The sequence below is a fragment of the Cricetulus griseus genome, chromosome 7 (assembly GCF_003668045.3).
Source record: "Cricetulus griseus strain 17A/GY chromosome 7, alternate assembly CriGri-PICRH-1.0, whole genome shotgun sequence".
Taxonomy (NCBI): Eukaryota; Metazoa; Chordata; class Mammalia; order Rodentia; family Cricetidae; genus Cricetulus; species Cricetulus griseus.
Window position 1 is genome coordinate 63,926,246 of NC_048600.1, and position 72,089 is coordinate 63,998,334.

At 39.6% G+C, this 72,089-nt stretch overlaps 3 protein-coding genes and 1 pseudogene across 3 annotated transcripts; all 4 read left to right on the plus strand.

Annotated features, from left to right (window-relative positions):
• Positions 1-14,781: 14,781 nt before the first annotated feature.
• Positions 14,782-15,717, plus strand: LOC100766514 (olfactory receptor 10). The gene has a single exon (XM_027426229.1). The coding sequence runs from the start codon at positions 14,782-14,784 to the stop codon at positions 15,715-15,717; it is 936 nt and encodes a 311-aa protein (XP_027282030.1).
• A 20,956-nt stretch (positions 15,718-36,673) lies between these two features.
• Positions 36,674-37,609, plus strand: LOC100756616 (olfactory receptor 10-like). The gene has a single exon (XM_027426228.1). The coding sequence runs from the start codon at positions 36,674-36,676 to the stop codon at positions 37,607-37,609; it is 936 nt and encodes a 311-aa protein (XP_027282029.1).
• Positions 37,610-44,984: 7,375 nt separating this feature from the next.
• LOC100756320 (olfactory receptor 10) lies at positions 44,985-45,920 on the plus strand. Its single transcript, XM_027426227.1, has one exon. It carries the CDS (start codon positions 44,985-44,987, stop codon positions 45,918-45,920), a length of 936 nt encoding a protein of 311 aa, XP_027282028.1.
• A 10,177-nt stretch (positions 45,921-56,097) lies between these two features.
• LOC100750654 lies at positions 56,098-57,027 on the plus strand (annotated as a pseudogene).
• The last annotated feature ends 15,062 nt before the right edge of the window (positions 57,028-72,089 follow it).

The following is a 72,089-nucleotide window of genomic DNA, read 5'->3' on the forward strand; positions in this document are numbered from 1 at the left end:
GCATGTACTTACAACAAGGACATATGTTCAACCATGTTCATAGCATCATTGTTTGTAATAGCCAGAACCTGGAAGCAACCTAGATGCCCCTCTACTGAAGAATGGATTGAGAAAATGTGGCACATCTATACAATGGAGTACTACTCAGCAGAAAAAAGCAATGGAATCCTGAAATTCGCAGGCAAATGGACAGAACTAGAGGAAACCATCCTGAGTGAAGTAACCCAGTCACAAAAAGACAATCATGGTATGTACTCACTGATATATGAATTTTAGACATAGAGCAAAAGATTACCAGTATATAATGCTCTTCACCAAAGAAACTAGGAAACATGAAGGACTCTAAGGGATAAATGGTCCCCAGGAATGGAAGTGGCATGAACTCCCGAACTAATTGGGGGCATGAGGGTGGGGGGGAAAGGAGCTGCTACATTAAGAGTAAGAGAAAAGGAGAAGAGGAGAGGAAATGGAGGGGCAGAAACATTGAGTTGGGGGAAAAATAGAGGAGAGAGAGCTGGATGAGAGATACGATATCAGAGGGAGCCCCTATAGGCCCGAGAAGGGATCTGGAACCAGGGAGATCTCCAGAGACCTACAAGGATGACACGATCTGACAATCCAGGCAACGGTGGAGAGGATAACCTAAAAACCCTCCCCCTAAAATGAGATTGATGACTTCTCTTTATGCCATCCTAGAGCCCTCATCCAGTGGCTGATGGAAACAGAGACAGACATCCACAGATATACAATGAGCCGAAATCGGGAATTTAGTTGAAGAGAGGGAGGAATGAAGAACGAAGGGGTATTTCCAGGTTGGAGAAACCCACAGGAACAGTTGACCTGAACAAGGGAGAGCACATCGACCCCAGATGCTGTCCGGGAGGCCCGTACAAGACTGATCCAGACCCCTGAACATGGATGTCAATAAGGAGGCCTCTGCACTCCAGGGAGCCTCTGGTGGTGGATTAGTATTCTTCCCTGGTGCAAGAAGGGACTTTGAGAGCCCATCCCATATGAAGGGTTACACTCTGGCCCTGGACACATGGGGAAGGGCCCAGGACCAGCATAGGAAGACTTGGTGGACTTTGCAGAGCCCCAGTTGAGGGCCCTACCCTGCCTGGGGAGTGGTGGGTGGATGGGGTGGGGGGTAGACTGGGGGTGGGGGAGGAGGGTTGGGGGTGAGGGGAGGGAGAGGGAGAAGGGACTTGAAATAAGCTTGTTCCCTAACTAGAACTAATAAAATAATAAAAAAAATCAAAAAAAGAAATTTCTATCCAAACACAAAAGAATATACCTTCTTTTCAGCATCACATGGAACCTTCTCAAAAATCGACCACATTCTCGGCAACATAGCAAACCTCAACAGGTACAAAAAATTGGAATAATCCCCTGTGTCTTATCAGACCACCATGCTTTAAAGATAGAAATCAAAAACAAATCAAAGTGCAAAATACCTACCAACTCATGGAAATTAACAACACGCATTTGCAACATTCCTGGGTCAAGGAAGAAATAAAGAAAGAAAATAAAGGCTTCCTAGAATTCAATGAAAATGTTGACACAACATACCCAAACTTATGGGACACTTTGAAAACAGTACTAAGAGGAAAGTTCATAGCTCTAAGTGTTCACATGAAGAAACTAGAGAATATCCACACCAGAGATCTGACATCACAGCTGAAAGTTCTAGAAAATACGGAAGCAAATTCACCCCGGAGGAGCAGACACCAGGAAATAATCAAACTGAGGGCAGAAATCAATAAAGTCGAAACAAAACAATTCAAAGAATCAATATAACAAAGAGTTGGTTCTTTGAGAAAATCAACAAAATAGACAGACCGTTATCCAAATTAACCAAAAGGCAGAGAGAGATCATACAAATTAACAAAATCAGAAATGAAAAGGGGGACATAACAACGAACACTGAAGAAATCCAGAGAATCTTCAGGTCATACTTTGAAAACCTGTACTCCACAAAATTGGAAAATTTAAAGGAAATGGACAATTTTCTGGACAGTTATCACTTACCAAAATTGAATCAAGAACAGATAAGCAACTTAAATAGACCTATAACCTCTAAGGAAATAGAAGCAGTCATCAAAAGCCTCCCAACCAAAAAAATCCCGGTGCCAGATGGATTCACTGCAGAATTCTACCAGAAATTCAAAGAAGTGCTAATACCAATACTCCTCAAATTGTTCCACAAAATAGAAGCAGAAGGGACATTGCCAAGCTCTTTTTACGAGGCTACAATAACCTTGATACCCAAGCCACACAAAGAAACAACTAAGAAAGAGAACTACAGACCAATATCCCTCATGAACATTGATGCAAAAATTCTCAATAAAATCCTAGCAAATTGAATACAAGATCATATCAGAGAAATCATCCACCATGATCAAGTAGGCTTCATCCCAGGGATGCAAGGATGGTTCAACATACGAAAATCTATCAATGTAATCCACCATATAAACAGACTGAGAAAAAAAAAAACACACATGATCATCTCACTGGATGCCGAAAAAGCCTTTGACAAAATCCAACACCCCTTCATGATAAAGGTCTTGGAGAAATCAGGGATAACAGGAACATATCTCAACATAATAAAAGCAATACACAGCAAGCCAACAGCCAACATCAAATTAAATGGAGAGAAACTCGATCCAATTCCTCTAAAATCGGGGACAAGACAAGGCTGTCCACTCACTCTATACCTCTTCAATATTGTCAATGAAGTCCTAGCTAGAGCAATAAGACAACAAAAGGAGATCAAGGGAATACAAATCGGAATGGAAGAAGTCAAACTCTCACTATTTGCAGACGATATGATAATCTACATTAGTGACCCGAAAAACTCTACCAGGGAACTCCTACAGCTGATAAACACCTTCAGCAAAGAGGCAGGATACAAGATTAACTCAAAAAATTCGTAGCCCTACTATACACCGATGACACATTGGTAGAGAAAGAAATCAGAGAAACATCATCCTTTACAATTGCCACAAACAACATAAAGTACCTTGGGGTAACACTAACCAAAAATGTGAAAGACCTGTACCATAAAAATTTTGAGTCTCTAAAGAAAGAAATTAAAGAAGATACCAGAAAATGCTGGTATCCATGCTCTTGGATAGGTAGGATCAACATAGTAAAAATGGCAATCTTGCCAAAAGAAATCTGCAGATTCAATGCAATCCCCATCAAAATCCCAACACAATTCTTCACAGACCTTGAAAGAACAATTCTCAACTTTATATGGAAAAACAAAAGACCCAGGATAGCCAAAACATCCCTAAACAATAAAGGAATTTCCAGAGGCATCACCATCCCTGACTTCAAACTCTATTACAGAGCTATAGTCCTGAAAACATCTTGGTATTGGCACAAAAATAGACTGGTAGACCAATGGAATACAATTGAAAACCCTGATATTACTCCCACACACCTATGAATACCTGATTTTTGACAAACAATCCAAATTTATACGATGCAACAAAGAGAACATCTTCAACAAATGGTGCTGGCATAACTGGTTGCAGACATGTAGAAGACTGCAATTAGACCCAAGCCTATCGCCTTGCACAAACCTTAAGTCAAAATGGATCAAAGATCTCAACATAAATCCAGCTACACTGAACCTATTAGAAGACAAAGTGGGAAATACCCTTGAATTAATCGATACAGGAGACCCCTTCCTGAACATTACACCAGTAGGACAGACACTGAGGACAAAATTGATAAATGGGATCTCCTGAAATTGAGAAGCTTCTGTAAGGCAAAGGAGACAGTCAGCAAGGCAAAACGGCAGCCCACAGACTGGGAAAAGATATTTACCAACCCCACATCTGACAGAGGGCTGATTTCCAAAATATACAAAGAACTCAAGAAGCTAGTCCCCCATACATGAAACAATCCAATTAAAAAGTAGGGTACAGAACTAAATAGACAATTCTCAATAGAGGAATCTAAAATGGCTGAAAGACACATGAGAAAGTGTTCAACATACTTAGTCGTCAGGGAAATGCAAATCAAAACAACTCTGAGATACCATCTTACTCCTGTCAGAATGGCTAAAATCAAAAATACCAATGACAGTTTATGCTGGAGAGGATTCAGAGAAAGAGGAACACTCCTCCACTGCTGGTGGGAGTGCCAACTTGTACAGCCACTGTGGAAATCAGTATGGTGACTCCTCAAAAAAATGGGAATGAGTCTATCACAAGATCCAGCAATTCCACTCCTAGGCATATACCCAAAAGAAGCATATTCATATAACAAGGACATATGTTCAACCATGTTCTTAGCAGCATTATTTGTAATAGCCAGAAACTGGAAGGAGCCTAGATGCCCCTCAACTGAAGAATGGATAGAGAAATTGTGGTAGATTTACACAATGGAGTACTACTCAGCAGAAAAAAACAATGGAATCTTGAAATTTGCAGGAAAATGGATGGAACTCAAAGAAACCATTCTGAGTGAGGTAACCCAATCACAAAAAGACAAACATGATATGTCCTCACTCATATGTGGACCTGCTTTATGATACATAGTAGTGACCATGCTTTATCAGAGCTGTTTTTAATGATGTTGCTCAGAATGGTCTCCTCCCAGGTGATGACTGAGAAGCTAATTTAAAAAAAAATGGTGCCAAGTACCACAAGAGTAACAGAACTGTGCTGTTTTCCGGGATTTTGTTTTTTACTTTGTTGTTTGTTTGTTTGTTTGTTTGTTTTGTTTTTGTTTTGTTTTGTTCTTTGTTTTTTTTTTAAATGGAGTGTGCTGTAAGTCTCTACAATTTTGTTCAAATGACTGCAGAACCTGGAAAAGCTGTTGTTGCTATTGATGTATAACATATTGCCATTATTGCGCTTTCTCTCTCTCTCTCTCTCTCTCTCTCTCTATATATATATATATATATATATATATATATATATATGCTAATTGAAACTCAAATATGTGATGAATGCAAGGTGTTTCAGTGAGAGCTCACCTGTGCATGCAAATTTGATTTCATCTTTAGTAAGTAGTAAAGTTATATGCTTGCCAAAAAAAAATTAAGTGACACACTGGAAGACAAATGTCACACAATTTCAATTCTATGTGTAACCTAGAAATGATGAACTTATGGGAACAGAGAGCAGAATTGTGGCTATTAGGCTTCAATGTGGGTCTTTTAACAATGGGGAAACAATTGGTTTAAGGATATAAAACTGCAGTTGCACAAGAGGCATGGACTCTGTGAAGTCTTGAGGTCTACTGAGAGCATGATAAATATGGTTGATAACAATATCCTGTATTTTAAAAGTTGTGAGATAGTATACTTTAAGTGTTCTCAAAACAAAGATGATGAATATGTGTGATATAACATGTTAATTGGTTTAATTTAGCCATGCCATTGTGAACATACTATATTGTGTATCATAATTGTGCATGACTTTATTTATGAGCTAAATAAATGAATGGAAAAAATAGGATTAAAAATAAAGGATCAGACATTTTTTAAAAAGATATATATACTAAAGGGCTCACTGTGTGATTCACTGACCACACTACAGCTTCCACCACAGGATTTTTTAAAATTGCTTTTGTTTGGTAAGTGGGTTTGGTTTTCTTTTATGGTTTGTTTTGTTTTGTTTTACTTTTAAATTTTGTTTCAGGGGGGAGATTGCAAGATCAGAGGGCAGAAAGGAGGGGGCAGGGAAGTGAATAGGATCAGGATACATGATGTGAAATCCACAAAGAATCAGTAAAAAGTTAAAACAAAAAGTAATTCATCTCCTTAGATACATGTAAAAGATTATTTTAGACAATTACATTATTTATTTTAGATTAATTACATACAAGAAACTAGGATTGTAAAACTTAAGTAATTGGTGAAATATTACAGTTTATTGAAAAATGAAAATAATTAACTCCCTACAATGCATATAACTGTGTTAACTTTTTGGTACACAAACTGGGATATATTGATGAAATATTGATTTTGAGTTTGTTGTTGATGAAACCAGACAATGGGAAAACATAATTGTGCTGGTTGTGGTGCCTATTTTATTTTGTTTTGGTTTTTGTCAACCTGACACAAGCTAGAGTCATCTGGGAAGAGAAAACATCACTTGAAGAATTGATTCCATCATATTGGCCTGTAGGAAAGTCTTTGGGGCATTGGAAAGTCTTTCTGGATTGGTGATTGATGTAGGAGGGCCCAGCACTGTGGGCAGTACCCCTGCCCCAGACAGGTGGTCCTGAGTGAGGTAAAAAGCACACTAAGCCAAACATGGGAAACAAGGCAGCAAGTGGCATCTTTCCGATGCCTCTGCTTCAGTTCTTGCCTTCAGGTTCCTGCCTTGAGTTCCTGTTCTGACTTCCCTCAGTGTTGAACTATAACCCGCCAGTTGTAAGATGAAATAAACTCTTCTTCCTAAGTTGCTTTTGACCAAAGTGCTTTACCATAGCCATAGGAAATAACCTAGGATAATAGTGATACATTATGTTTGTGTGTGAGAAAGACAGAAAACAAACTTCCATAAGGAAACATTCAATTAGGTCAATGATGAATATTAACAAGACCTTGAGAAAATTTGAGGTGTGGTCAATACAGTACTCTTCAGATGAGACAGGGAATTTGGCCTGATTGATCAAGGACATGAAATGAGATGAAAATAAATGCAGTCTGATGAATCTCAGATGGTAAATTCACAAAGGGCAGAAGGTCATTTTATGGGGATATTAAATAGAATTTGATTTGGGCAGTGTGTCTGGAATATAGAGAACTGAAGACTGCATTTGACATCTTAGGGAGCCCATTCGTTAGCTGTAATTGCCACACTGGGACTCAGACATCTCCAAGGCCATCCTTGCCAAACAATTTTTCTTTGATGCTGCTAAGGACTCTTTGACAATTTCCCCAGGGCATGTGGGATACACTAAGCAAAGAGGAGGTTTGATAATATATCAGATTCTTCTGTGTCTCTCTGGTAAGGGGGACTACAGGCTATATTGGGAAGATGCTGCCATCCCCTAGGTTATGAGCAGCAGTGAGAAAACTCTTCCCTGGAAAAGGAGTTATGAATAATCATAAAAACAAATAAGTTCTCCAGAGAAGAGCTCTCATCCAAGGGCAACATCCTACACAATACATCAATTCTACCTAGACCATCTCTACATGCAGATGGGATACACATCACCTTTGAAACCAAGAAAATTGAAGATGGTGATGCAACAGTTTCTGTCCCTGGATCTCTGAGTGAGTACTGACTATGTGAAATACACGAGCCTCACAATTTAAAACGAGAATCCAAAAAATTTTCCATTATATTGTTAACATCAGATTTCACTCTGTTGGTTACCTGGTGGCTGGAGAATAGATATATGTCAAATTAAAACAAGAACATCCTATCACTAACCATCTCCATCTAAGACCCATTCACCTATGCACTCATTTGGCTACTCACAACATGTAAAAAAATTCTCAAACTTGAAAGATAAAGAATTAGGGGTATAGGCAACACTTACTGAAGTGAAATCAAGGAAGACCTGTTAGAAGATTAGTCAACAAGAAGGAGTTAATCTTAGAGTTGGCATTATATCAAGAGTCACTGTTAAAACAATCAACTCAATGTAGTCATTGTCTACTAAACTCTGTGGTCTCAATCCTTGGTTATCTGGTATTATACTAGATAATTTTGTAGTTACATTTGGGGTGTTTCATATAATGGAGATAACCCTAAAAACTTCTAGAATTGGAAGAGATGGTGTCTAATTCTTAGTGTGGAAGGAATATGGCCCAGACCAGAAAATGACAGTTAAAGAAAAGTAGATGGTAATGGGAGAGTAGGACAATTGGTGGCTAGAATGTTTGAAAGTAAGTTAACTTCTCAAACAGGAACAAAAGAGCCAAACATACAGGCATAACAGGTGGACGTGAAATCAAATTAAAAGTTAAGAATACAAGGTTGAAAAATACAGGTGTGGAAAGAAATGTGTGACTTCGTGCAGTGATGTAGAACGTCACTTATTGATTTCATTCTCTTGTATTCTGAAAATGCCATATAATTAGTTGACAGAAAGTTGCTCATGGTGGCACAAGCCTATAATCTCAACTCTTGGGAAGAAAAGGAAGGAGAATATAAGGTCATGATCTGTCTAGGCTACACAGTGAGTCAAGATATTTTAAAGGGTAGTCTCACTGTGAAAGATGTTGTATAAACACTATTTCTGATGGCTGACCATATATGTGTGCACATGCTCAGACATAAACACATACTTTAACATGGATGACTACTGACTATTGTGTATTTCAGAAAGCAAATACGTAAATGTCAAGATATCTTATGTGTGCCAAGGAGATTAGGAGTAGGGATTCAACCTTAACACACTTAAGATCAGAAAAATAAGGAAAATCACAGCTGAACATAAGGATCCAAAGAATCTCAATTATACAGTTAAAGCAGGGATATTTTGCTAACATTCCAAAATATTCAATGTTCAGATTTTGATATGGAAGCTTTGATTTTTAAAAATATCAAAATTTTTAAAGCAGTCTATTTTTATACTTCTTTACTTTAAAAATGTCTTCACATTAGCCAAATGTTGGTGGCTCATGCTTTTAATCCCAGCACTCTGGAGGCAGAGGCAGGCAGATCTCTGTGAGCTCGAGACCAGCCTGATATACAAGAGCTAGTTGCAGGACAGCCTCAAAAGCCAAAGAGAAACCCTGACTCACCCCCCCAAAATATGTCTTCACATTGAGCCACAAAAGTGTTAAGTTATGGCAGGATGATTTTTCAATAAAAGGAGGTGACTGATATGAAAGCATTAATAATTAGGACCTTTTTCATTGGCAGTATCATTTCATTTTTTACTGGATGAAATATGTATATAATGTAAAATGAAATGCAAACGGAAGTGTTCCCTACTTGGATATAGAATCCAGTAAAACTTGAAGGTAATTATGTTACTCTTTGTATGGAGGGTAGCAGTCAAATGGAACATATCTATGTCTATATGTGTGTACCTTAACAAGTCTGTCTCATCTTCACTCACAAGGTACTGGTCTCAAACAGGAAGATTCAATGCTGCCCAATCCCTGAGCCAGTGTGACAGAAGTCAAAATCAGAATGAGTTATAAGACATGCAGGTAGGAATGATTTGTGGCATCTTTCAGAGGGTCATCACTGGATTCAGGTAAGGAATTATTTACATGTGTCCTTAAAGGATGCAAAAAGCTCCCAGGAGATTTTCTTTTCATGATTTCAGAACCTGTGTATAATCAAGAAGACTTCAATTACCAGAGTCACAAAAAGAGTGAAGAAAAACTGTGAATGACAGACAAGGTAACATAACTGCAGCAACTGGTACCTGAGTGATAGATACATGAGCAGTGTGCAGACAAGGGGGCGCTGGGAATGAATGGCGTCAGTCTCAAAATAAATGAGACACTTTAGGTATGGGTATTGTGGTTGGGCAGATCAGTGTGCCCCCTTCAGGATTCTGGGGATTAGAAAGCAGTACATATCCCCAAAGGTGGATCACATATAAGCAAGATCTTGCTTATGCAAAACAAAGTCAATAGAGGATGGGGTGTGAAAGCCTTCACCTTCTGAACTACCTAGCATTGGACTCTCACACTGAATTTCCAAATGAAAGAGCAGCTCTCAAGGATATAGAATACTGAAACAGCCCACTTTTAAAGCAATATTTGAATTGCTGTAAGAATTCATGTTCTCCTAAGGAACTGCTGAAGAGCTGGTGTAGGGAGCACTTCAGGGTCAAGGACCTATGGAGGGAGAACTTTCATGTACAAGTCATTATTCTAGGCACCAAAAGTGAAACTCTGAATGAGATAGGTCAACTAGTGGATCTAATTACAGACACAGTGACTGAACTGAATTACATTTTTCCAGAATTGGTTGCATGAGGTAGAATCAAAATAAATGAAGGATTTTAGCCAGAAAGAGTACAAACAAGAGATTAAGGAGTAGAAAATAAATTACCCATAAATATGGCAGGAATAACTAAGGACATAGTGTAAACACATAAGGCTGAGGAAATGCACATGGGTTTTATCGCGAAGCCCTGGGTTGAAGAATGTGTACAGGTGTGGGAGGTGAAACATATGGGGCATCTGTGGAAAGGATGACTTTCAGGTTTACTTCTAAACCAAAGATGTCACAGCTTTGTGTATTTTTTTTTATCTAGGCCTGGTTTTGCATTTGTTAAAAATCCATAGTTAAGTCAGCACTGCTGGTTTTATTTACCTTTTGGTCAATACATCCAGATCATTTTCATTTTCTACTTTTTATAATGTGACTTAAAAGCTGTTAATTTAATCTCTTCCATTCTGCTTTGTCAAGCCTAAAACTTGCAAGTGAAGTGAATGTTGCCTTACTTATGTGATAGGAGCTTAGCCTTAGATATGTGTCAGCCACTTAATGATCTACAGCATCTTTTTCTGCTATGCAGAGATCCTTTGGGGTTCCAACTCCAGCATCTTCCATAAGTCAATCTAATTGTGTACTGAAACTATATTTAGCTGTCTACATATCATTATAGACATTACTGATAGGATGGAGACAATTAAAATCCTTGTGCTACTAATTGAGGAGCAGTATGAAAGTGCTAATCTTTCCTACTTCAAGAAGACAAATATTTTGGGGATTTTATGGTACCATAATTGCAATGGACTCATTAATAAGTTCAACATTTGTTGAGAGCCCATTTCCCCCAAGCAATGAACTGGGAAATGAGTGGATGATTGAGACGGTCCAAACACATGACACACAGAGCTTAGCTGTGTAGACAGACTGCTGATAGAAGCATACACTGTCAGTTTTTCTCATTTCAGAATGTTTTACAGCACTCTATCCCCACCTAAATCTTGCAAAATAGATTATTTTATACTTATGTGAAACAAGTCTCCATAAAAGGTGATAAAATCCATATGTAGAGGTGTGACTGTAACCTTCATGAACACCTGTACTCATCTTTCAGATTCATTCAAAACCATCTTAGGTATCCTGGTTACACTATGTGTATATTCACACTTTCCTTCACAATTCACCCCTTTGTTCATATTTCCCAGAAGGCTTCAAGCATGGTAGCCAAATACCTTCCTGGAGACATTGTTCCAGCTAGGGCACTGGTGATGACTTCCAGGACAGTTAGACTCAGTGAAAAAACTAATGTGTTAATTTACCAGAACTTATTGTATGGAGCATAGGTGAAGGTTCTGTTGGTTATTGACATCTTTTTCTGCTTTTGTATATTGTATTCAGATTTTAAACTATAATAAATGTCCACCTATAAAGGAAAGTTACTTTTATCCACACCCTGCTAATATCATTTATTAAAGTGCATTCATAGTTAATTCTCAACATTGCTAGAAGACATGGATTTTAATGAGATTGGGAAGAAGAGTCAAATATTTCACTTGAGTTATTTAAGAGCTACTACATGCCATAAGTGAAATTTGCATTAATTTAATGCCTCTTATATACTGTAAGAAAAGACATTACCTTTTTATCTGTGTTCCTAAGTGCCTAGGAGCATCTCAGCTTGGAGAGGACAAGGAAGTTTAAAATAATTTAGTGAGTTCATTTTAAGCATCATAGATGGGGCAGAGACAGGTAAAAGCCTTGTGTTACTAATTAAGAAGCAGTCTGATGTTTAGCATGCACTAGAATAACATGAACCTGCTCCTCTTTCTTGACAACAAAAAATGTATGATGCAGTAAACAATGTAGTGCTATGTCATAGCCAGTCCATGCCTACAAGTGATCAAACTGAATGCAACCCATGAAAATGCAATTTAATACAAAACAGTAGTGTTCCTGTATTTTCCTGAATGTGTTTTTATAGTTTATACCAGTCTTTATTGTCCTCCAGCAAGGGATTGAATTGTTATTAAAAGGATTTTTGTGAATTTCCTGAGATGAACCAGGTGGCCTAGAGCTGCATGACAATTACAGCAACATAAGCATGAGAAGACTTGTAGCTGAGTGTATTCCATACAGCTTCGTTTAAAGGATTCCATAAAACTGGTTTCATCAAAAATGCAATAAAAAAGTGCACAAAGGTTTTGTTACTTTTGTATGTAACTTTATGAATAAAATGAAAGTGCTAAACTTAGCAGTTTAACACAACTCTCCCAGGAGACCTCTCTGAGCCAATTAAATGCCTGATTTAATCATATTATTTAGCAAAATTGTCATTAATCTTTACTTTGCTGCCTATCTTCTTTGAGTGAATATTAGCTTTTACAAGGAAGGTTTCCTTGTGCATACACAATATGAGCCCAGGAAGTTGAGTACATTATACCCCCTTAAAATGAATCAAGTCAGTAAATATATTAAGTTATATTTAAAATATATGGACAATTTTAATTAAAAAAAGAATCAGTCTGAAAGTACACACAGATACCATAGGGAAAAATGGCTTGAGAAGAGAAGATACCTCTTTCTGAGACATTCAGAGTTGGGATGAAATTGGGCGCATCCATGTTCCAGGCATGGTGATACATGGGAAGCCATATATTTATCACAAGCTGATATGGACTGCAGAATTATGCAGTGAGATCAGTGAATACTTCAGGGGTCAATCCATCAAAGATGCATATCTCTTGAAGTATAAGACCTCATTTGGCAAGATGATGAGGAGCATTTGCCACCAGCATCGCACATTTGATGGAGATACCTTATCTGCAAGGCGATAAGGAATATTGTCTTCTAAATCTGTTAGCTGTCCCCATTGCAGATTTCTTATGTGAAGAGCCATTTCCCTCATATTACAGCTTGGGGATTTCTCCCACAGCACTACAATGTGGGAATCATTTACTGGTCACATTTTCCCCTATGCATTGTTATATTGGATGACTCCCTCCAACAATGCATGATTCTGGGAAGAAAGTAATCACACTCAATACCCTTACTCTTTCTACCAGGTCTTTGTATAAACTGCAGTTATCTTCCTTGGCAGACACTTGGTCAGTGTTTGTGCCCAGACAAAGAGACCTCAACTGAGACACTCACAGATGCCCAAAGACTAGAATTATAGCATGCCTGAAGTTGTTGAGCCATAGCTCTCAGAGAGCTGGAGAACAAGAGTGTCCTAGATTCTCTCTGCCAGAATATAGGACAGTGCTGTCCCAAGCTAAACTCACATTAACCTTAAGGCATGCCTATTCTTTGTTTGCCAGTGTTAACTAAACACCTATGTCTCCAGCCTACCTCTGTACCCCCTGCTCTCTGGTCACGATCTCACTTCTGTAACCTTGGACCCTTATGATGCCATGACAGTGATTCTGCCTTTATTGCTTAGCCTGGGAATGTGCTTCTGACCAACGAAAGAGATAACTCTGTAACTATTATCTCCTGCCTCAAGCCTCTGTGGGGAGAGAGATTTTTGGAGAGAGGAGACTAGAAAGGTAGTAGCTGGAGGAAGAATCTGGTAGAAGTTAGCAGAAATGTAAAAGGATAAGAATGTAGGAAAAATAAATACTTAGGAAAAATGACGAGGAGGAGGAATGAAACAGAATTAGAATTAGAATTAGAATTGAGACCTAGAATTAGAGCTAAGAAATTGTAGCCAATCTGGACAAAAGAATTAGATCAGACAAAAGATAAAAAGAGAACAATAAGAGCACATGTATAGAAAGAAAGTGTTGTGAGAAGATTCTTTTTCTATTTCCCTCAAACTTAGATCCAACACTTATTGTCGTGTTTCTTTTTGATCCCTAATCAAAGACTTTTAAAGTAGTACCTTGAAAGCTTCACTAACAAACCATAATGTTTCCCTACAGAGACAGATGGATACTCCTCTCAGTCTGACAGAGGACTGCTGCCATGACTGAGTCTTCTGTGAGTGCTGCATGGATCATGTACGTACAATCAACAAAGAGAAGCAAATAAGCATTGGGCAGAGCAGATTTGTGATTTTAACCTGGTTAATTCTAGATCTTTAACTACTTGCAGAATTCTGGCTCATAAACCCAAAAGAGGAACAAATGAGAATGACACTGAAGCTATCTTTTTGTGAAGTTCATGTTATCCATATATTGATTTTAGTTTTCTTAGGTGCTGGGGGTTGGATAAAGGACCTTACACATACTACACAACTTCTTTATCAGCCATCTGCACCACAAACCCTATATTAAATTTTTAGCAATTTATTTTTATTAATTCTTTGAGAATTTCATACACTGTACTCTCAACATATTCACACTTCCCGTTAAACTACCCATAACCACATTCTCTACATTCCATCCAACTTTGAGATTTCCTTTTCTTTTTTTTCTTTCCCCCATCCAGTCCAGTTTGTGTTGCTCAAGTCTTGTGAATGAGGCCTGCCTTGGTGTGTGGTCAGCCTATCTGGGGTCACATCATTAAATGAAACTGATTCTACATCTCCCAACAGCTATCAAAGGCCAACATCAGATTTTTAATGCAGTTTCCATGTTGTTGCATTTGAATTTGCATCTCAGTGCTGACAGAGAAGAAATATATAATTTCTACCTTTAGACAAAGAAACACTGGATCCAAAGACTAAGTTGTCTGGAAAAATTCAGACAGCAAGATTGAAGTTCTAACAAGGGCCACAACACTTTAATCCAGAGATTTCCTATATGAAAAACAGAATAGAAAGAAGACCAGACCAATGGGATGGAATAGCAAACTAGATGACAAGCATTATTTTTGAGTATTTGTAGAATACTAATAATAGTGTTTTAAAGCATACTCCTTATAGAAATCCATAGGTGAGTTTTAGTATTTGTGCAAGTGAAATGCTATGGGAAATTTCAACAGCACTTCACAAGAGAGTTTCATTTTGGTGGGTTTCTCAGATTGGCCTCAACTACAGGTCTTTCTTTTTGTCATTATTTTGATTTTCTACTCCCTCACTATCTTTGGCAATACAGCCATCATCGCTCTTGCAAGACTGGATCTTCGACTGCATAAACCCATGTACTTCTTCCTTTCCAATCTCTCCTTCCTGGACCTCTGCTACACCACCAGCACTGTGCCCCAGCTCCTGATCAATCTTCATGGACTTGACAGGACCATCAGCTATGGAGGGTGTGTGGCCCAGCTATACATATTTCTTGCCCTGGCCTCCACAGAATGTTTGATTTTAGTGGCGATGGCCTTCGACCGCTATGCTGCTGTGTGTAATCCACTCCACTATACCACCATTATGCACCCCCTTCTCTGCAGGGCATTGGCCATCTCCTCCTGGATAGGAGGCCTTGTGAACTCTCTTATTCAGACAGGACTTGTGTTGGCCATGCGACTCTGTGGTCATCAAATCAATCACTTCTTTTGTGAAATGCCCATATTCCTGAAATTGGCCTGTGAGGACACAAAAGGAACAGAAGCTAAGATGTTTGTAGCTCGAACAATAGTCTTAGTGTGCCCTGCAGTTCTGATTCTAGGCTCCTATGCTCACATTGCTCAGGCTGTTCTAAAAGTCAAGTCAATGGCTGGACGAAGAAAGGCTTTTGGGACATGTGGGTCCCACCTCATGGTGGTGTCTCTCTTTTATGGCTCAGGTATTTATACCTATCTTCAACCAGTCCACAGATATTCTGAAAGCAAGGGAAAGTTTGTTGCCCTTTTTTATACTATTGTTACCCCCATGTTCAATCCTCTGATATATACCCTGAGGAACAAAGATGTAAAGGGTGCTCTGTGGAAGGTACTAGGGAGAGGCAAAGACTCGGGGTAAGAGGTGAGGAGAAAAGCTAGTAAAATTTTTGTGGCATCTCTCATATATAGAATCCTATCTTGATCTTTCATTGGCCACAGAAAACAGTCCAGTAGTTTTCAAGATTTTAAGGCCTTCCTTTTAAGTACTTTATAAGAGGCTATCTGTTGTGTTGCTTTGCAGGTCAGTATCTGTGGTCTTCATGCAAAAGAGAGTATGATGTTATTTATATCACAATTTCCCACAAGAATTTACTTGGACAGTATATTCTGGCCACACTGTAAGGTAATAATAGGCTATATATATTTGGGGCAGTCATGGGAGAGATAAATAATGTGAAATTTCTTTTTATCAAGTCAGTGATTCCCATCACAGATGATACTGGGCCTAACTATATAAGTATTTAGTTTACCACCTACTTTTTAAGTAATTGTGGTTCTAGTCACACCCTCCCAAAATCTTTTTTAACTTTCTTTTTGATTATTACTTGTTTTTTTCACATCATACATCTTGATCTTATTCATCTCCCTTCCCTGCATATCTGTCCCCTGCCTTTTCAGCACTGCCCCCAATAAAAATTTAAGAGAAAAAAGAAAAGAAAAATGGGGGGAAACTCCTCATGGTAGCTGTAGTGTGACATATTGAGTCACACAGTAAACCCTTTTACCCATATATCTTTACTTGCAAGTGTTCGTTGCAAAGAGTCATTGGTGTTGTTCGAGGCCTCCGGTTTCTGCTATACTGTCAATGCTGGCCCCTCATTGGAACTCCTTGGGTTATCCTGCTCTTGCCCTGTGTTATGGAAATACTGAAGCTTTGGGTCTGCAGGACTGGTCCCTTTAAGTGCTCTAACATATCACAGATGCAGTGGATATTGAGGTGGCCCAACACATAACCCTGGTTCTGGGCCTGGGTAGTTGCAGGGTTGGTCAGCCCACCAGTTCTCCCTTGTCCTCACCACAAGGGAAAGGTCTCCTGAATTGCCCTGGCTGGTTCATCCATTGCAGCAATGAGCAAGGAGCAAGCCAGTTCTCCTGCTTTCAGGTCCTCAGGGTTAGTTCTCCCACACCTACACCTTCAGGGCCAGCTCTACCATGTTGCTCAGACAAGGCATAGGAACAACTCTCTGGAGTGCTTCAGCAGATAAGGGGCAGAGTTATCTCTCCTGCTCTAATGACCTCAGGGCCAGCTCTCCTACCTGCCTCAGGTGTTGATGGGCAGGTGGTGGGGGGGAACAGGTCGGGGACATCTCTCTCAGGTCCATGAGGCCACATGACAGGTGAGTAAGGGGACGGCTCTCCCATGCTAATAACGTCAGGGCTGGCTCACCCACTCCTCTTTCAACAGGATTGGCTCTATTGTGATGCCCAGGTGAGGTGCAGGGCCTGCTCTTCCTAGTGTTGCAGCTGTAGTGGGCAGGGACAACTCTCCTGCCCATATGACCTCAGGGCCTGTTCTCCCACCTGCCTCAAGTGTTGATGGGTGGAAGACAGCATCTCTCCCCCACTCATGCCATCACATGGCAGATGCCCTCCCAACATCTTAAGGCCCAATTTTCCTGACATCCACTACCCTTCTAGCTTTCTCATGGTTTCTGTTCCTGAGAAAATAAGGAGATCATGGTCTGAGACACTTCACTCAACATACAGAGTTTTAGATCTTATAGGTGTCCTCCTGAGGGATCCTTGACAGTCTTGTTCCAGTATCACAAATAGATTGAAGGCACTAATATAAAAATGAAAAAAATATTAAATTTTCAGAAGATCACATGGAGGATTATGTCATGGCTTTTATCTTGGAGATCGTTTTTGATTTTAGGTAATTTAACTAATGCATAGTAATAAATGTCATTGAGGAGGATGTGGCTTCCTGAGATCACCTCTTGGTTCTTCTGCGGGTTCTTTGTCTGGGTAGAGTATCCAAAGTCATACAAAGCTCGTTTCTAACTTTGTGTGCTTTTGGTTTTGAACCCACTTTATCCACTTAGCTGCCTTTATGGGCGTGTGTGCAGGATCATCTGTGAGAGCATGTGTGGGCTCTCCAGGAACATACCCTGCTCCACCAGCAATAGCGTACCCCCGCCCCCGCAGAAAATACTATTTCACGGCAGGTGTCGACTGTCTCTGGCTCTTAACAATCTTTCTACACCTTCCCTGTAATGATAACTGAGCTTTGTGGGGAGAGGGCTTAATATATATATGCCCCATTTAGAGCTCAGCACCCCACAGTCTCTTAGTCACTGCACACTGATTCTCTGTATTGGTTGTCATCTATTGCAAACAGGTTTTTTTAATTGAAAATACATTTATTTCATACAATGTATTCAGATTACTGTTTCCTTTCCTGAAACTCCTCCCAGGACCTCCCCACCCACCCAAATCCACACCCTTTATTATTTAGAAAACTAAACAAACCAGATGGGAACAAAACAAACAGAAAAAAAAGCACAAGAAACACAGATACAGAGACACACATACTTGTCTACAGGAAAAATTCTGTGAAAATACAAAATTGGAAACCACAATATGCAAGCAAATGCCTGGTAAGGTTTTTGTAAAGCCCAAAGCATTATAAGACAAAATACCACTGAGTTCACCTTGTTTTGGCCATCTACTGCTGGGCTTGGAGCCTATCCTTAATGGGGTTTATATACCCAGTGAAACTCATTGGAGAAAACTAACTTTTCCTATACTGTAAGAGTTAGTGAATTGTTTAGTTACTACACAATCCAAAACAAGGCAGAGTAGAAAGCCTTCCTATCTAAGCAAAAATTCCTATTTGTACTTTCGGAGTTGAGTCACCTGAGTGATCACAATGGTCATCCGTAGGCTTAAAGGGTCGTCATTGGGAAACCTCCAGAACCCTTAGACTCCAAGGGCAGCTGTTACTAGACCTGAAGACCTGTCTTCCCTTTAGAGGGAGTGACTTTTCCACTTTTGTGGTTTTCCTCTTTACAGGGACAGTAAAGTCTTGGTTGCTTCGAACCTGTTGAAGGCAGTTTTCTCAGTGCCCTGTTTTTCCACAATATGAGACTCCTTAGAATCTTTTTTTGCCTGAATCTGTATTACCAAAGAAAATACTGATTTACAGGCTTATTGTGGATAAAATTGGATAAAATAAGAAATTGTGATGTATAAAATATTGGCTGTCACATACATAAAACCTCAAGCTTTTATCAAGGAAACAAATGTTTAGCTATATGATTTTCACACATAGGGGAGAATGATACTGTAGTCTGAGGAGTCCATTGAGGGAAATGAATTCAGGTGTGTAGTAAAATTCCAAAGGACATGTGGAATTTGGTCAGACTGATGACAGGACTTGGCACAAGCAGAGGAAATAAGAGGAATCTCATTATGTAGTGTCAGGAGTAAGTATTGTAAGTTTGGGTAAGTTGTGAAGATGCTGAATAGATCTGTTTGGTTTGGTCACAGCTTAGAGATTAGATGGAATTGAAGGTTGTAGGGCAGGCCTTTGAAAGTCTGAACATTTTTTTGTCAGGAGAAATAGATAATGGCCCCAGGACAGAACTGAGTGAGGTGTTCACACTCTGAGTGTCTGAGATTTCTAAATATCCCTAAAGTCCTGTGGTAGTTCAGTAAAGCATAGGCCCTACTATGTCTCGGTTGGTTAAGATACGCATTAACTTCACAGTGGTGGTGCCTCTACCTTTTAGGCTATGAGGCTCAATTACCTCTCTTCCAGTCAGAACTATGTATAATCATGACTTCTCCAGGATGGGGGAGCCATGTCCTAAGACAGCTATACCTCATAAAATGGACCATACCTTAAAGAAACAAGCCTATCTTGAACCTCTCTAGATACAATCTCAGATGTGTCTCACAAGTCAACAGAATCAAGGGTAGTGAATGAACTGGTCTTTCCTGGAGCGCTGGGTAAGTAACAATTGAGTGAGAGGCTCAGGATTCACAGTCTAAAATAAAAAAAAAAAACAACAATATTCCACTAGGCAGTTGGCACTCCCTTCCAATCTGCTGGTGGCATGGTTTGAGCACATAGAAATGTTAAATTTATGAAAAAGCATATTTTATTGGCATCTATCCTCTCACCTGAACATGCAAAAGACACTAAAATTTCAAATTTCACAACTAGAAGCATAGATAGTGAGAAGGAACTCTTCCTTAGACAGAGACATAAAATAAGCAATTTGTCAATTTAGTCTTTCATGTTAAAAAAAAATGGCAGCTGGACTCAAACCATGATTGTGCAGCACTATGCCGACAAAGTCATCATGTTGTTTGGAGGATTTATCAGTATTGAAAATTACTCTATAAAGCCTGTGGGATAATGGGATGCTGTGGGGTTCTGATATGAAAAGATACTCTCCAGATCACAACGCTATTGTGCCTGTAGATGAACATGGAGGGCAGGAGGCTGCCTTGGGGCCAGGTTTGATAGTGAGTTCATATACCAGACACTGATGAGAAAGTTTCCTGTGTGGAACAATGGGAAGAAGTGAATTTACATTAGATTTTTAAAATCCACAGTTCACAGTGAAGACAGCTAGGAATGAATTCTTGTGAAATCCCTAACTCTTCCCAGACAGAAGATTAGATGTAATGGTATGAATAGGGTTACACTGCAGTCTGACAATATGAAATTAGTGGACTAGCATGAAAGATGAGATAACACATGCTGTTGGGAAAAATTTCATACATGAGTCCTGACCAAGAAATTAATTATTGAGATTATGCACAGATTACACTGGCCCATGCACACACTCAAGGCACACAAACACACAGAAAGCTGACCTCAGACAATCATTGACTTTTCTATAGCCAAAAACAAAATACAAAAATGTCAAAAGTGCTTTGTGTGGCCCAAAGGTCTGGTACAAGATATAAACTTTTACATAGAACCTATGTCCAGTAACTGATAGAAGCAGATGCAGCAACCCACAGCCAAGCAGTGGGCCTAGCTCCTGGAGTTCAGTTGAAGAGAGGGTGGAGGGATCATATGAACAAAGGTGGTCAAGAGCATGATGGGGAAAACTGCAGAGACAGCTGACCTGAGTTAGTGGGAGCTCATGTACTATGGACTGACAGCTGGGTAACCTGCATGGGACCAAACAAGGTCTTCTGAATGTGGGTGACAGTTATGTGGCTTTATCTGTTGTGGAGGGGGACTGGCAGTGGCACAGGACCTATCTCAGGTGCATGAACAGCTTTTTGGAGCCCATTCCCTAAGGTGGGATACCTTGCTCAGTCTTGATACAGGAGAAGAGCAAGCCTCAACTTGGTATGCCAGACTTTGTTGACTCCACAAGGAAGGCTTTACCCCCTCTGAGGAGTGGATGGAGGGTGAAAAGTGAAGGGGAGGAGGGGGGACTGGGGTTGGTATGTAAAATAAAAAATAAATATAAAAAAACAAGAAATAAACTTTTAAAATACACCCAAAACAAATATATCAAAGCTAGGAATATCAACAGCTCAGTCCATCATCCAATGACCACAGGGAACTTTTTACAACATTCTGATCAAATCCTCACCTTTGAGTGAGCAGGCATCTTTCCAGGCACAGGAGAATCACTTCCTTTCACAGCAGTGTATGTTTAGATCACTTCATTCTTTGCTCAGTTCTGCACATAATAAACCACAATCTCCGTTGTTGGAAATGTCACCAGTCGGTCTAAGTTTGGACCTTTTAAGAACAAAAAGAATTGGTTGTGTTTTCTATGTAGAAGGTTTTAAACAATTTGCACTTATTTTCCAATCTAAAAAAATCCATGAAGTGCAAGAAAAGACAAACCAAAAAATTCAAGAAATAAACAAAGCTCTTAAAGACTCTAAAGAAAGCCAAGAAAAAAAAAAACAACCAAACAAGTGAAGGAAACAATTCAAACAGTTCACGGTTTGAAAGCAGAATTAGAGACAATAAGGAAAACATAGAATGAGGGGATGCTGGAAATAGAAAAGCTGGGTAAATGATCAGGAACCACTTATGTAAGTATAACCAATAGAATACTAGAGATGGAAGAGAGAATCTCAGGTGTTGAAGACTCACTACAGGATATACAGTCATTGACCAAAGAAAATCTCAAGTCCAACAAACACCTAACACAAAATATCCAGGAAATGTAGGACACTGTGAAAAGACCAAACCTAAGAATAACAGGGATAGAAAAAGGTGAAAAATTTCAGCTCAAAGGTACAGAAAACATATTCAACAAAATCACAGAAGAAAACTTCCCCAACCTAAAGAAGGATATGCCTATGAAAGTACAAGAAGCAAACATTAAATAGATTGGACCACAGAAAGGAGTCCCCTCACCACATAATAATCAAAACACCAAACTTACAGAATAAAGAAAAATATTAAGAACAGCAAAAGAAAAAGGCCAAGTAACATATAAAGGCAGACCTATCCAAATTACACAAAACTTCTCAAAAGAAACTTTGAAAGCCAGAAGATCCTGCATAGATGTTCTACAAACTCTAAGGGAACATGGATGCAAGCCCAGACTACTGTATCCAGCAAAGCTTTCAATAACTATAGATGGAGAAAACAAGATATTCCATAACAAAACCAGATTTAAGCAATACATGTTCACAAATCCAGCCCTACAGAAATTACTGGAAGGAAAACTCCAACCCAATAAAGATGGCTCAAAAACCATAGGCAATAGATAATCCCACTTTACCAAACACCAAAAGAAAAAGGGGGAGGAAATCTACACATAATAACACCACCAACAACAAATCCAAAATAAACAAGAATTAACAATCAATGGTCATTAATATCCCTTAATGTCAATGATCTTAATTTGCCTATAAAAAGATACAGGCTAACAGAATGGATATGAAGACAGAATCCATCCTTCTACTGCATACAAAAAACACATCTCAATGTCAAAAACAGACATTCCCTCAGAGTAAAGGGTTGGGAAAAGACTTTCCAATCAAATGGACATAAAAAACAAGCTGGTGTAGCAAACTTAATATCTAATAAATTAGACTTCAAACTAAAATCAATCAAAAGAGATAAAGAAGGGCATTTCATACTCATCACAGGAAAAGTCCATCAAGATGAAGTCTCAATCCTGAACATCTATGCCCCAAATACAAAGGTACCTACATTCATAAAAGAAATATTACTAAATCTCAAATCACATATAAAACCACACACACTTATAGTAGCAAACTTCAACACCCTACTCTCACCAAGATAGAACCACCAGACAGAAACTTAACAAAGAAACAAAAGGACTAACAGAATTTATGACCCAATTACATTTGACACATATCTATAGAACATTCCATCAAAACACAAAAGAATATCAGCGCCACATGGAACCTTCTCTAAAATTGACCATATACTCGGCAACATAGCAAACCTACACAGATGCAAAAAATTGGAATAACCCCCTGTATCTTATCAGACCACCATGCTTTAAAGTTAGAATTCAATAACAACACAAATTGCAGAAACTGTACAAACTCATGGAAATTGAATAATGCACAATTGCACCATTCCTGGGTCAAGGAAGAAATAAAAAAAGAAATTAAGGACTTCCTAGAATTTAATGAGAATGAAGACACAACATACCAAAACGTATGGTCACTTTGAAAGTAGGGCTAAGAAGAAAGTTCATAGCACTAAGTGCTCACATGAAGAAACTGGAGAATAGTCACACTAGAGAATTAACAGCGCAACTCAAAGCTCTAGAACATCAGGAAGCAAACTCACCCTGAAGGAGTAGACACCAGGAAATAATCAAACTGAGGGCTGAAATCAATAAAATAGAAACTAGGAAAACACTGCAAACACTCAATGAAACAAAGAGTTGGTTCTTCAAGAAAGTCAACAGGATAGACAAACCTTTATCCAAACTAACCAAAAGGCAGAGAGTGCATGCTAATTAAGAAAAACAGAAATGAAAAGGGGGATATAACAACAGACACTGAGGAAATCCAGAGAATCATCAGGTTGTACTTTGAAAACGAGTACTCCACAAAATTCGAAAATCTAAAGGAAATGGACAATTTTTCTGGATAGATATCACTTACCAAAATTAAATCAAGAACAGATAAGCGATTTAAACAGAACTATAACCACTAATGAAATGGAAGCATTCATCAAAAGGCTACCAACCAAAAACAGCCCAGAGCCAGATGGTTTCAGTGCAGAATTCTACCAGAAATTCAGAGAGCTAATACCAGTACTCCTCAAATTGTTCCACACAATGGACATTGCCAAACTCTTTCTATGAGGCTATAATCACCTTGGTACCCAAGCCACACAAAGACACAACTAAGAAAGAGAATTACAGACCAATATCCCTCATGAACATCGATGCAAAAATATTCAACAAAATACTTGCAAATCAATCCAAAAACACATCAGATAAATCATCCACCATGATCAAGTTGGCTTTATCCCAGGAATGCAGGGATAGTTCAACATACAAAAATCTATCAATGTAATCCACTATATAAACAAACTGAAAAAGAAAAGCCACATGATCATCTTGCTAGATGCTGAAAAAGCCTGACAAAATCTGACATCCCTTCATGGTAAAGGTCTTGGAGAGATCAGGAATACAGGAACATACCTAAACATGATAAAAGCAATATATAGCAAACCAACAGCCAACATGAAAATAAATGGAAAGAAACTTAGCGCGATTCCTCTAACATCAGGAACAAGACAAAGCTGCCCACTCTCTCCATATCACTTCAATATTGTACTTGAAGTTCTAGCTAGAGAAATAAGACAACAAAAGGAGATCAAGGGGATACAAATTGGAAAGGAAGAAGTCAAACTTTCACTATGTGCAGATGATATGATAGTTTACATAAGTGAACTGAAAAACTATAACAGGGGACTACTACAGCTAATAAACTGAAGCAGACACTTCAGCAGAGTGGCAGGATACAAGGTTAACTGAAAAAAAATCAGTAGCCCTAACACATACAGATGATAAATGTGCTGAGAAAGAAGTCAGAGAAACATCACCCTTTACAATAGCATCTAACAACATAAAATATCTTGGGGTAACACTAACCAAAAATGTGAAAGATCTGTATACTAAGAACTTTGAGTCTTTAAAGAAAGAAATTAAAAAAGATACCACAAAATGGAAAGATCTTCCATGCTCTTGGATAGGTAGGATCAACATAGTAAAAATGGCAATCTTGCCAAAAGCAATCTACAGATTAAATGCAATCCCCATCAAAAATCCCAACACAATTCTTCAAAGAACTTGAAAGTACTCAACTTCATATGGAAAAACAAAAAACCCAGGATAGCCAAAACAACCCTGTACAATAAAGGAACTTCCCAGACTTCAAGCTCTATTATAGAGCCATAGTCCTGAAAACAGCTTGGTATTGGCACAAAAATAGACAGGTTGACCAATGGAATCGAATAGAAAATCGTGATATTAACACACACACCTGATTTTTGACAAAGAAGCTAAAGTTATACAATGGAAAAAAGAAAGCATCTTCAACAAATGATGTTGGCATAACTGGATTCAGACATGTAGAAGATTGCAGATAGTTCCATATCTATCACCATGTACAAAACTTAAGTCAAAATGTATCAAAGACCTCAACATAAATTCAGCCAGATTGAACCTCCTAGAAGAGAAGGTGGTACTCAGGAACAAATCCGTACAGGAGACTGCTTTCTGAACATAACACCAGTAGCACAAACACTGATATCTACCATTAATAAATGGAACCTCCTGAAACTGAGAAGCTTCTGTAAGGCAAAGGACATAGTCAGCAAGACCAAATGCCAGCCCACAGAATGGGAAAAGATATTCACCAACCCCACATCTGACAGAGAGCTGATCATCAAAATATACAATGAACTCAAGAAGCTAGCCACCAAAAACCAAACAATGAAATTAAAAAGTGGGATGCAGAACTAAATAGAGAATTCTCAACAGAGAAATCCAAAATGGCTGAAAGCCACTTGAGAAAATGCTCAACAACCTTAGCCATCAGGGAAATTCAGCTCCAAACCACACTGAGATACCATCTTACTCCTGTCAGAATGGCTAAAATCAATAACACCAATGACAGTCTATGCTGTAGAGGATGTGGAGAAAAAGGAACACTCCTCCATTGCTGGTGGGAGTGCAAACTTGTGCAACCACTTTGGAAATCAGTATGGTAGTTTCTCCATACTGGAAAATGGGAATCAGTCTACCTCAAGATTCAGCAATTCCTCTCTTGGGCATATACTCAAAGAATGCACATTCATACAATAAGGACATATGTTCAACTATGTTCATAGCAGCATTATTTGTAATAGCCAGAACATGGAAGCAACCTAGATGCCCCTCAACTGAAGAATGAGAATAGAGAAAATGTGGTACAATTACACAATGGAGTACTACTCAGCAGAAAAAACCAATGGAATCTTGAAATTCACAGGCAAATGGATGAAACTAGAAGAAACCATCCTGAGCGAGGTAACCCAGTCACACAAAGATAAACATGGTGTGTACTCACTCATATATGATTTTTAGACATAGAGCAAGGGATTACCAGTCTACAATCCACACTTCCAGAGGAGCTAGGAAACAAGGAGGACCCCAAGAGAAGATTTCATAGTCCCTCAAAGAAGAGGGGGACAAGAACCCCTGAACAAAGTGGGAGCACAGGGGGTGGAAAGGAAGAGGTGGGAAGGGAAGAAGGGGAGTGGGGAGGAGAACAAGAGGACTGAGGGAGAAATAGAAAAGGGCAAGAAAGGAGATGCCTTGATGGAGGGAGACTGTACAGGTTTGGAGAGAGGTCTGGCACAGGGGAAATGTTAGGGGATTCACAGGGATGACCCCAACTAAGAATCCAGGCAGTGGTGGAGAAGATGCCATGGATGCCCTTCCCCTATAATGAGATTGATGTCTAACTTGGTTACCATTCCTAGAGCCTTCAACCTGTTTGAAGCAGAAACAGGCACCCACAGCTAAGCACTGAACCATACTCCTGGAATCCAGTTGTAGAGAGGGAGGAGGGATGAGAAAAGGAGGCAAGACTGTGCTGCACAAACCCTCAGAAACAGTTGACCTGACCTAGTGAGAGCATGGAGACCCTAGTTATAAAGCTGGGGAAACAACATTGGTCCAAACCAAGCCCTCAGAATGTGGGTGCCAGCTAGGAGGCCAAGATAGTCTATGGGACCTCTAACAGTGGAGCCAGTCTTTATCCCTAGAGCACAAATGGACTCTGGGAGCTCATTCCCTATGGAGGGATACTATTGCAGCCCAGATACAGCAAGGAGGGTCTAGACCCTCCCCCAAATGATATGACACACTTTAGAGGTCCCTGGTGGAGGGCCTCACTATCCCTGGGGAGGAGTTGAGGGATGGGTTGGGGTGGTTGGTGGGGAACTTGGGAGGGTGGGAGGACAAGGGAATGGGGGATGGATATGTAAATATGAGTGGTAATTAAATAATTTAAATTTAAAATAAATAAATATCAGAGAGGCACCTACTTGGCCCTCTTTTTCCATACCCCGCCTGGGCGAGCTGATGAGCAGGCATCTGGTGTAAGCCTGGTCACTGTCTCTGTTTCGTAAGTACTTCCTTAGTAAACTATCTGTTGTCTATCTAAAAAAAAAGTTGACTATAAAAAATTGGATTATAAATAAAGGATCAGACATTTTTTAAAAAGATATGTGTACTAAAGGGCACACTGTGTGATTCACTGGCCACACTACAGCTTCCACCACAAGATTTTTTAAAATTGTTTTTGTTTGGTTGGTGGGTTGGTTTTCTTTTGTGGTTTGTTTTGTTTTGTTTTACTTTTAAATTTTGTTTCAGGGGGGTAGGTTGCAATATCAGAGGGCAGAAGGGAGGGGGCAGGGAGGTGAATAGGATCAGGATACATGATGTGAAATCCACAAAGAATCAGTAAAAAGTTAAAACAAAGAGGAATTCATCTCCTTAGATATACGTAAAAGATTATTTTAGACAATTACATTATTTATTTTAGATTAATTACATACAAGAAACTAGGATTGTAAAACTTAAGTAATTGGTGAAATATTACAGTTTATTGAAAAATGAAAATAATTAACTCCTTAAAATGCGTATAACTGTATTAACTCTTTGGTACATAAACTGGGATATATTGATGAAATATTGATTTTGAGTTTGTTGTTGATGAAACCAGACAATGGGAAAACATAATTGTGCTGGTTGTGGTGCCTGTTTTGTATTGTTTTGTTTTGTTTTTTGTCAACCTGACACAAGCTAGAGTCATCTAGGAAGAGAAAACATCACTTGAAGAATTGACTCCATCCTATTGGCCTGTAGGAAAGTCTTTGAGGCATTTCCTGGATTGGTGGTTGATGTAGGAGGGCCCAGCACTGTGGGCAGTACCCCCGCCCCAGACAGGTGGTCCTGAGTGAGGTAAAAAGCAAACTAAGCAAAACATGGGAAACAAGGCAGTAAGTGGCATCTTTCCGTTGCCTCTGCTTAGTTCTTGCCTTCAGGTTCCTGCCTTGAGTTCCTGTTCTGACTTCCCTCAGTGTTGAACTATACCTGCCAGTTGTAAGATGAAATAAACTCTTCTTCCTAAGATGCTTTTGACCAAAGTGCTTTACCATAGCCATAGGAAGTAACCTAGGATAATAGTGATACATTGTTTGTGTGTGAGAAAGACAGAAAACAAACTTCTATAAGAAACATTCAATTAGGTCAATGATGTATATTAACAAGACCTTGAGAAAATTTGAGGTGTGGTCAATACAGTACTCTTCAGATGAGACAGGGAATTTGGCCTGATTGGTCAAGGACATGAAATGAGATGAAAGTAAATGCAGTCTGAAGAATCTCAGATGGTAAATTCTCAAGGGCAGAAGGTCATTTTGTGGGGATATTAAATAGAATTTGATTTGGGCAGTGTGTCTGGAATATAGAGAACTGAAGACTGCATTTGACATCTTAGGGAGCCCATTCGTTAGCTGTAATTGCCACACTGGGACTCAGACATCTCCAAGGCCATCCTTGCCAAACAATTTTTCTTTGATGCTACTAAGGAGTCTTTGACAATTTCCCCAGGGCATGTGGGATACACTAAGCTAAGAGGAGGTTTGATAATATATCAGATCCTTCTGTGTCTCTCTGGTAAGGGGACTACAGGCTACATTGGGAAGGTGCTGCCAACCCCTAAGTTATGAGCAGCAGTGAGAAAACTCTTCCCTGGAAAAGGAGTCATGAATAATCATAAAAACAAGTAAGCTCTCCAGAGAAGAGTTCTCATCCAAGGGCAACATCCTACACAATATATCTATTCTACCTAGACCATCTCTACGTGCAGACGGGACACACATCACCTTTGAAACCAAGAAAATTGAAGATGGTGATGCAACAGTTTCTGTCCCTGGATCTCTGAGTGAGTACTGACTGTGTGAACTACAACAGCCTCACAATTTAAAACCAGAATCAAAAAAATATTCCATTATATTGTTAACACCAGATTTCACTCTGTTGGTTACCTGGTGGCTGGAGGATAGACATATGTCAAATTAAAACAAGAACATCCTATCACTAATCATCACCATTTAAGACCCATTCACCTATGACTCATTTGGCTAATCACATGCAAAAAAATTCTCAAACTTGGAAAATAAAGAATTAGGGGTATAGACAACAATTACTGAAGTGAAATCAAGGAAGACCTATTTGAAGATTAGTCAACAAGAAGGAGTTGATCTTAGAGTTGGCATTTTGTATCAGGAGTCACTGTTAAAGCAATCAACTCAAGTGGATATTGTCTACAAAACTGTGTGGACTCAATCCTTGGTTATCTGGTATTATACTGGATAATTTTGTAGTTACATTTGGGGTGTTTAATAAAATGGAGATAACCCTAAAACTTCTAGAATTGGAAGAGATGGTGTCTAATTCTTAGTGTGGAAGGTATATGGCCCAGACCAGAAAATAACAGTTAAAGAAAGGTAGATGGTAATGGGAGAGTAGGACAATTTGTGGCTAGAATGTTTGAAAGTAAGTTAACTTCTCAAACAGGAACAAAAGAGCCAAACATATAGGCATAACAGGTGGACATGAAATCAAATTAAAAGTTAAGAATACAAGGTTGAAAAATATAGGTGTGGAAAGAAATGTGTGACTTCATGCAGTGATGTAGAACGTCACTTCCTGATTTCATTCTCTTGTATTCTGAAAATGCCATATAATTAGTTGACAGCAAGTTTCTCATGGTGGCACAAGCCTATAATCTCAACTCTTGGGAAGAAAAGGAAGGAGAATATAAGGTCATGATCTGTTAGACTACACAGTGAGTGAAGATATTTTAAAGGGTAGTCTCACTGTGAAAGATGTTGTATAAACACTATTTCTGATGGCTGACCATATATGTGTGCACATGCTCAGACATAAACACATACTTTAACATGGATGACTACTGACTATTATGTATTTCAGAAAGCAAATACATAAATGTCAAGAAACCTTATGTGTGCCAAGGAGATTAGGAGTAGGGATTCAACTTTAACACACTTAAGATCAGAAACATAAGGAAAATCACAGCTGAACAGAAGGGTCCAAAGAATCTCAATTATTAAGTTAAAGCAGGGATATTTTGCTAACATTCCAAAATATTCAATGTTCAGATTTTGATATGGAAGCTTTGATTTTTAAAAATATCAAATTTTTCTAGGCAGTCTTTTTTATACTTCTTTACTTTAAAAATGTCTTCACATTAGCCAAACGTTAGTGGCCCAAGATTTTAATCCCAGCACTCTGGAGGCAGAGGCAGGCAGATCTCTGTGAGCTCAAGACCAGCCTGGTCTACAAGAGCTAGTTACAGGAGAGCCTCAAAAGCCAAAGAGAAACCCTGATTCACCCCCCCAAAAAAATGTCATCACATTGAGTCACAAAAAGTGTTAAGGTATAGCAGGATGATTTTTGAATAACCAGGGGGTGACTGAGATGAAAGCATTAATAATTAGGACCTTTTTCATTGGCAATGTCATTTCATTTTTTACTGGGTGAAATATGTGTATAATATAAAATGAAATGCAAATGGAAGTGTTACCCTACTTGGATACAGAATCCAGTAAAACTTGAAGGTAATTATGTTACGCTTTCTATGGAGGGTAGCCAGTGTGACAGAGGTCAAAATCAGAATGAGTTATAAGGCGTGCAGGTAGGAATGATTTGTGGCATCTGCCAGAGGGTCATCATTGGATTCAGGTAAGGAATTATTTACATGTTCCCTTAAAAGATGCAAAAGGCTCCCAGGAGATTTTCTTTTCATGATTTCAGAACCTGTGTATAATCAAGAAGACTTCAATTACCAGAGTCACAAGAAGACTGAAGAAAAACTGTGAATGACAGACAAGGTAACATAACTACAAGGCAACTGGTACCTGAGTGATATATATATGAGCAGTGTGCAGACAAGGGAAGCTGGGAACGGATGGCATCAGTCTCAAAATAAGTGGGACAATTTAGGTAAGTATGGGTATTGTGGTTGGGCAGATCAGTGTGCCCCCTTCAGGATTCTGGGGATTAGAAAGCAGTACAAATCCCCAAAGGTGGATCACATATAAGCCAGATCTTGCTTATACAAAACAAAGTCAATAGAGGATGGAGTGGGAAAGCCTTCACCTTCTAAACTACCTAGCATTGGACTCTCACACTGAATTTCCAAATGAAAGAGCAGCTCTCAAGGATATAGAATACTGAAACAGCCCACTTTTAAAGCAATATTTGAATTGCTGTAAGAATTCATGTTCTCCTAAGGAACTGCTGAAGAGCTGGTGTAAGGGAGCACTTCAGGGTCAAGGACCTATGGAGGGAGAACTTTCATGTACAAGTCATTATTCAAAAGTGAAACTCTGAATAAGATAAGTCAACTAGTGGATCTAATTACAGACACAGTGACTATACTGAATTACATTTTTCCAGAACTGGTTGCATGAGGTAGAGTGAAAAGAAATGAAGGATTTTAGCCAGAAAAAGTACAAACAATAGATTGAGGAGTCAAAAATAAATTGCCCATAAATATGCCAGGATTCCCTAATGACATAGTCTGGAAACACATAAGACTGAGGAAACGCACATGGGTTTTATCTCGAATTCCTCGGTTGAAGAATGTGTACAGGTGTGGGAGGTGCACCATATGGGGCATCTGTGGAAAGGATGACTTTCAGGGTCACTTCTAAACTAAAGATGTCACAGCTTTGTGTCATTTTTTATCTAGGCTTGGCTTGCATTTGTTAAAAATCCATAGTTAAGTCAGCACTGCTGGTTTTATTTACCTTTTGGTCAATACATCCAGATCATTTTCATTTTCTACTTTTTAAATATGTGATTTAAAAGCTGTTAATTTAATCTCTTCCATTCTGTTTTGTCAAGCCTAAAACTTGCAGGTGAAGTGAATGTTGCCTTACTTATGTGGTGGGAGCTTAGCCTTAGATATGTGTCAGCCACTTAATGGTCTACAGCAACTTCTGTTATGCAGAGATCCTTTGGGGTTCCAACTCCAGCATCTTCCATAAGTCAATCTTCCATAATTGTGTACTGAAACTATATTTAGCTGTCTACGTATCATTATAGATATTACTGATAGGATGGAGACAATTAAAGTCCTTGTGCTACTAATTGAGGAGCAGTATGAAAGTGCTAATCTTTCCTACCTCAAGAAAACAAAAATTTGGAGGGTTTTATGGTACCATAATGCAATGGACTCATTAATAAGTTTCAACATTTGTTGAGAGCCCATTTCCCCCAAGCAATGAACTGGGAAATGAGTGGATGATTGAGACGGTCCAAACACATGACACACAGAGCTTAGCTGTGTAGACAGACTGCTGATAGAAGCATGCGCTGTCAGTTTTTCTCATTTAGAATGTTTTACAGCACTCTATCCCCACCTAAATCTTGCAAAATAGATTATTTTATACTTATGTGAAACAAGTCTCCATAAAAGGTGATAAAATCCATATGTAGAGGTGTGACTGTAACCTTCATGAACACCTGTACTCATCTTTCAGATTCATTCAAAACCATGTTAGGTATCCTGGTTACACTATGTGTATATTCACTTTCCTTCACAATTCACCCCTTTGTTCATATTTCCCACAGAGGCTTCAAGCATGATAGCCAAATACCTTCCTGGAGTCATTGTTACAGCTAGAGCACTGGTGATGACTTCCAGGACAGTAGACTCAGTGAAAAAAATAATGTGTTAATTTGCCAGAACTTCTTGTATGGAGCATAGGTGTGGGTTCTATTGGTTATTGACATCTTTTTCTGCTTTTGTATATTGCATTCAGATTTTAAACTATAATAAATGTCCACCTATAAAGGAAAGTTACTTTTATCCACACCCTGCTAATATCATTTATTAAAGTGCATTCATAGCTAATTCTCAAAGTTGCTAGAAGACTGGATTTTAATGAGATTGGGAAGAAGAGTCAAATGTTTCACTCGAGTTATTTAAGAGCTACTACATGCCATAAGTGAAATTAGCATTAATTTAAAAGACATTACCTTTTTATCTGTGTTCCTAAGTGCCTAGGAGCATCTCAGCTTGGAGAGGACAATGAAGTGTAAAATAATTTAGTGAGTTCATTTTAAGCATTATAGATGGGGCAGAGACAGGTAAAAGCCTTGTGTTACTAATTAAGAAGCAGTCTGATGTTTAGCATGCACTAGAATAACATGAACCTGCTCCTATTTCTTGACAAAAAAAAATGTATGATGCAGTAAAAACTGTAGTGCTATGTCATAGCCAGTCCATGCCTACAAGTGATCAAACTGAATGCAACCCATGAATGCAATTTAATACAAAACAGTAGTGTTCCTGTATTTTCCTGAATGTGTTTTTATAGTTTATACCAGTCTTTATTGTCCTCCAGCAAGGGATTGAATTGTTATTAAAAGGATTTTTGTGAATTTCCTGAGATGAACCAGGTGGCCTAGAGCTGCATGACAATTACAGCAACATAAGCATGAGGAGACTTGTAGCTGAGTGTATTCCACACAGCATCTTTTAAAGGATTCCATAAAACTGGTTTCTTCAAAAATGCACAAAGGTTTTCTTACTTTTGTATGTAATTTTATGAATAAAGTAAAAGTACTAAACTTATCAGTTTAACTGTCCCAGAAGACTTGTCTGAGCCAATTAAATGCCTGATTTAATCATATTATTTAGCAAAATTGTCATTAATCTTTACTTTGCTGCCTATCTTCTTTGAGTGAATATTAGCTTTTACAAGGAAGGTTTCCTTGTGCATACACAATATGAGCCCAGGAAGTTGAGTACATTATACCCCCTTAAAATGAATCAAGTCAGTAAATATATTAAGTTATATTTAAAATATATGGACAATTTTAATTAAAAAAGAATCCGTCTGAAAGTACACACAGAAACCATAGGAAAAAATGGCTTGAGAAGAGAAGACACATCTTTCTGAGACGTTCAGAGTTGGTTTATCACTGGGATGAAATTGGGCGCATCCATGTTCCAGGCATGGTGATACATGGGAAGCCATATATTTATCACAAGCTGATATGGACTGCAGAATTATGCAGTGAGTCCAGTGCATACTTCAGGGGTCAATCCATCAAAGATGCATATCTCTTGAAGGATAAGACCTCATTTAGCAAGATGATGAGGAGCATTTGCCACCAGCATCGCACATTTGATGGAGATACCTTATCTGCAAGGCGATAAGGAATATTGTCTTTTAATCTGTTAGCTGTCCCCATTGCAGATTTCTTATATGAAGAGCCATTTCCCTCATATTACAGTTTGGGGATTTCTCCCACAGCACTACAGTGTGTGAATCATTTACTGGTCACATTTTCCCCTATGCATTGTTATATTGGATGACTCCCTCCAACAATGCATGATTCTGGGAAGAAAGTAATCACACTCAATACCCTTACTCTTTCTACCAGGTCTTTGTATAAACTTAGAAGTCTGCCCCCCTGCAGTTATCCTCCTTGGCAGACACTTGGTCAGTGTTTGTGCCCAGACAAAGAGACCTCAACTGAGACACTCACAGATGCCCAAAGACAAGAATTACAGCATGCCTGAAGTTGTTGAGCCATAGCTCCTAGAGAGCTAGAGAACAAGAGTGTCCTAGATTCTCTCTGCCAGAATATAGGACAGTGCTGTCCCAAGCTAAACTCACATTAACCTTAAGGTATGCCTATTCTTTGTTTGCCAGTGTTAACTAAACACCTATGTCTCCAGCCTACCTCTGTACCCCCTGCTCTCTGGTCACGATCTCACTTTTGTAACCTTGAACCCTTATGATGCCATGACAGTGATTCTGCCTTTATTGCTTAGCCTGGGAATGTGCTTCTGACCAACAAAAGAGCTAACTCTGTAACTATTATCTCCTGCCTCAAGCCTCTGTGGGGAGAGAGATTTTTGGAGAGAGGAGACTAGAAAGGTAGTAGCTGGAGGAAGAATCTGGTAGAAGTTAGCAGAAATGTAAAAGGATAAGAATTAGGAAAAATAAATACGTAGGAAAAATGATGATGAGGAGGAATGAAACAGAATTAGAATTAGAATTAGACTTAGAATTAAAACTGAGACAGAATTAGAGCTAAGAAATTGTAGACAATCTGGACAAAAGAATTAGATCAGACAAAAGATAAAAAGAGAACAATAAAGAGCACATGCATAGAAAGAAAGTGTTGTGAGAAGATTCTTTTTCTATTTTCCTCAAACTTAGATCCAACATTTATTGTAGTGTTTCTTTTTGATCCCTGATCAAAGACTTTTTTTTAAAGATTTTATTTATTGTGTATACAACATTCTGCTTCCATGTATATCTGCACACCAGAAGAGGGCACCAGATCTCATAACAGATGGTTGTGAGCCACCATGTGGTTGCTGGGAATTGAATTCAAGACCTCTGGAAGAGCAGTCAGTGCTCTTAAACTCTGAGCCATCTCTCCAGCCCCTGATCAAAGGGGTAGGATCTTGAAAGCTTCACTAACAAACCATATTGTTTCCCTACAGAGACAGATGGATACTCCTCTCAGTCTGACAGAGGACTGCTGCCATGACTGAGTCTTCTGTGAGTGCTGCATGGATCATGTACGTACAATCAGCAAAGAGAAGCAAATAAGCATTGGGAAGAGCAGATTTGTGATTTTAACCTGGTTAATTCTAGATCTTTAACTACTTGCAGAATTCTGGCTCATAAACCTAAAAGAGGAACAAATGAGAATGACACTGAAGCTATCTTTTTGTGAAGTTCATGTTATCCATATATTGATTTTAGTTTTCTTAGGTGCTGGGGGTTGGATAAAGGACCTTACACATACTACACAACTTCTTTATCAGCCATCTGCACCACAAACCCTACATTAAATTTTTAGCAATTTGTTTTTACTAATTCTTTGAGAATTTCATACACTGTACTCTCAACATTTTCACACTTCCTGTTAAACCACCCATAACCACATTCTCTACATTCCATCCAACTTTGAGATTTCCTTTTCTTTTTTTTTCTTTCCCCCACCCAGGTCAATTTGTGTTGCTCATCAAGTGTTGAGAGTGAGGCCTGCCCTTGTGTGTGGTAAGCCTATCTGGGGTCACATCATTAAATAAAACTGATTCTACATCTCTCAACAGCTATCAAAGGCCAACATCAGATGTTTTTAATGCGGTTTCCATGTGGCTGCATTTGAATTTGTGTCTCAGTGCTGACAGGGAAGCAATATAGAATTTCTACCTTCAGACAAAGAAGCACTGGACCCAAAGACTGAATTGTCAGTACAAATCCAGACAGCAAGATTGAAGTTTTAACAAGGGCCACAACACCTAAGTCCAGAGATTTCCTATATGAAAAACAGAATAGAAAGAGAACTGGACCAATGGGATGGAATAGCAAACTAGATGACAAGCATTATTTTTGAGTATTTGTAGAATACTAATAATAGTTTTTTAACCCATACTCCTTATAGGAAACCATAGGTGAGTTTTAGTATTTGTGCAGGTTAAAGGCTATGGGAAATTTCAACAGCACTTCACAAGAGAGTTTCATTTTGGTGGGCTTCTCAGATTGGCCTCAACTACAAGTCTTCCTTTTTGTCATTATTTTGATTTTCTACTCCCTAACTATCTTTGGCAATACAGCCATCATCGCTCTTGCAAGACTGGACCTTCGACTGCATAAACCCATGTACTTCTTCCTTTCCAATCTCTCCTTCCTGGACCTCTGCTACACCACCAGCACTGTGCCCCAGCTCCTGATCAATCTTCATGGACTTGACAGGACCATCAGCTATGGAGGGTGTATAGCACAGCTCTTCATTTTCCTTGTTCTGGCCTCCACAGAATGTTTGATTTTGGTGGTAATGGCCTTCGACCGCTATGCTGCTGTGTGCCATCCACTCCACTATACCACCATTATGCACCCCCTTCTCTGCAGGGCATTGGCCATCTCCTCCTGGATAGGAGGCCTTGTGAACTCTCTTGTTCAGACAGGACTTGTGATGGCCATGAGGCTCTGTGGCCATCAAATCAATCACTTCTTCTGTGAAATGCCCATATTTCTGAAACTGGCCTGTGAGGACACAAAAGGAAGAGAGGCTAAGATGTTTGTGGTTCGAACAATAGTCATAGTGTGTCCTGCTGTTCTGATTCTAATCTCCTATGTTCACATCGCTCGGGCTGTACTAAAAGTCAAGTCAATGGCTGGACGCAGAAAGGCTTTTGGGACATGTGGGTCCCATCTCATAGTGGTGTCTCTCTTTTATGGCCCAGGTATTTATACCTATCTTCAACCAGTCCACAGATATTCTGAAAGCAAGGGAAAGTTTGCTGCCCTTTTTTATACTATTGTTACCCCCATGTCCAATCCCCTGATCTATACACTAAGGAACAAAGATGTAAAGGGGGCTCTGTGGAAGGTACTAGGGAGAGGCACAGACTCAGGGTAGGAGGTGAGGAGAAAAGCTGGTACAATTTCTGTGGTATCTCCCATATATAGAATCCCATCTTGATCTTTCATTGGTCACATCAAACAGCCCAGTAGTTTCAGGATTTTAAGGCCTCCTTCTGAGTACATTGTAAGAGACTAACTGTTAAGGTGCTTTGTAGGTCAGTATCTATGGTATTCATGCAAAAGAAAGTAAGATTTTACTTATATCACAATTTTCCACAAGACATTACTTGGAAAGTATATTCTGGCCACACTGGAAAGTAGTAATGGGGCATAGAGATTTGGGGCAGTGATGGGAGATATAATTAAATGTGACATACTATTTTATCATGTCAGTGACTCCCAACATAGATGGCACTGGACTTAAATATGTAAGTCATTAGTTCACCTATTTTTAAGTAATTGTAGCCCTCATCACACCCTCCCAATATCTTAAGGCCTGTTTAATTTTCCTGACATTCCCTACCCTTCTAGCTTTCTCATGGTTTCTGTTCCTGAGAAAATAAAGAGATCATTGTCTGAAACACTTTTGATCTTATGTAGGTGTCCTCCTGAGGAATCCTTTACAGTCTTGTTGCAATATCACAAATAGATTGAAGGCACTAATATAAAAAAGGAGGAGTAATAAATTTTCAGATCATCATATGGGGGATTATGTTATGGCTTTATCTTGAAGGTCGTTTTTGATTTTAGGTAATTTACTTTTCAAGGGCAGCCGTTAGTAGAGTTGAAGGTCTGTCTTCCCTTTAGAGGGAGTGACTTTTTCACTTTTGTAGTTTTCCTCTTTACCGAGGCAGCAAAGTCTTCGTTGCTTAGAACCTGTTGAGGGCAGTTTTCTCAGTGCCCTGGTTTTCCACAGTGGTAGCAAACATGCAACCCCTTAGAATCTCTCTCTCTCTCTCTCTCTCTCTCTCTCTCTCTCTCTCTCTCTCTCTCTCTCTCTCTCTTTGCCTGAGTCTGCATTACCAAAGAAAATACTGATTTTCAGGTTTATTATGGATAAAACGGGATAAAAATAAGAATTTTTGATATATAAAATATTGGCTGTCACATACATAAAAACCTCAAGCTTTTATCAAGGAAACAAATGTTTAGTTATATCACTTTCACACATAGAGGTGAATGATAGTGCTGTCTGAGGAGTCCATAGAGGGAAATGAATTCAAGTGTGTGGTAAAATTCCAAAGGAGATGTGGAATTTGGTCTGACTGACAACAGGACTTGGCCAAAGCAGAGGAAATATGAGGAATCTCATTATGTAGTCTCAGGAGTAAGTAATGGTAAGTTGTGAAGACCCGGAAAAATCTCTTTGGTTTGGTCACAGCTTAGAGATTAGATGGAATTGAAGGTTGTAGGGCAGGCCTTTGAAAGTCTGCCAATTGGTTATAATTGCCACATTGGGGCACAGAGGTCTCCAAGGCCATACTTGATGAACAATTTTTTGTCAGGAGAAATAGATAATGCCCCCAGGACAGAACTGAGTGAGGTGTTCACACTCTGAGGGTCTGAGATGTCTAGATATCCCTAAAGTCCAGAGGTACTTCAGGAAACCATAGGCCCTACTAGGTCTGGACTGGTTAAGATACACATCAGCTTCACAGTGCTGGTGCCTCTACCTTTTAGGCTATGAGGGTCAATTACCTGTCCTCCAGCCAGAACCATGTATAATCATGACTTCTCCAGGATGGGGGAGCCATGTCCTAAGACAGCTATACCGCATAAAACGGACCAGTACCTCAAAGAAACAAGCCTATCTTGAACCTCTCTAGATACAATCTCAGACGTGACTCACAAGTCAACAGAATCGAGGTTGGTGAACAAAGTGGTCTTTCCTGGAGCTCTGGGTAAGTAACAATTGAGTGAGAGGCTCAGGATTCACAGTCTAAAATAAAAAAGGACAAGATTCCATAGGCAGTTGGCACTCCTTTCCAATCTGCTGGTGGCCTGGTTTGAGCACATAGAAATGTTAAATTTATGAAAAAGCATATTTTATGGGCATCTATCCTCTCACCTGAACATTCAAAAGACACTAAAATTTCAAATTTCACAACTAGAAGCATAGACAGTGAGAGGGAACTCATCCTTAGACAGAGACATAAAATAAGCAATTTGTCAATTTAGTCTTTCATGTTAAAAAAAATGGCAGGTGGACTCAAACCATGATTGTGTAGCACTATGCTGACAGTGTCATCATGTTGTTTGGAGGACTTATCAGTATTGAAAATTACTCTATAAAGCCTGTGGGATAATGGGATGCTGTGGGGTTCTGATATGAAGAGATACTCTCCAGATCACAAAGCTATTGTGCCTGTAGATGAACATGGAGGGCAGGAGGCTGCCTTGGGACCAGGTTTGATAGTGAGTTCATATACCAGACACTGATGAGAAAGTTTCCTGTGTGGAACAATGGGAAGAAGTGAACTTACATTAGATTTTAAAATCCACAGTTCACAGTGAAGATAGCTAGGAATGAATTCTTGTGAAATCCCTACCTCTTCCCAGACAGAAGATTAGATGTAATGGTTTGAATAGGGTTACACTGCAGTCTGACAATATGAAATTAGTAGACTAGCATGAAAGATGAGATAACACATGCTGTTGGGAAAAATTTCATACATGAGTCCTGACCAAGAAATTAATTATTGAGATTATGCACAGATATACCGGCCAATGCACACACTCAAGGCACACAAACACACAGAAAGTTGACCTCAGACAATCATTGACTTTTCTATAGCCAAAAACAAAATACAAAAAAGTCAAAAGTGCTTTGTGTGGCCCAAAGTTCTGGTATAAGAAATAAACTTTTACATAGAACCTATGTCCAGTAACTGATAGAAGCAGATGCAGTAACCCACAGCCAAGCAGTGGGCCTAGCTCCTGGAGTTCAGTTGAAGAGAGGGTGGAGGGATCATATGAACAAAGGTGGTCAAGAGCATGATGGGGAAAACTGCAGAGACAGCTGACCTGAGTTAGTGGGAGCTCATGTACTATGGACTGACAGCTGGGTAACCTGCATGGGACCAAACAAGGTCTTCTGAATGTGGGTGACAGTTATGTGGCTTGATCTGTTGTGGAGGGGGACTGGCAGTGGCACAGGACCTATCTCAGGTGCATGAACAGCTTTTTGGAGCCCATTCCTTATGGTGGGATACCTTTCTCGGTCTTGATACAGGGGAAGAGCTTGGTTAGCCTCAACTTGGTATGCCAGACTTTGTTGACTCCGAAAGGAAGGCTTTACCCCTTCTGAGGAGTGGATGGAGGGTGAAAAGTGAAGGGGAGGAGGGGGGACTGGGGTTGGTATGTAAAATAAAAAATAAATATAAAAAAACAAGAAATAAACTTTTAAAATACACCCAAAACAAATATATCAAAGCTAGGAATATCAACAGCTCAGTCCATCATCCAATGACCACAGGGAACTTTTTACAACATTCTGATCAAATCCTCACCTTTGAGTGAGCAGGCATCTTTCCAGGCACAGGAGAATCACTTCCTTTCACAGCAGTGTATGTTTAGATCATTTCATTCTTTGCTCAGTTCTGCTCATAATAAGCCACAATCTCCCTTGTTGGAAATGTCACCAGTCAGTCTAAGTTTGAACCTTTTAAGAACAAAAAGATTTGGTTGTGTTTTCTATGTAGAAGGTTTTAAACAATTTGCACTTGTTTTCCAATCTAAAAATTCTATTTAGATCACCATCTAGTATGTTTACATGCTGTCAACCATATTGTTCTTTGATCTGTTACGAGTTTTAAAGCACCCTATCACCAAGGACTTACTTAGAACTCCATATTCCATCTGTCTGCCAGGCACCATATTTTTATTTCATGAAGAAGTTGTAGTAAGGTATTTGTAGATAGATGGATGGATGGATGGATGGATGGATGGATGGATGGATGGATGGATAGAAATGCAAGCCATGTGGAATGGTTGTATATCAGATAAACAGTTTCTTCTTTGCTGAAATACGATATTTGGGCAATATGAAATGAAATAGAGATTTTAAGTTGTCACCTTCACTCATGCTTACATGGCACTATTTTCTTTTATATCTAGAGGTATTTTGATGGAATGGAACCCATTATCCATGTGTTTCCCATCTCTCAACTGCAGGCACTGGACTCCCACGGGAAGCCTCGGCACTGCCCAATCCCCTAAACTAGTGCAACCTGAATCTAATCTTTGCCTGGGCTGTGAGATTCAGAACTCTAAATAATATGAAGGACCTGCCAGCAGCCCCTCACTGAGTTCATATTGAAGAAACTTGAATCTAAATTTGAAAGATAGAAAAAGCTCCCCAGAGGGTTTCATTTTGTGACTTCCCAGTATGGATACAATAAGGCTGACCTCCACATCTGAGCCCAGAAAAGAGTAGAGGAATGACCTGTAAGAAATGAGAAGTTGTCATAATTGCAAAAAGTGGTACCTAAGTGATAGGCACACAAGGGGAGGGAGGTGAGCTTTGCTGGACACAGACAGTCACTAGCATCAGTTTCAGAAGAGACTTAGAATTACACTTCATGGTAATTGTTGCTGTGAAGATCAGGCCATTCTCTGCAGAACCCTGGGGATTAGAATGGCAGACACATTCTCCCAGAGAAGTGATTCATAAGCAGGCATGAATCTTTGTGTGGCAGATGAAAGTCAATACAAGGGAGCAGAGATGGAAGAAAATTGAGCTTACAGTCAGTGTAGTTGACTCTCATTGCACATTAGATTCAGATACAAAGATCAGATTCCAAAGAAGTAGGGCTACCTCTACACCCTGCTGTCTACACAAGACTGAAACAATGGCAGTTACTGATGCCTAAGGACCTGTTCAAAACTGGAATAATCTGAGCCTGAAGGCTCAGGGGTAGATCAAGCACTCTGACACATCTGCCATTACTCAAGGTACTAAAATTTTAAGTCTGAATAAGTTCAATTTCCTGATCTGATTTTGTGAGGGAGACTATAAAAACTTGCATGTTAACATGACATATCAATGTGTCAAAGAAAGAAATCCCCATGAAGACAGACATGGGAAACCAGACGGGGAGAGAGTAACAAAACAATGCACTGTGAATGAGGAAAACCCAGGGCTTTGTTCAACAAGTTTTGATTTGAGAATCTACACATGAAATTAAGTTTGAGTTTCTTCCCAAACTAAGGTTTTCTAAAGGTTCTGTACCACCATTTTTTAATCAAATCTTAGTTTGCATTTGCTAAAAATCCATTAGTCAAGTGGGCACTACTTCCTCACACTGAGTCTTCGGTCACTGTAATCCTTGGTCATTTGCTGGTATCTACTTTTAAAATAAATTATTGGTAAATGGTCTCCTCTGTTCTATATGTGTCCAGCTGAGGTTCTGAAGCTCAGTTTAAGCTTTGCCTGTTCAGTATTGTTTTATAGACTGTGGTAGCCACTTAACGTCATATAGCTCTTGGTTACACTGTGTTAAAATCTTTGGGGATTGGGATTTCAGGAATTTTCGTATAATAATTCTTCTGATATTTTGTTGAGTTGTGGGTATGTTAAGAATGTCTACATGACAGTATGAATATAATTGGGTTTAAAAAGCATGAATGACTAGCATCTAGCATATCACTAAATAAGAACAGAACAGTATTGGTTCTTATTATTGCACAGAAAACAAACATATCTGAGATATTTGGGTGTATCATATGAGTACAAGGGTGTGGAACATATTCATTAATTCACCCAACCATGTTCATTGAGAGACTTCCATACATCCAAATGCTGTACTGAGATTAGGGTACAATTCTGAATAAATCCAACAGATCCAGTTGGATGGTCTTTAAAGAATATTAGTAGGACATACCGTGTTAAAAGTTTATAACAAAAAGTTTATAAACTATGACACATCCTTCATAGTTTAAGAATGCATAGGAGTATTTAATCCCCATAAAAAACTATCTTGCATGTACTGATTAAAGAAACATACGTATATTAACACTTTGTCTTTATAATTCACATTTTCTCCATCTTTTCCAAAAGGGCACTAGTGTGATGCTCAAATGCATTCCTTGCAGCACTGATGTTCCAGCATGATGCCATCACTGACCTTCTAATACAGACGTAATGAGAGGACAATATATGAAGTTGCCATACTTTCTCATATTAAATAGTTGAAGTTTCTGTTAACCACTTATGTTTCTTTCTTTGTGATAAACTTTTTCATATATTTTTATTTTTTACCACAAGAAATGCTAACCTTTAAAGGCAAGCAATTTTATGCATATCCCACTTTCATAATTCATTAAAGTGTGATCATAGTTAATTCTTAGGTTTCCTGAAGGAATATTTCATGAGACTTGATGAGCAAATCAAATGTTTCACACACAAGAAAGGTATTTAACATCTTCTACATGCCCTCAATGAAAGTAACAGTACTTTAGCACTTGTCAATACTAACAATGTTAATATTCTTAATATATATGTCTTTTTAAACTCACCATGTTGTCTGGCACCCAGGAACTCTGAGATTTTGAGGTACAAAGAGATGTGAAAGATTGTCTTCTAATACAACAGATTCTTGAAAATATTGATGCATAGAACTTTGGGTTTGAGAGATGAGAACAGCTCCTCTTGGGAAGTCCAAAGGAGGATTGATAAGTTGATTGAAAAGGTACTATATACCCCAAGCATAATGACTCATGAAGTAAAACAAATTTGTTATAAATAATGTCCCCCTAAAAGGATAGAGTTCCACTCTTCTTAATCTTTTACATCAGCTGGCAGTGGTGTGAGTGGCTTCCCAGATTGGTGCACTGACCATTCACACTGTGCAGAAGGTCACAGATGTGCAAGAGGAGACAAACATGTGATTTCAGCCTGGTTAAGCCCAAGTCTTAATAGGCAGAAACACTGTGCCTCACAGACTACAGAGGGAAAAGAGAAGACCATAGAATACAATGTGCATTTTTGCAGAGTCAATAATTTTCATTTATTTTGCTTGACTTTAGAAGTTCTTGGAATCAAAACCAAAGTCTCTACCACCAAGATTAACACCAGTTCTGCATTCGATTTTTAAATGCAGTTTCCAAGTTTGTGCAAAGGGATTAAAATGTCAGTCCTATTAGGGAGGCAAGACATCACCTATACTTTCAGATTCAAGGATTGACAAACTTGTCTAAAGTTCTGGAACGCATAGGCAACAAGACTAAGGTTCAAACAAATGCCCTATCATCCTAATGCACTTATCCCTATGCTAATGAGAGGACTATTCTGTAGATGGAACTGAGCAGTAAAATGAAAATCAAAGTGCTTGGTTTAGGAAAAGTTAGGAAATGCTGGGAATGTTGTTTAGATTCATGTTCTTTGTAGTGGGCATTAAATTGGCCCCCGTTGTTTGTGCACATAAAAAGCTATGGACAGTTTCAATGACAGTTTAAGAGGGAGCTTCATTTTGGTGGGTTTCTCAGATTGGCCTCAGCTGGAACTCATTCTTTTTGTCTTTATTTCAATTTTCTACTCCTTAACTCTCTTTGGCAACACGGCCATCATTGCTCTCTCCCGAATGGACCTTCGATTACACACTCCCATGTACTTCTTCCTCTCCCACCTCTCCTTCCTGGACCTCTGCTACACCACCAGCACTGTGCCCCAGCTCCTGATCAACCTTCATGGACTTGACAGAACCATCAGCTATGGTGGGTGTGTGGCCCAGCTGCTCATATCTCTGGCTCTGGGCTCCACTGAGTGTGTGCTCCTGGTGGTGATGGCCTTTGACCGCTATGCTGCTGTGTGTCGTCCTCTGCACTACACAACAATCATGCACCCCCTTCTCTGCCAGACATTGGCTATTGCTTCATGGTTAGGAGGCTTCTTGAACTCTCTGATTCAGACAGGGCTCATGATGGCCATGCCGCTCTGTGGACATCGACTGAATCACTTCTTCTGTGAGATGCCTGTTCTCCTGAAGTTGGCCTGTGAGGACACAGGAGGAACAGAGGCCAAGATGTTTGTGACCAGAGCTATAATTTTGGTTTTCCCTGCAGCACTAATTCTTGGCTCCTATGCACAGATTGCCAGGGCAGTGATGAAGATCAAGTCAAATGCTGGACGAAGAAAAGCTTTTGGGACATGTGGGTCGCACCTCCTGGTGGTTTCTCTGTTTTATGGCTCAGCCATCTACACATACTTACAGCCCAAGGGCAGCTATTCTGAGAGTGAGGGGAAGTTTGTTGCTCTTTTCTATACTATCATCACCCCTATGCTCAACCCTCTGATTTATACCCTGAGGAACAAGGATGTGAAGGGGGCTCTGTGGAAGGTGCTGGGGAGAGGTACAGATTCAGGGTAGGGGAAGAAAATAGGGCCACCTCAACTTTCTATGGTGGGTCTCATATCCTTAAGTCCATCTGGGTCTACTGAATAAGAAATAACCTTCAGGGCCGGGCGTTGGTGGTGCACGCCTTTAATCCCAGCACTGAGGAGGCAGAGGCAGGTGGATCTCTGTGAGTTTTTGGCCAGCCTGGTCTCCAGAGAAAGTGTCAGGATAGGCTCCAAAGCTACGCAGAGAAATCCTGTCTCGAAAAACCAAAAAAGAAAGAAAAAAGAGAGAAAGAAAGAGAGAGAGAGGGAGAGAGAGAGAGAGAAAGAGAGAGAGAGAGAGAGAGAGAGAGAGAGAGAGAGAGAGAGAGAGAGAGAAATAGCCTTCTGCAAGTTTCAGAAATTTGTTGCTTTCCTCTTCTGGAGTTGAAAGTCAAAATCTCTTTAGCTTCTCTCTATTGGTGTCTATGGTCCTTGAAAAAAGGGGTCAAAGCTGATTTATCTCAAACATTGCACAAGAATGTTTGAGAGGATGGTCTTTTCTCCATATGAGAGAATAGCACAGGTGTCTAGGAATTTATGGATATGAGGGAAGGCTTAATTTAATGTGATACCCCTTTTCCAGAGCCTTCCATCCCCTTACACCTCTGCAGCTCAAGATAATCACTAATCATATGCATGAAACAAATGGTTTCTCTTGCATCCTTTCATACCATTTAAACAATTAGGACATATATACATACTTAATAGAAAAAGGAGGACTAAAGTTTTGTGACTAGTGTATTACTCTTGCATTTGGCATTCAGTAAAAAGAGATGATCATTTAAAGATAGCATAACCCCAGTGAAGCAATTGGTACAGCTGGGAACACACAGCCATTGCTTTTGCAATTTATGTCTTGTGGGATGCAGATGCCATCTCCATGGAAACCTTAACCCTTGGGTACCCATGGACCTTCTCATTTATGGCAGTGGCTTTAGCATTTGCAGAAAAAATGAATCATATTAAGAGAATTAAGCCAATCTTAGATAAATATGTGTGTATACATGTATATTTATGTTTGTTCCATATATGATCATGCTTATATAGAAGTAATCAACAAATGAAAAGCTGGTTATTAAAATAACAAACACTTGTATGGTAGTTTGAATGTGTTTGGCCCCCATAAGCTCTTAGGGAGCAGCACTATTAGGAAGTGTGACTTTGTTGAAGTAGTGTGGTCTTATTGAAGGAAATATGTCACTGTGGGGACAGACTTTGAGGTCTCTTTTTCTTAAGTTTCTCTCAGTGTCACAGACTACTTCCTGTGGCCTTCTGATCAAGATATAGTCAGCACAGTGTCTGTCTGCATGCTGCCATGGACCCACCATGATGAGATTGGACTGTAAGCCCATCTGAACTGTAAGCCTCCCCAGTTAAAAGTTTTTCTTTTATAAGAGTTGCCATGGTCATGGTGTCTCTTTACAGCAATAGAAACCCTAATGAGGACACCTTGGCTAGGAAAAAGAAAGATAAGACTGAACAAAAGACCACTGGAGATCTCTCTGAGAAACCGTAAACCAATGAGTTCGATGACACAAACAAAATGGACAAATTCTTGGATACTATCAGCTTAGCAAGACTGAATCATAAAGAAATGTAAAGGTTCAACAGACAATTACAATCAATGAAATTAAAGAATTTTAAAAGCATCTCACCAAAGAAATACCCAGTACCAGATTACTCCATTGTTGAATACTACCAAACTTATAATAAAGCAATATCGAAACTTTCTTGATTATTCTAGAAAAAATGAAAAGCCAAAAAATTCTTTCAGATTCACTCTGTAAGGCCAGAATTACCCTGATAGGAAAACTAGATAAGCACACACACAAAAAAAAACCACAGGCTAATATCCCCAGTGAGCATATGTGTAAACATTTTCAATGCAATATCAGCAGATCAAATCCAGTGGTATATTAAAATGTCTATTCACCATGACAAAATGTTATTTCCCCAAATACAGGAAAGTGTCAATTCACACCAATTGACACAATAACACACACCAACAGAACAAATAACAACAACAAAATGATGATCTCTGTATTGAGTTGTCTTGTCCAGCCTGGATATGAGGGCTTTTGCCTTGTCTTAATGTATTTTGTTTTATCAAGTTTGGTTGTTTTCTCTTGGAGGACTGCTCTTTTCTGAAGGAAAATAGGAGGAGGGGAGCCATGAAGAGTGGAAAGAAGAGAAACTGTGGTCGGTATATATTATATGAGAAAAGAATCTATTTTCAATTAAAAAATCATAAATAAGATATGCTAGCAGGTTATTCATAATCTCACCAAAAGGGCAATATAAAGAGACTCCTTCCTTGATATCTGATTTGAAAATGGTATCTCTGAGTTTGTGAATGGTCTCAACTTTCTTGATGTCTCTGAAAGCAGAGAAAATTATAATTTTATTGGTCTAATTCATTTCTTTTTTTGGTGTCCTTTGAATGTTCCATCTAAGGATCAACGACCTGTCCTCAGGTCCCAGCTGCATGATGATCTCAATGGATAGAAAAAATTTCGATAAAAATTCACCAGTTCTCTAAGACAAAATCTGTGAATAAATCAGCTACAGAAATGCACCAAAACATAATAAAGGCATACACAGTAAACATACATATTAAGTACTGAATAGGAAAAACATGAAACTTTTCCTCTTGACCGAGACAAAGATAGCTCCTTTTACAACATTTACCCAACTCGGTACTAGAGATCTTAGTGAGGCCAATCAAGCAAGAGAAATAAGGTAAAGTATATAAGCTAAATTGTTACTGTGGGAAGATGACATGACTTTCTATACTTAAAGCTTCTAAAATTCACCAAAAGAACTCTTAAGACTAGTAAACAAATTCCCCAAAGTCACAGGATACAAAATCAAGGTAAGTGGAGGAAGTGGCACACATCTTGTTATTGCCTAAAGCCTTCTCATGTGTTCTTTCTTATCTCTGTGGACTTGTTTCTCAGGTTTGAACCTCCAAAGAGAAGTGTCTACCATACGACAATGAAACAATGGTTACAGCTTCACCTGGTGGCTTCCTCACGCCTTGAAGCTACTGAACTGACAGTTAAGAATATTTCTGGGGCTGGAAAGATGGCTCAACAGTTAAGAGCACTGGTTGCTCTTCCAGTCAACCTGGGTTTGATTGTCAGCACCCACATGGCAACTCCCAGCCATCTGTAACTTTAATTCAAGTGAATTCAATGCCATCTTCTGGCTTCTGCTGGCACTGTACACACATGGCACACAACCTAAACCCACCAAATAACATTAAATAAGTAAAGTATTTTAAAAGAATATTAATTAACTCTATTCTGAATTGCACACTTCACATTTATGTAATTGTTAGAATAATTGATTCAATCACTGACAAAATCATTCTGTGTGCATGGTGTTCAGTAAGGGAACTAGTGTAATCATGGTCAACCCAGTGTTGAGTTTTACATGAGTATAAATTCTATGATTTCAAAGAAAAGCAAATAAACTACTTCAGTGAAATACTTCAGTGTATGGTATAGTGTGCATGTGTGTGAATGAATGTTCCTAAATATGTGGGCGTGTGTGTGTGTGTGTGTGTGTGTGTGTGTGTGTGTGTGTGTGTGTGTGTAAAGGCTCAAAGATGGCATTGAGTATATTCAGTTGCTCTCTTTTTGTTTGTTTGCTTTTAAAATTGTTTTATTTTCATTTCTATATGTTTGTATGTATCTGTGTATTATGTGCATGTTATGGGCTGGTATCTGAGGCCAGAAGATGAATTTGAATCTCCTGGAGATGAAGTTATGGGTGGTTTTGAACCAGAGTCCCATTATCAAGTAAGGAGTTGTATTTTGAGAATAATAGTATGGCAAATTAGTCTGGCAGAGCTTGGGGAATAGAGAGAACTGAGTATCTGCAGGGCCAATATTAGAGGACCATTCTATTAATTATAAGTAGTGCAATAGGTCCCAGAAGTCTCCAAGACCACACATACTAGTCAACTCATTCTCCTTACCATTGACACCAAAGAATATATGTATGGAAACACAGTCAAGAAATGGTATCACACTATGCTGGTATAGTTTTGAGATCAGAAGGAGGTGGATGGCTCTCCATCACCATTTCTGTCACCTCTGAGGTCCAGACCATCAGCATTTTGTTCCCTGAGGGAAGATCATTTAGTATCATGATTTCTCTGAGACAGAAGCTCAGACCTGAGTTCTTCTCAATGGACTTTCACACATCAGTAGCAGTCACCAGTCTCTGGTGGGCATCATTTCTCCTTTGCAGTCAATATAATTGTTGAAGGCTTTGAACTCCAGGTAAGTGCTAACTGGGTGAACTACTTAGGTTACACAGTTAAAATATAGAAAACAAGAGACAATTAACACTTAGAATTCCCTTCTATAACAGATTATATGATACTAAAACTTTGGTATTCAAGGAAACTCCAAACACCAGACCCAAAAGACAAAGTTTCTATCAGAGTTGTTGAAATAACTCAAGCTTTTCTTAGAGGAGCAGACATCAGGAGGGAACCTCTTCCAGACTGAGACATTCACAATGAAAATAAGGAATTTGTTATTTCATTCTTCAAATGTCAATTACATTGACTTCAATCTATGTGTTTTCTTGGTCTTACAGTATAAATTTGTGTGAGTCGCTACTGGATGTTTGATAGATGAGTCTTGCAGTAGATCTTCCTAAAGACTCTTGGGATACTTTAGGAAACCTGTACTCTATAGTGTAGAAGGAATGGCATCCAGATCAGGCAGTGACTAACTTTGTAGCATAACAGTTATTAATGGAGAATGGATTGATACCTACTTAAGTTCAACAGTGATATTAATCTCCCAAACACAATAAAAGAGTCACAAATACAGACAGAAGGAGAGGAAGTAAGATGACATTCCATTCCAAGACAAACAAGGTCGAACAACAAAGTTGGTTAGGACGGAATTTGTGGAACCACTTTTGCTCAGAGAAAAGAAATTTCATAGCTAGATAGCAGTCCCAACATCATTTAATTCGTAGAACTGGGTGAAAGGTATGGAACTGCATTGTATAAGAAAATAATTTAAAGATGGTTGTTGACCAAAAAGTTTGCTATTTTTAAAGATCATGTATAGATGCATTGAAAATGCATTTGTGCCTAATCTTATGGTATCTTTTCATGCTATGTTCGGTTGATATCCCTGGGAGGCCTGCTCCTTTCTGAAGGGAAATGGAGGAGTGGGTCTGGGGGAGAGGGAAGTGGGGGCTACTTGGATGAGTGGAGGGAGGGGAAGCTATGGTCAGGATGTATTGTATGAGAAATGAATAGAAATGAAAGAAGGAAGGAAGGAAGGAAGGAAGGAAGGAAGGAAGGAAGGAAGGAAGGAAGGAAGGAAGGAAGGAAGGGAAGGAAAAACACAGGTATTTCAACACAGGTAATCACTGTCTTTTGTAATATAGCTCAAAAATCTGTGCACAAAATAATTCAGTGGCAGCAGACTAAATTTCAAATTGTAAATAAAAGTATAAAAGTAGAGACCACCAATTCTTCAGAGCACACCAAACCACTAACAGAATCTTTGATCCATGCAGAAACATTTTATCATATCCTGGACAGGCAACTTACACTCTTTAAGAGGGTGGAAGCTTTAAAGTTGCCTGAATATCACTTCCTTTCCAGGCAAGCTGCTTTTAGAAACCTTTATTCTTCTTCAAGTGTTCTTGGTGAGTGACATTTGGCTTTCTGGAAATGTGGTTATTTGTTCTTGGCTGTGCCTGCAGGAAAAACGCCAGGCAAATTCATGGCTTTTCCATAGGACACCTCTTTTACACTCAGCGACAAATGATCACAGTTATCATTAGACATTCTCCATTCAGGTTCTAATGCTCAATTAGAAACACCTGTTTCCTAGGAAAGACATTTAAAGATGGATTCTCCGTTTCACTACCCTTTGATTCTAGATATTTAGTCAATGTTCTCCTCCAATTCTACAGCCAAGAACTTTGTATAATTGTTGATGTGTTCCAGCAATCCACTAAATAATAACTTGTAACATCTGGTGATGACTAAAACTAACACACATCACTTCTGCTTTTGCCAATAAACAGGAGAGGATACTTTGAAGCAGTGACCTGTGCTTGATGAATAGAACACACGGAAACGTCTATGTTGTGTCTATTTTCCTCAATGCTTGGAGACTCACCTGCTGGAAGGAGTGCTTTCTAATGTGTCTTCTCTACTACCTCTCACCGACACATACTGGGTTTCCCTAGGGAGACTCATTTCTGCCCAGTCCCTGAGTCAGTGTGACCACAGTCAAAACATACCTGGCTTATAATAAAGAATTAGAAAGAATGTTTGACAACTGAGCACAGCTCATATAAATGCACAGAGATTGAAACAGCAATCACAGGGCCTACACAGGTCTGCACGAGGTCCTCTGCATATATACTATAGCTTTCAGTAAGTACTTTTCCTGAGTGTGTGAATGAGTGGGTCTCTGGCCTGTCTTGTCTAACTTCAATATGATGGTTTTGTTTAATCTTAAGTACATTTTTATGTTTTGTTGTTATCTCTTAGAAGCCTGTCCTTTTCTAATGAGAGACAGATGGGGGAGGGGGTCTGGATGGGAGAGGAGGTGGGGAGGAATTTGGAGGAGGAAAGGGAGGGGAAACTGTATTCTGGTTATATTATATGAGAAAAGAATCTATGTTTTATAAAATGGAAAGAAAAGAAATAATGTTTGAGATATGCTAGAGACCAAATTTGTGTCCATGTGATCAGTAAATTGCAGTTACTGTTCAAAATATGGATGTTTCTGGGGGGTGTAATTTTATTTACCACTTTGATTATCTTGATTATTATATATGGACATGCATTACACCCTGGTACTGACCACAAGGGAGAGGGGGAATTATTTGAAAGACTGGGAAGGTGTTATAACTCCAGCAATTGAATTTCCACTAAATCCACCCATCCCATGTTTCTGTTCAGAAAAGGGCAGGTATCAACAAGGCATGTCATATCAAGTTTCAGTAGACTAAGCCCCTCCACTTGTATTAAGGCTGGGCAACATAACCCAGTATGGGGAATAGGTTCCCAAAAGCCAGCCAAAGCTTTAGGAGCAGCCCACAAATAGATCAAGCTATACAATTGTCACATATACGTAAAGGGTCTAGGTCAGTCTCATGCAGAATCCCTGGCTTTTGATTCAGACACTGTGAGCACCCATGAGCCATAGTTAGTTGTTTCTGTGGGTTTCTTGTGACGGCCTTGACTCATCTCTTTCATACAATCCCTCCTCCCTCTCTTCAGCAGGATTTCCTGATCTCAGCCCAATGTTTGGCTGTGGTTCTCTGCATCTGTTTCCATCAGTTACTGGACGAAGGCTCTCTGATGACAATTGGGGTAGCCACCAATCTCTGGGTAGAGCAGAATATAATTAGGCATCATTATGTTGACATTTTTTCTTCAGTCATGTTCGGTTCTATCCTAGGTCTCTGAACCATCAAGCCTCTGGGGGTCCTGACACTGCAGGCCGTGCCAGGGGTGTGCTCACTCTCATGCTATGGGTCTGAGGCTGGACCTGTCATTGGTTAGCCACTCCCACACTCTCTATGCCACTTTTACCCCACACACACACACACACACACACACACACACACACACACACACACACACACACACACACAATCACACACACACAGAGGCAGGACCTTCATGTAGATTCAAGTTGGACATCTGCTTCATTTTACTTTTCTCCAAACAACTTCTGTTGCTATTTCATACAAGGTAAATTATTCAGAAGCAAGCTATCATTATTTATTGTTTAGCATATAAAATATTTATTTCTTGTGTATTTTTTCTTGCTTGAATGTTAATTTTCCCTTCAGTTGTTAAAGTAGTTATTATTTTAGAGCAGTTTAACTCACAGCAGTGTTGTATGAAAATTGCCCATTTATTCCCTGTGTGCCACCCCACACACAATTGCATACCCTCTCAGATTATCAACAGCCTGAACCAGAGTGCCCTAGTGGTCATGACTGTAGACTGTACCTGGAGACATCATTATTGTCCACACTCTACAGTGTGTTTCACTGTCATTGGGTTCTGTGTTTGCAGTCATTCATAAATATTTGCTGGCTGGGTGGTGATGGTGCACAAGCCAGGCTGTGGCTGTGCACACCCTTAATCCCAGAACTTGGGAGGCAGAGGCAGGTGGATCTCTGTGTTCAAGGCCAGCTTGGTCTACAGAGTGAATTCCAGTAAGTCAAGAGAAATGCTGTCTTGAAAAACTGACAAAAAATTCCCAAGACCAACATCAAAGTTCCCCATGTTCAGTTAATATTTAAATATAATATGGGATATGGGTCTCTTTCTATCCTTCTGCGTATACATATCCAGTTTCCCCAGGACAGAGAAATAAAAGGCAACTGTTGCTTTTGAGAGACATGATAATATGAACAGAATATACTGAAAACACAAAAGGAACAGCAGAAAAGTGACAGAAATGATGAAAGAACTGATACAGCTTACAAAATACAATACATACAAAAAGAAACTGCATCTCCAAATTCATTCAACTATCAGGAAAAAATATAATACCACTGTTACATACAATAAAGAACAAAGTATCTTGGGGGTAAAATCAAACGAACAAGGGAAAGACCTGTATACAGATACCATAAAACCTTACAATTCTGTTTAGAATTTCACCTCAGCAAATGACCTTTTAAAAGAATCAAATATTAGTACTTTTTCTCCCTTTTAGTGTGTGAAAGTGTGCAGCTAATCTAGTTTCTCAGAGAAAAATTAATTTCTCTTGATTTTGTAGTGAGAGTAGAATGTTTTACTCAACAAATTTTATTTAAAATTGCTATGCCATGAAAGAAAATGATATGTATGGATCATCCCTTTATTAGACAGTAAGAGAGGCCACTGGTATTTGTCTCTACATTCACTGTATTATCTACTGATGAAGAGTTCCAGCATGTAAGGCACAAGGCATATTTAACAGAACTCTGGTGAGTATACGGAGAGAAAGAAACTGCATAATGAAGACAGATCTGGTGAGAAGGGACCATCTCATCACAGGGGAGAAGATGAGAAATGAAAAGAAACTCATGATGGGGAGACTCATCGTAAGAAATGTTTGTGATTGTATTTTTCCTACGATGGAGCTACAGGTTCTCAGCCCTTTGTGGCAGATGACAACTGGTCATGGACAGGGCCTCAGAGACTGTAATACTATCCATATGCATGGAGTTACATGAAAATGAGCGACCAGGCCCAAACCAGTGAACAGAGCCTGAGTACTCCTTCCTCCTACTCTACTGAAGCACTTTGCTCAGAGACTAAGGAAAGAAGCAAATGAAAGAAATGGAGTAGCAATGAGAATTTAACAGCAGATTCCACATTGGTGCTCTTGCATTCTTAAGTCAAGACTGTGAGGAAGGCAATACCATCCCTACAGGCTTGAAAATATACTATCTAGAGCACTGGTGGCCTGAAATGAGTCACAAAACAGGCAGGTGGAAGGAATGTGATTCCAGCAAAGGCCACATGACTATTGCTCCAATCATCTCTTCACTGGGTAAAAATAGAATTAAGAATAGAAAAGGCAGGCCTGGAGAGAAGAGCTGAGTTGAGTAGCTAAGTGTAACATGGAACCTCTGGTTCTGGAATGTGTATAAAATATTATGGAATAATGCTTTAATTCATGTTCTTTGCAGTGTAGTGGGTTTTTGTTTTTCACTTCCAAAGCCCTAACCCCATTAGTACCAATAGCTAGACTCAGCTGGATGTGTAGCTCAGCTCTTCATAGCACTATTGATGGTTGTAATAGAGTGTTTGCTCCTTGTGGTTATAGTTTTATCACCACAGTGTTCATCACTGATAGCAGGAAATCAGATGATGTGCTACACAATGTAGACAATTCATTGTAGATAATTGGGTAACAATTTATCCTGCTTGTAGGTCCTGCTGTTGCTGGAATCCAACCTGACTGTAAGTATAGAAGAAGGACTCTCTGTATCTCCAACCTCTGCCACCACAGCAGAGTCAAGAGTCAACAGAACATAGACCAGACAGAGCAAAGTGCCAGGCTTCATTCAGCTTTGGGTTACTCTGTGAGCTCAAGTGACTTCAAAGTACTCCTGTGATAGCAAGCATTGAATTGTCTTCTGTTTTGTGAGAGTGAGGGGCTATGGACAGCTTCAACATCACTTTGGAAGGTGGCTTCATTTTGATGGGCTTCTCAGATTGGCCTCAACTGGAACATGTCTTTTTTATCTTCGTTTCAATTTTCTATTTCCTTACCATCTTTGGCAACTCCACCATCATCACAGTCTCACGAATGGATCCTCGACTACAAACACCAATGTACTTCTTCCTCAACAACCTCTCTTTCCTGGACCTCTGCTATACCACCAGCACTGTGCCCCAGCTTCTTGTCAATATCTCTTGAATTGACAAGACCATAAGCTATGCTGGGTGTATGACCCAGTTCTTCACAGTGCTCTTGCTGGGGGGTACTGAGTGTGTGCTCCTTGTGGTGATGGCTTTTGACCGCTATGCCGCTGTGTGCCATCCACTACAATACACTAGCATTATGCACCCCCTTCTCTGCCAGGCATTGGCCATCTCCTCCTGGGTGGGAGGCCTTGTGAACTCCCTGACTCAGACAGTCCTCATCATGACCATACCTCTCTGTGGCCATCACCTGAACCACTTCTTCTGTGATATGCTTGTTCTCCTGAAGCTGGCTTGTGAGGACACAGAGAGAATAGAGGACAACCTGTTTGTGGCTGGAGCCATAATTTTGGTCTGTCCTGTAGCACTAATTCTAGGGACCTATGTACTCATTGTTCATGCTGTGCTGAGGATCAAGTCAATGGCTGGGCGCAGGAAGGCTCTGGGGACTTGTGGGTCCCACCTCATGGTGGTTTTCCTTTTTTATGGCTCAGCCATGTACACTTATCTCCAACCTGTTCACAGGTATTCTGAGAGTGAAGGGAAGTTTATTGCCCTCTTTTATACTATAGTTACTCCTATGTTGAACCCTCTGATTTATACCCTGAGAAACAAGGATGTGAAACGTACCCTGTGGAAGGTGCTTGGGAAAGGAATAAACTAGGAATAAGAGGAGAAAGGTGTCTGGATAAAATGCTGTATAATATCCTTCACACTGTCAAGAATTCTGTGCCCAACATACTTTCCAATAGAAGTGAGACATAAAATATTTTCTGGTGTGGGGGCAAGTCTGACTGAATATATTTCCCTAGGGACTTTCTGTTATAATCCATGTAAACCTGGCTCTACCCCTTGGGGACCTGGCACACATGGCAAGCAGTACCCTGGCTCTGTATACAGGTGAAAAGGTCCCTTTAAGAGTCAAGCGCTGCTCTCTCTCTCTCTCTCTCTCTCTCTCTCTCTCTCTCTCTCTCTCTCTCTCTCTCTCTCTCTCTCTCTCTCTCTCTCTCTCTCTCTCTCTCTCTCTCTCTCCTAGTCCAGGGGAATCCTGGGAATGTACCTGGCCCATCTCCATTGTCCTGCTCAGTGTTAAATAAAGCTTGCTTTAATTAGACAATCATGGATTGGTCTTTCTCCTTGAAATTTTCAGAACTAACAACATGAACACCCTAGAATACTGAGCCATTAAAACAATAAAATCCTGAGGTCTTTTGACAGCATGAATGGATATGAATGTCATTCTTCTGAGTGAAATAAGCCATGTCCACATATACAGTTCATAACCACACTCATGTGGAATCTAAAAATTGTTCTCATAAAACATGATAAGTTGGGCCAGTGAGATGACTCAGAGGATAAGAACACCTGCTGCCAAGCCTGACGATCAGAACTAGATTCTGAGAATCACATGCTGAGAGCAGAGAACCAATTCCCTCAAGTTGTCCTCTGAACTCCACACTCACAGCATGCCATGCATGTACACTCACATGCATACACATACATGTACACACACATACACAAATCAGTAATTTTAATATTAAGAACTTTAAGTTGACAATTAAGTGGTGGTTACCAGAAAGAGTGGAATGCAGAGGGAAAGGGTGAGAGATAGACACTAATTAGTTGATATACAGTTGCAGTTAGATTGGATTAAAAAGTCGTGGTGCATTATTACATAATAGTGTAAGTATAATTAATGTTAATGTACTGTATCAAAAAGCTCAAAGGGGGTTGGTGAGATGACTCTGTGGGTAAAGGTGCTTGCTGCCAAGCCTGATGATCTAAATTCAATCCCCAGGACTTACATGATGAAAGGAGAGACAACTCCTCCTGAACATTGTCCTTTGATCTTCACACACAGGTGATGACATGCAGGCATACATAAACACACACACACACACACACACACACACACACACACACACACACACACACACACAATGTAATAAAAATTTCAAAAGCTATAAAAAGAGATTTTAAAAAGTTAGCAGAAAGAATAATAAATATTTGAGGAAACACATATACTTAACCGGATTTAGATATTATGTAATGTATACTTGTACAAAACATTGTATAGTATATCCTTAATATGCATAATTCAATGTTTATTTCTTATGTATTGGACAAATTGTCATATGCTTTCTAAATGTTTGTTTGCCAAACCTTCATAATTATTGGCAGGAGTTCTCAATCCAAACCTTGAGAGGAGCTTTAAAAACTTCTCTTTCCTCCGTCTCCTCAGCTAACTAGCTGACTAGACCTATTCTGTGACTTGAATATATATTGAACTCATCTTCTGCTCATCCTTTTGGACCCTAGCATCCTTTGATAAGCATCCCTCTCAAGCACACCATAGTGCCCCAAGTTGACCTAATTAGTATGCTCACAGTTACCTTTTCTATAGACTAACACATGAGACACAATAATAGAACCTTACAGGCTGGTGGGCTACTGTTCTTCAATTCAGTCCTAGACCCTTCATTCCCCTACTTTTAATCTGTGCTCTCTTCCTTGACTGACTCAAACTCAACTTTGTTAAGGAAAGAGCATGCACTGCAGCAAGATCCAGAATACATTCAAAGAAACTCTGCTGCATGAGATGTGAAATAAAACATCTGCCCAGCAATGTTGCAGGAATAGCTCTGAAAATGTCTAACAAATAATATGCCATTCTATTCCAGGCCCCTAATGCAAACACATCCCTTTCTGCTTACCAGGTACAAATATCACATTGCTAATGGACTCTAGAAGACACTTGATGATGTCACCTAACCTTCCTGTCACAAACAGTAGTATCTTATGCATATATGTGAACACTGTATGATGAGCCCAAAAAGGATCAAATTTGAGATGCGAACAATGTGATAGTCTCTAAATGAGACACGGAATTTGTCTGATTGAGAAAGGGCTGGTTAGGATTGGGGTCAAACTAGGGAAGTGCAAGGAATCTCAGGCTGAGGAGTCCCATGGGGAAATGAGAAGTTGTGTTCTGAGGAAACTGTAAATAACTCAAATTGGTCTGGAAACGTGTGCAGAGTAGAAAGAACAGAGGGCAGCAGGGCATACTGTAAAGGACCAGTCATTGGATCATAATTTGCCACAATGGGCCCAGAGTTCTCCAAGGCTATGCCTATAAATTAACTCACTCGCCATTATTTTATAAAGTCCCTTAGAATCCCCCCAGGAAGAGGTGTATTGAGGCCTTAGGTCAGAAAATGGGGTGGTGATACACCAGCGAAGCTTTGGGGTCAGAAGGAGGCAAAGGATTTGGGGTTAAGAAAGCAAAGTTTGGGTGAGAAAGTTGCCCCCACCTTCTGGCTTTGGCATCAGCAATCTCTGCTCTTGGCAAGGAAGTGGTCTACATGCTGTGGTAATTTCTCTAGCATAATAACTCTGATTTCAGTCCCTCTTGCTAAAGATGACATCAGGAACCAAGTAGAAAGTATCTTTTTTAATCACCAGTGGATCCCACCAGTTCCAAAGTAGATCTCATCTCTCCTTGATGCCAATAGAATTGATGGAGACAAGAGCAACTTTTTTCTGTCCTTGAGCCCCAGATAAGTGCAGAATGGGTGGCTAGTCAGTCTTAACTGAAAAAATCTAGGAAATGAGAAATAGTCCACAAGGTAACTAGCACTTAGCTCCATTACACTGGATGCACACAGTTAATGTCCATCTAACTAATTGGATCTCCATCACTTGCTCACCCCCTCTCTATTATGTACAAGGCATCAGAAATATGCCCTGCATCATTTTCAGTTTTAAACTTTATCAGTTGCATAAGGTTTTTTTAATATAAACTGTAAGGCTTGATATAAAATTGCTTTGAATTCCCTTTCAAAATTCCAACACACTACAATGCTAAAGCTCAAGAAAATTGGAAACATCACAGTCATGAGATAAAGAAAAGAAGCATTGGAGGAGTTTTTGGAATACAACAGAAGGAATTTACTGTAAAGGGCACATGAAAGGAAACCTATCACAAATTGAGACAATGTTGTGTGTGCAGAGTCACAGTGAAAACAAGGCATTTTTAATTCACTCTGAGTGTCAAATACACACACTATAGTCAATCTCTGGTTTTATGAATTATACTTGAAAATTAAGGAGTCATTATTGGGTATTTGATGCAAGAGTCTTGTAGAACACCTCAAGTCTATTGGGCTAAAAGGGGACACTGGGTAGTTTCTAATGTGAAACGGATGGGGTCCAGATCAAAAATCAACTAAGTCTGTAATAATGGAGATGGGTAGAAGGGTTTGCTCATGTCTAGTAAGATTTTATATCATGGTCTTTCTCTGAAACATTAATGGGGGATCTGCGTGTATACACGTCCATACATCCATACATACTTAAAGGCGATGAAACCAGTTTCAATTTCATGATGACATGGTCTGAGTGTTCCAAAGTCTCTCATTCTTTGCACATTGTCAAGTTGTGCCTTGCCTTTCTTTTTAATGTAAAATCCTTTATTAGATTAAGTAACATTCTGTTTGCCCAATGAACCAGCAACTACAAATATTTTAGCACTGACTTATACAACCACAGGAAGTACAGTTTTGTATGGACACTAATGGCAGAGAAGTGGTAACAAAACCAGCAATTCTCTCTTTTATTGAGTAACCACTGTGACTCTTGTGTTCCTTCTTATCTCCCTCTGGCTAACAGTAATCTCTTCGAAACTAGGTTACCTGGTTTACCTACAGTTTCCAAATATTTCGTACTTTTTGATGAGTGGACCTCGCCTTTCTTAACATCACCGTGGAAGTTAGATTTCACCTTGTGAACTGTGGGGACCAAGGACCACATCAGACCAAGAACAAACTACTGTGTGCTTTCCTGTAAGGATTCAGTTAGATCCAATGTTCATGTTATCACACTATTGCTGCCAATAGTGTGTGGGATTATATCCCTTTTTCCTTTTGGCTGTTGGTAAAGTGGGGTTATCTATTGCCTATATTTTTCTGTTTGTAGTTATTTTCTTTGGGTTGCAGTTTTCCTTTCAGAACTTTCTGTGGGGCTGGATTGGTGGATATGTATTGTTTGAATCTGGTTTTGTCATGGAATATCTTGTTTTCTCCATCTATATTTATTGAAAGCTTTGCTGGGTATAATAGTCTGGGCTGGCATCCGTGGTCTCCTAGAATAGGTAGAATATCTATCCAGGACCTTCTGGCTTTCAGAGTTTGCATGGAAAAGTCAGGTGTAATTCTGATAGGTTTGCCTTTATATGTTACTTGACCTTTTTCCTTGCTGCTCTTAATATTTTCTCTTTATTCAGTATGTTTGGTGTTTTGATTATTATGTGGCGAGGAGACCTTTTTTTTGGTTGAGTCTATTTGGTGTTCTGTAGGCTTCCTGTATTTTCATTGGCATGTCTTTCTTTAGGTTGGGAAAATTTTCTTCTATGATTTTGTTGAATATGTTTTCTGCGCCTTTGAGTTGGATTTCTTCACCTTCTTCTATACCTATTATTCTTAGGTTTGATCTTTTCACCGTATCCCATATTTCCTGGATATTTTGTGTTAGGGATTTGTTGGACTTAAGATTTTCTTTGGTTGATGAATCTATTTCTGCTAGAGTGTCTTCAACTCCTGAGAGTCTCTCTTCCATCTCTTGTATTCTGTTGATTATGCTTGCATCTGTTTTTTCCTGATCGTTTACCCAGCTTTTTTATTTCCAGCTTTCCCTCAGATTCTGTTTTCTTTATTGTCACTATTTCAGTTTTTAGGCCTTGAACTGTTTCCTTGAGAGATTTCTTGGTATCTTGTATTTTTTGGTTTGTTCTTTCTTCCATTTCTTTAAGGGATTTTCTCATGTCCTCTTTGAGGTCCTCTAATAATTTTCCTGAAGATGTTTTTAAGGTCATTTCTCTTCTGCTCCATCTGCATTGTGATGTTCAGGTCTTGCTGGTGTATGGCTCCTAGTCTCTGGTGGTGTCATATTGGGTTTTCTGTTGTTGAATGTGCTTTTACATTGACCTCTTCTCATCCTTTCTTCTGGTGGGTGTAGCAGGAGTCTCTTCCTCTCCTGGTGGGTATGGGACCATTCTGGTAGATGCAAACAGTTCCAATACTCTGATGTCTGTACTCTTGTCATAGATGGAGGTGGCACTGTTACCGGGTCTTTGGCAGTGTCTGGGTGTGTTGGATCTGCTGCCGAGTTCGGATCCGGCAAGCAAAACCCTGGCGTCAGATGTTTCTGAGCAGGGCCGCTTACAGTCCCTGGCCTACCTGGGCCGGTGGATGGAGGCAGAACTGCCACGGGGCCTCAGCAGTGTCCGGGTGGTCGGATCCTACTGCCGAGCTCAGATCCTCATAAAGTTATTTTTAATGTTATTCCTTCTGTTTCATCTGCACTGGGATGTTCAGGTCTTGCTGTTGTAGAACCACTAGTTTCTGCTGGTGCTGTATTGCTCTTTAGGTTGTTGAGCATACTCTAATGTTGTTGTCTACCCATCTGTTCCTCTAGTCAGTATGTATGAAGCCTGTGCTTCAGGGGGTCCCTCTTCCTCCAATTGGTATAGTTGGGGGTTGTGGCTCTGGTGATTGCTCCTCCAGGTTTAAGCAGGTCCAAGGCTCAGACGTTCCCTCCTGGAGATGCAGGTAGGGTCGAAGCTCCTCCAGGTAGTGATAGCTCCTCCAGGTGGAGGTGGTGTCACAGTTCTGGTAATCATTCCTCTAGGTAAATGTGGGGCTGAGGTTATGGTGGTCACTGCAGCAGCATAGTATCTCTTACCGAGAAATGTCAGTGGATGCTGACTGGGACTCAGGTGCTCTTTTTCCAGAGAACTTCTTATGATAGCTTCTTGAAGCAACTGCTGGAAGCTGCTGGTGGTCTCTCAGCCTCAACCGCTGCCTCCACAGAGGGTCAGGCCTCTTTCTGACACTCCTGGAGGTTAGAAATGACCTTCAGGACCATTTCTAATACACTGCTTGCACTTCTATGATTATGTGTGGCAATTAAGGCAATATGAACAGAAATACATCATGGAACAAAACAAATTTCCAGATATGATCTGTTTTAACTGATGAAAAAAAAAGACAAAATCATGAGGGAGTCACTGGTAAAAGAATGGTGTTAACATGTCATTACCTGCAGAAAGATTCACAATTAGGTCACTTTATGTGGTACAATATATATTCTACTCAGCTTCCATGTTTATTACAAGACTGCTTCCAATAGCCATCACCCAGGATGCCAATGAAAGAACAGATTTTTTTTATAAATTTTATTTAAGTTAGAAACAATCTTATTTTACATATCAATCCCAGTTCTCTCTCCTTCCTATCCTCCCATGCTCCCCACTGGCCCCCCATCCCATCCCCCATTCACGCCCCAGGGAGGGTGAGGCCTTCCATGAGGGATCATCAAAATCTGTCAATTCATTTGGGGCAGTGTCTAGGCCCTCCCCTGTGTATCTAGGCCAAGAGAAGGAATGGATTTTTTTAACGTAATATAGATACACAATGGAATGTTACTGAGTCATAAAAACAAAGAAATCCTGGTATTTTTCACCAAAAAGGGCAGGACTGAAGACATTGTATTAGGTTTTTAAAAGCATATCAGACAATGTTAAGCATCCTGTCTTTTCATTCACACATAAAGTTGGCCTCATAGAAGAAGCAAGCAGTGGGGAGAAATGGTTCAGCAGTTAAGAGAACAGGATGTTCTTCCATAGGACCCAGGTTCAGTTCCCAGCACCTACATTCAGCTCAGTGAAACTGAAATTCTGGTTCCAGGGAATCTGACACCTTCTTCTGGTCTCCACAGTCACTGCACATACATGATGCACATACATACACACATACATGTACGCAAATAGTCATGCATATAAAATAAAGTACTTTTCAAGGAAGTGACAAGCAGAAAATTCATCAGCAGAGGTAAAAATGAGGAACATCAAAGTCAAACAATGTGGAAAGTTGCACTGAGGAAACAGGAATCATTTCTCATAATTCATAGCCTAGGGGTTTGATTATGAACTAAACAATGCATTGTGCATTCCAAAATCACAAGAAGAGGGGAATTTAAAGATTACAAATGAAAGTGTTTTTTCTGTCACAAAGGTCTCTGGTTAATCAGGAGCCAAGCAATACCATAAAATCTCACCTGCAACAAAGCTCACATAAGAGATTTATTGGTGAGAGACACCGAGTAGCAGCTGCCTCTGAACAGAAGGGTGACAACAGTGGTCTGGACAGGCCTTTTATAGGGTTAATTGGAGTGTGCCCAATGAGCTAGTGAAAAAGTATTACTTGACTGCCAAGTTTATTTGGCCATTAACACTGAATCACAGGGTTGGGTATTCCCAAGTCTCAGAACTTGGGGTCAAGGGGCCAAGTCAGGGGCAGGGTGTTCTTTCCTTGGCCCTTTCCCCCTACACCAAATACATAGAAACAAAAAAAATTGAGGAAATGAAAACTTAAATTTTCATTTAAGGTGGTTCATATTGAATGCATGTATTACAGTGCTCCCCAAATTGTACAATTATAAAATAAAAATTAAAAGTAAAAATCATCAAACTACACTTAAAATGTATCTTCAACAGAAAAGGAAAAAATTCATCAAAATATGAACTATGGTGTGTACCTTTTACTACAGAGACATGAACAGAATGTATATTCACCATAGATAGGGCACCACCAGCAGATCAATAAAATGATTTCACTTAAGTCTAGGTTAGTGAAGCCAGGAATTTCCTGAGTCTGCTTATCCTTGTGTCAGGGGTTATTTACAGGAGTACACATGACTCAAAGGCAGTAGCATTGCTGCAAAGCTCGACATTCATGAGAAGTGACTTACAAAGCTGCATCGCTGGAGCTCTTTACACTACTTGTAAGCAGCCACCCATGGGAGAGTTCCCACTCTGTAGTCATCTTTACTGCTTATACAAACCTGGAGGTGGCCTTGTGAATCTTGTGACTTTCAGGAACTTCCTGAGTCTTGCAAGTTCTATTACTTTCTGGGCCTTGTATGTTTTGTTTACTTCCAAAGTTTTATGAGCCTTCTACCACCCTCTAGGAAAGGATGTTTCAAATAAAGTGGAATAATTACACAACATCCTGAAAGTGATATAGGAAAAGAATATTGGTTTTAAAGGAAAACATCAAAGAGAGACGGATGGAGAAATAGCCTGTGGTAGGGAAATGTATGGAGCTCAACAGACATTGAGCTAGATTCAAAGTAGTGGATAGTTTAGCTGATACTTGTAGTAAGACTATAGCCTAACTCTTCTGGGAACTGAAGTGACAGGATAGTAATCTAAGGCCTTGTTGGCTTACACTGAGAGCTGAAAGCTGTTTTGGGCAGCGTAGACCTCAGTTTAAAATGAAACCTCAGAAGAGATATGACACTGTAGCTCAATGATAGAGCATTTTCCTAGCATGGGCAAGAACCTAGGTTTAATACTAACAGAGAGAGGGGAGGTAACAGCCAACATCAAACTAAATGGAGAGAAACTCAAAGCGATTCCTCTAAAATCAGCAACAAGGCAAGGCTGTCCACTCTCTCCATATCTCTTCAATATGGTACTTGAAGTTCTAGCTGGGGCAATAAGACAAGAAAAGGAGATCAAGGGGATACAAATTGGAAAGGAAGAAGTCAAACTTTCACTATTTGCAAATAATATGATAATCTACCTAAGTGACCCAAAAAACTCTACCAGGGAACTCCTACAGCTGAAAAACACCTTCAGTGAAGTAGCAGGATACAAAATTAACTAAAATAATCAGTAGCCCTACTATATACAGATGATAAATGCAATGAGAAAGAAGTCAGAGAAACATCACCCTTTACAATATCCACAAGCAACAAAATATCTTAGGGTAACACTAACCAAAAAAGTGAAAGACCTGTACGGTAAGAACTTTGAGTCTTTAAAGAAAGAAATCAAAGAAGATACCAGAAAATAGAAAGATCTCTCATGCTCTTGAATAGGTAGAATCAACATAGTAAAAATGGCAATCTTGCCAAAAGCAATCTGCAGATTCAACGCAATCCCCAACAAATTCCCAACACAGTTCTTCACAGATCTTGAAAGAACAATACTCAACTTTATATGGAAAAACAAAAAAACCCAGGATAGCCAAAACAACTCTGTACAATAAAGGATCTTCTGGAGGCATTACCATCCCTGACTTTAAGCTCTATTATAGAGCCATAGTTCTTGAAAACAGCTTGGGGTTGGCACAAAAAATAGACAGATAGACCAATGGAATCAAATTGAAAACCCTGATATTAACCCACACATGTATGAACACCTGAATTTTGACAAAGAAGCTAAATCTATACAATGGAAAAAAGAAAGCATCTTCAACAAATGGTGCTGGCACAACTGGATTCAGACATGCAGACGATGGCAGATAGATCCATACTTGTCACCATGCACAAAACTTAAGTCCAAATGGATTAAAGATCTCAACATAAATCCAGCCACACTGAATCTTCTAGAAGAGAAAGTAGGAGATGCCCTTGAACAAATTGGTACAGGAGACTGCTTCCTGAACATTACACCAGTAGCACAGACATTGAGATCTACAATTAATAAATGGGATCCCCTGAAACTGAGAAGCTTTTGTAAGGCAAAGGATACAGTCAGCAAGACAAAATGACAGCCCACAGAATGAGAAAAGATCTTCACCAACCCCACATCTGACAGAGGGCTAATTTCCAAAATATACAATGAACTCAAGAAGCTAGCCACCAAACACCAAACAATGCAATTAAAAGGTGGAGTACAGAACTAAATAAAGAATTCTCAACAAAGGAATCTGAAATGGCTGAAAGACACTTAAGAAAGTGCTCAAAATCCTTGGCCATCAGAGAAATGCAACTCAAAACAACTCTGAGATACCATCTTACACTGGCCAGAATGTCTAAAATCAAAAACACCAATGACAGTCTATGCTGGAGAGGATGTGGAGAAAAAGGAGCATTCCTCCATTGCTGGTGGGAGTGCAAACTTGTAAGACCACTTTGGAAATCAGTATGGCAGTTGCTCAGAAAAATGGGAATCAGTCTACCTCAAGATCCAGCAATTCCTCTCTTGGGCATATATCCAAAGAATGCATGTCCATACACCAAGGACATATGTTCAACCATGTTCATAGCATCATTGTTTCTAATAGCCAGAACCTGGAAGCAACCTAGATGCCCCTCAGTTGAAGAATGGATAGAGAAAATGTGGTACATTTATACAACGGAGTACTACTCAGCAGAAAAAAGCAATGGAATCTTGAAATTCGAAGGCAAATGGATGGAACTAGAAGAAACCATACTGAGTGAGGTAACCCAGTCACAAAAAGACAAACATGGTATGTACTCACTCATATATGAATTTTAGACATAGAGCAAAGGATTACCAGCCTACAATCCTCTTCACCAAAGAAACTGGGAAACAAGAAGGACTGTAATAAAAAAAAGTTCATGGACCCCAGAGAATGGGAAGGGCCAGGATCTCCTGAGCTAACTGGGAGCATGGATGTAGGGGAAAGGGAGCCACCAGAATGAGAGGAGAAGAAGAGAAGGGGCGAGGAGGAAATGGAGGAGCAGAAATGTTGAGTTGGGGGAAGAATAGAGGGGAGCAGGATGAGAGATACCATATCAGAGGGAGCCATTATAGGTCAGAGGAGAGATCTGGCACTAGGGAGATTTCCAGAGATCTACAAGGATGACACGAACTGACAATCTAGGCAATGGTGGAGAGGATACCCTAAATGCCCTTTCCTATAATGACACTGATGACTACTTTATATGCCATTCTAGAGCCCTCATCCAGTGGCTGATGGAAGCAGAGGCAGATACCCACAGATATACACTGAACTGAACTCTGGAACCCAGTTGCAGAAAGGAAGGAATGAAGATCAAATGTGTCAGGACCAGGCTGGTGAAACCCACAGAAACAGCTGGCCTGAACAAGGGGAAGCACATGGACCCCGGACTGCTGTCTAGGAGGCCAGCACAGGACTGATCCAGACCCCTGAACGTGGATGTCAACTAGGAGGCCTTGGCACTCTATGGCGCCTCTGGTAAGTGGATCAGTATTTTTCCCTGGGGTAAGAGGGACTTTGAGAGCCCATCCCACGTGAAGGAATGCTCTCTCAGTCTGGACACATGGGGGAGGGCCTAGGCCCTGCCCAGGATGATGTGGTGGACTTTGGGGAACCCCTATCAAGGGCCCTACCCTGCCTGGGGAGTGGAGGGTGAATGGGGTGGGGCGTAGGTCGGGGGCAGGGAGAGGGGGAGGGGAGGGAGGAGAGAAAGGATTGACATGTGAAACAAGCTTGTTCCTAATTTGAACTAATAAAAAAAGAATTAAAAAAAATAAATAAATAAAATTTTAAAAAACTAAAAACCATGTAAAAAAGTGAACAGCAGAAAACTCCTAAGAGCCAATGGACGGGGCATCTGCTGCAGCATTGTAACTTTTATACAAGACAGAGAAGATACACTTAGGCAATCTCAACAATATGGTCTAAACAAGACCTGGAAAATGGCACTACCAATTGACATGCCATGTGGATGGGAAAATCTCACAAGGCCCTATCCCTTCACGAAGAGCCAGAGGCTGAAAGTGGGAGAGCTTAAAAGTGGGAAACCAGTATTCTCCAGGGACAAGCCTCCTGACAGGTGATCCAATCCCAAGTGACCATCTCTAAACATATATACATATGAGAAATGCTAAATTTACTCATATATTATAAATTGTATTTATAAATTTATATGTAGATATATATGTGTTGTGTATATAATGATAAGAAGATAAGGCCATGAATTCAAGAAGGAGTGGGAGAGATATGTATGGAGCTGGAGAAAGGAGAAGAGGAGGAGAAATTAGGTGAATACAGTACTCATGTGAAATTACAGAAAAAAAAAACAGAACTTTACCCATTTGAAAACAAACTAAAGCTAGATCTATCATATGACCCAACTATACCACTCCTGGGTATTTATCCAAAAGACTTCAAGTCAATTTATCATAGAGATCCATTCCATCAGTGTTTGTTGCAGCATTATGTACCACAGCTAAGTCATGTTTCCATCAAGTAAGAAATGGATCAAGAAATACAGCATATATACAAATGTAATTTGTCAGAAATAAAGGAAATTGTAGACATATCCTTTGGGGGAGAAATGGATGCAACTTAAAATCAATTTGTAAAGCAAAATAAGACAAATTCAGAAAGACAAATTCAGTATTTACTCGATATATAGAACCGAGATTTAAAGTTGTGTTTGTGTGTGTGCTTGTGTGTGTAGTTCACAAAACTAAAACATCATAAGAAAAGGGTAATTATCTTAATTGTGTCAGTTAGTTTTCCTGTCAACTTGACACAAACTAGAGTCATCTGCAAAGAAGGAACCTTATTTGAGAAAATGCCTCTATTAGATTATCTATAGGCAAGTCTGTGGGGCATTTTTTATTAATGATTGACAGGGGAGGGTCAAGGCCACTGTAGATGGTCCCACCACTGCACTGGTGGTCCTATGTTATATAAGAAAGCAAACTGAGAAGCTAAGAGTAGCAAGCCAGTAAGCAGCGTTTCTACATGGCCCCTGCTTTAGTTCCTACCTCCAGGTTCCTGCCCTGAGCTCCTCCCCTGAACTCTCTGGATGATGAACTGTAAGCTATAAGATCAAATAAACCCTTTCCTCCACAAGTTGCTTTTGGTCTTGACCTTTATCACAGAAATAAAAAACAAACTAGGGTGTTAATGGAGGGGGCCAATGGATACATGTAATCAGGAAACAGAAAGTGGTACTAACTGGAGAAAGAAAGTGAACCAACTTGGGGTGAGTGGAGCTTGAAAGGGGACAATGAGGAAGGATGAAAATAAGAGCAAAGTACATATGTATGAAGATCTAATGATGAAACCTATGACTTTGTATTCTAATTGCAAAAATTAATAACTGTGAATGAAATTCAAAAGCAAAAGAAGGGCAGGAAGATAGGAAGGAAGGAAGTGAAGGCATCCTAATTCAGATAAAGGAGAGGAAATAAATATTAGTTGGATCAGGGGAACAACTATCTGGGCATCATATGAAAACTCCAGAGAAGGAAGATAGCTGTACTTGGGTGAAAATGCCAGGCTTCGTGTGCAACATAGAATTTGGTCTGTCTGGCAAAGGTCTAGTAGGGGTCAAAGTAGAAAGAGAAGGAATCTTGGGTTGCAGAATCACATGACCAAGTCAGACGCTGTCCTGAGAATACACCATAGGTCACTTAGGTTTGACAGAGCTGGGGGATTAGAGACTACTGAGAGCTGCAAGGCAGATCTTAGAGAGCCAGTCATTGTAATTGCCACAGTGGGGCCGTAGGTCTCCAAGGTCATCCTTCATAAGCCACTCTTCTTCACTGCTTTTAAAGAGAACTTCTGAAGGAGGACTGGGGCTATAACTCAGTGCTATCTATCGTACTTTAACAAGCAGAAGAGCCTGGGTTCAAAGCCCAGGAAGGCATCCAAATTCCCTCAGGGCAGAACTGGTGTGTGCAGCTTGAGCAGGTTTGATAACACAGGTCACTTCTTGGTTTCAGAGTGTCAGTGTGAGGGGCATACTCTCATCCTAGGTTAGGAAGCTCAGTACTGTGCACAACATGTGCTATCAAGACTTCTAAGGAAGAGAAGCTGTGACCTGAGCCCTGCCCACTACAGAACCAAAGAGAGGAGTGACTTTCAGATATCACAAGGTGCCACCAGTCTCTAGTGAACCTCACCTCTCCTTTAAAGCATATAGAACACAGAGAGATAAAGGCAAGCGTTTTGACCTTGAACTTCAGGTAAGTGGGGATTGGGTGAGATGCTCATGATCACACTTTAAAAAGAAATATTGCACTAAGCAACCAGCGCTAGACTCCACTGAGTTGGGCCATTAGTTTGGAAACAAATAAAATTAAAGTAATAGAAAAATATTTTACCTAATGAACACTCACATTCTCTGACACCTAACCAGTCTGCTCTATTATATATCAGGTCTAGATAATTCTTGCCTGACTCTTTTGTTTTGTTTTGTTTTTTGTTTTTTGAGACAGGGTTTCCCTGTGTCTTTGGAGGCTGTCCTGAAACTAGCTCTTGTAGACCAGACTGGTCTTACAGAGATCCTCCTGCCTCTGCCTCCTGAGTGCTGGAATTAAAGGCATGCGCCACCACTGCCCAGCTTCTTGCCTGTCTCTTATTCTCTGCAATTGCATAAAATTAGTGAAATAAGTTTTAAAACATGAACAAGTCTTTTAGGTACACAGTAACTTGCAGGCATCACTGAAGACCAAAGTATAGTCACAGTTGTAGAAACAAACTAAAAATTTCTTGGAGGGGTACACACAGGAGTTACCCTGTCATAGATGTAGACTATGTTCTGTGTGCAGTTCATGAAAAATAGAAATCTCTTAAATTCACTCTTTAAAGCTCAACTAAACTGACTACAAGCATCTGTGGTTTGGGGATGAATACTGAATATTTAAGGTAGAGTATTCTTGAATATTTGGTGAGCCTTGCAGATTTCCTGAAAAGTTTGTGGAATGAAAATGTGATAGTGTGCAGTGTCTATCATGTAAGTGAATGGGCCAATCAGAGTATAAGTGGACCTGTAGAAGGGCAGGGGGTAGAGGATTGATAGGATAATGCTTTGGTACCTGGTTGGTTTTGACAGTGACATTAATGTGCCAACACCAATAGGTTAGCCACATGTAAAGGACCAATGAAATAAAGTGAAAATAGATTCAAACCA

Coding starts and splice junctions, on each gene's coding strand:
- LOC100766514 (XM_027426229.1), top strand. CDS start 14,782: ATGGGAAATTTCAACAGCACTTCACAAGAGAGTTTCATTTTGGTGGGT.
- LOC100756616 (XM_027426228.1), top strand. CDS start 36,674: ATGGGAAATTTCAACAGCACTTCACAAGAGAGTTTCATTTTGGTGGGC.
- LOC100756320 (XM_027426227.1), top strand. CDS start 44,985: ATGGACAGTTTCAATGACAGTTTAAGAGGGAGCTTCATTTTGGTGGGT.